At 41.4% G+C, this 71,875-nt stretch overlaps 4 protein-coding genes across 4 annotated transcripts in view; all 4 read left to right on the forward strand.

The window, feature by feature from the left end:
• The window catches only part of mvb12a (multivesicular body subunit 12A), a 7,378-nt gene extending 5,851 nt beyond the window's left edge, over positions 1–1,527 (forward strand). The window contains exon 10 of the mRNA XM_020621012.1: positions 1–1,527. This exon is cut by the window's left edge and continues 27 nt beyond it. Within this exon, the coding sequence (XP_020476668.1) occupies positions 1–60 (60 nt within the window). The 3' untranslated portion in view covers positions 61–1,527.
• A 1,590-nt stretch (positions 1,528–3,117) lies between these two features.
• LOC109972275 (transcription factor AP-4-like) lies at positions 3,118–14,319 on the forward strand. The gene is made up of 7 exons (XM_020621011.1): positions 3,118–3,812; positions 7,024–7,189; positions 7,370–7,468; positions 8,661–8,831; positions 11,380–11,526; positions 11,693–11,863; positions 11,981–14,319. Exons 1-7 carry the CDS (start codon positions 3,724–3,726, stop codon positions 12,134–12,136), a joined length of 999 nt encoding a protein of 332 aa, XP_020476667.1. The 5' UTR covers positions 3,118–3,723; the 3' UTR covers positions 12,137–14,319.
• A 633-nt stretch (positions 14,320–14,952) lies between these two features.
• On the forward strand, positions 14,953–32,841 carry LOC109972267 (sarcalumenin-like). The gene is made up of 8 exons (XM_020621001.1): positions 14,953–15,010; positions 21,876–22,859; positions 24,780–24,881; positions 25,614–25,709; positions 29,778–29,894; positions 30,584–30,817; positions 31,217–31,566; positions 31,813–32,841. Exons 1-8 carry the CDS (start codon positions 14,953–14,955, stop codon positions 32,311–32,313), a joined length of 2,442 nt encoding a protein of 813 aa, XP_020476657.1. The 3' UTR covers positions 32,314–32,841.
• A 7,148-nt stretch (positions 32,842–39,989) lies between these two features.
• Positions 39,990–71,875, forward strand: part of LOC109972278 (adenylate cyclase type 9-like) — a 36,662-nt gene continuing 4,776 nt past the window's right edge. Inside the window, exons 1-11 of the mRNA XM_020621013.1 lie at positions 39,990–42,266; positions 60,036–60,235; positions 60,709–60,816; positions 60,940–61,214; positions 62,801–62,903; positions 65,110–65,327; positions 66,250–66,409; positions 68,645–68,787; positions 69,835–69,864; positions 70,700–70,976; positions 71,290–71,875. The exon at positions 71,290–71,875 is cut by the window's right edge and continues 4,776 nt beyond it. Of these exons, the coding sequence (XP_020476669.1) occupies positions 40,367–42,266; positions 60,036–60,235; positions 60,709–60,816; positions 60,940–61,214; positions 62,801–62,903; positions 65,110–65,327; positions 66,250–66,409; positions 68,645–68,787; positions 69,835–69,864; positions 70,700–70,976; positions 71,290–71,875 (4,000 nt within the window). The 5' untranslated portion in view covers positions 39,990–40,366. The remainder of the gene's footprint in view (positions 42,267–60,035; positions 60,236–60,708; positions 60,817–60,939; positions 61,215–62,800; positions 62,904–65,109; positions 65,328–66,249; positions 66,410–68,644; positions 68,788–69,834; positions 69,865–70,699; positions 70,977–71,289) is intronic.

Here is a 71,875-nt window from a genome sequence, read left to right on the forward strand (position 1 = left end):
TCTGCTGCTAAGAGGACCAGACCATCAGTGCCAGCAGGGGGCGCCTCATCAGCCCAGTAATCTTTGCATTTCGATGAAGCAACAGTATCAGCTGTCTGGGTCTTCAAGATGACATCTCAAAACATGTTACAGATGAAGGATAGTCATACCTACATTAAGGTTTATAATATGAGGTTTTAAAGAGCTTCAGGTGTGTGGGATTAAAAGGCTGTCTATGGGCACTACATGGGACTGACAGTCATACTTGAAAAGCGATTTCAATGCTTTTGTTGTTTGGATGCCATGCCACGCTTTCCCCTTCACTACTTTTTATTTGTCAGCTATGTTAAATCTGTATTCTTAATTTTCGATCATTCCAAGTTCCTGTTTGCCAAAGGAAAGGCCTGGATGAGGTCGTACATGTAATTATATTGACTTTGCATGTCTTTATGCTGTTCACCTTTTCTAAGAATGCAGGCTTTAAAGATGTAATGAATCTATGAATATGTACGGTAGCTACTGTTTGGGGCTACTCATCTGCAGCATTAAGCCCACTGTCTTCGCTTTTAAATGCTTTATTTTAATTTTAGAATAATTTGATGCTAAACGTAGAGCTGCACTCACCACTGAAAATGGGTCTTATCAAGAATTTCTTAAGTGGACCTGTATTATCCAATTGGTGCTTTCTTTGTGGACAAGCTGCAAGTGACGATTCACTACACTTACATAGGGGAGTGTAGGTAGGATATGTTGTGTTTCTTGTATGAAGAGCAGCCTACTATGAGGTTTGTATGATTCCTGTTGCATTTTGTGGTGAAAGGAGAAACACACAATATTTTGCTTTGTGTTAACAATATATGGGAAAAACTGGTGAAGGCCCAAATATCTCATTACATGCTATATACATATTTTTTATTAGTTTTTTGTTGTTTTTATGACTGTGTAGCAAAGTTATTGCATGGACAAAAATAAAAACCAAAGAAACACTTCTCCAGGTGTGTTGGCTTACCTTAAAGGACAAAGTGCATTTAGGCAGATTTGAGAATATCTTTGTGACACACCTATCTTTAGATGAGTACATATTCTCATGGTGATGGCCTGACCTGCACAATTCTGAACATTAAGTCATTAAAATCAAAGAGAGCAATGATGCTGGTGGAAGTGAGCATGTGGGCTAAGAAATACGTGTCTAGATCTGTATGTGTTTGATGTTAATGAAGCCTATGTGAACTCTTTAGCAGTGCTTCGCATCACAGGAGTATGAGCACAAAATCCTGTTCAGGAACACCAGCTGTGGTTAATACCTTACTAAACAGCACATTTTTGTGACAAGACTTTTTCTAAGCTGTAAACGGCTTTTGTGGGTGTTTGTTAATGGTAACACGCTGGCAAAGGCAGCAGCTCGTACGTTCACAGAGAACCTATGATAAAGAGATTCTCTACATTTGCTCTGCTGTATATAGAAACCCACATGTTATGTTGCAGATGTAACTGTCAGTTTGTAGTCCCTCAGTGGTTCTGTGGTCTTTTCATCTACACCAACAGGTCTGAGCTGTATTTGCCCTTTGTGTGGTGTCTGTTCACAATAAACACCAGAAAATAATTATTTTACTGTCAATTTAGTTCCCTTTCTGTTGAGAATGTTCAGTTTCACTTACAGCTACTTATGATTTTTAGTGTTTAGACATTCAAACAGGTTTTCTATTTAATCGTTTTTGGAAATTAAAGTTGGGATGCATTACTGCCACTTGCTGTACTTTATTGGGCAGTTTACATTGAACATGTTACAAATGCTTTGAATGAAAACAATACACTGCAGCTGCAGAAACAACTGTATGGCCTACTGCTGTAACTAAAGCGAGTGGTTATTTCAGTTAACTGACTTATTGTTTTGCCAGCGCTCCCTGGCTCTTCCACTCTGTGTGTGTTGTCTATGTATTTGTTAGTGATCAGAGATTACTTTGGTAACTTAAATTCCCCTTCTCACAGAAGACATTTTTTTATTTGTCACAATAAGTAAATATTAAAATGACTGATGGTTCAGTTCCATTGAGCTGATATCGTGCATGCTGGCTCATTATCACACTGTCATGACTCAATGGGACACTTGGACAGAACAGAGCCACTGTTAATGTTAACACCTGAGCTTTTCCTTGTATGACAGGTTGAAAATCCTGCTATGAAAAAAGCCTCCTAAGCACCAGTTTATTTGTAAAAGGCACCATATTAGCTTAATATTTAACTTGAGGCCCCTCATATAAGTAAGGGCCTCAGGATTAGGGACAGTGATAAGTGCAAGTGTTGCCTTAGTTCTCCTAGTTCAGTTTATAATATGGTTTAGTGGTGGAGAAAAAGACTAATTAAATTACCACTAATTAATTGCATCATGGTAAATTTGGAGTCTTTGCAGCCCTTGAGGACACACTGCAGTTTTCTACGTTGCCTGGATGGTAGTCAATTAATTAATTTGTTCAACTGACAGTAGATTTAACTGGCAGTTACAGTATTTTGATTAGCCATTAATCATTGAAGCTAATTTTCAAACATTTCACAGCTTCTTTAGAAGACAATGACTTGGGCTTAAGAGAACTGAAAAGCAATGAGGAATTATTGCCTTAAATACAACAAACCTTTTTCTGGTGCTTCATAAGTAATATTGGTCAGTTTTATTTTATATCATTCATGCAGCATGATATTTGCATTACTTTCTCTAGCCCTTTTGAAACATAAACTACAGACTATGTCCATGGTATCAGGCCAGAACTTTGTCCAGAGTTGCCCTTTCATACATGTATCACACAACAGATGTGCCCATGTCAGATGTGTTCTCACCTACTGGAAATAATCGGTTTGGATTATGCAAGGGGGGGAGCTCTGGGTAGAGTGTGCAGGAAGTGGGACATGAAGCAGTCATGTAACCAGTTTGTAATTTGGTCATAAGAGCAGCAATGTCCCCAGCTGAGAGTAAATAAGCAGCACAGCCAAAGTTAGCTAAAGAAAACACTAGGTCTCATTTTTACACAGTACAAACCATTTGATTCATATGGTTTAAAATTTCATAAAACTAGGGGTTTACTTTTTACATGTATTTCAAATGTGCCTCCCCTTTCTGAGTCTGTGCTATAACTGGGCCACCCCATCCAAATTTGTTTGGATCCGCCCCTGGACTGTAATTTAACTGTGCATGCAGCTACATGCAGTACCACATCACCTGATACATGACCCAATACACATAATATTATGTCATCCACTAATGTTTGTTGGTTCTGATTTGTTCCTCCCGATTTCTTAATCTCGCTGATATGTTGTTATTAGTATGTGGTATGTTTATTTACTGCCTACTGCTTACATTTTCTCCGAGGGTCTGAGTGATTCAGAGACTTACTGGTCTGTTTGTTCTGCTTTCCGGAAAACGGCGCTGATTCCAACCAGCTGTTTCCCGCCTCACACAGATCAGCTGCACACACACACACACCGTAGTAGGTGGAGACAGTCTCTCACACACACACACACACACACACAGACACAGGAGGGAACTCCATCAGCTGTGAGAAGAGACAGGTTTAACTTTTGTTTTTCTAAACAAGTCTTCACATTTTGCAGCGGTATTGTCTGTGCGCGACTGAGAGTGCAGCGAGAGCTCTGCGGTTAAATAAAAAAGAGAACATCACTGTATTTTAACGAGAGGAGCAGTGGAGGGAGAAAAACCAGCAAACACGGACTACAGAAGGTGGCTTTGAAAGCATGGAATATTTCATGATGCCGACAGAAAAGATACCGTCCTTACAGCAGTTCAAGAAGACGGAGAAGGATGTTATAGGAGGTCTCTGCAGGTGCGTGACTACTTCTGTTGATGCCAGACTGCTCGCACAAATCATCTTTCATGTGACTGTAGCGTGCGTATGTGTGTGACTTCAGTTAGCATCCTAGCTGTTAGCTTCGCTACCGTACACAGGCAGCAGAAGCGTGGTTGTATAACGTCATATTAGCAGCTCGTTGTGCCAAGCTGCTGCAGTTGGTAGTAGGGATATAGAACAGCATTTAATCTGTGTGTGTTATTACATTTGCTGGCCGAATTACATGTAATAACGTACGAAACATGTTTATGACCATGCACCACAGTAATATTCACCAGTTAACGTTAGACGAAGTCGATACTTTTGCGTCCAGTTTAACACCAACCACGTGGTAATTAGTGTGCTCCCCGTCGCCTCACTGCTATACACCAAATTACGTTTGTGACAGCCTGCTTTATTTCGCCATTTACTGTTTTCACAGAATTACTTACATGTGTTATTTATTCATTAATGTATTAAATAACAGAACGAAAAAATGGGTCTCGGCTATTGTATATGCATGGATAGGTAATGCTCCGCGGAGCAGTGTGTCGTGCGCTGAGGTTAGCTTAGCTTGGCTAACTAGTTAGCCGTCTCTGCGCACTCTTTATTTACCGTCCAGTGTGTGTATTGATCTGTCCTTACTCACAGGCATTAGCATGTTTACATGAAATGCCTCGTCTTATCAGTGTAACGGCAAACACACACGTGTATGTCACAGTGGAGAGTTAATAATTAAGTTGTAGCCCAGTGCTTACGATAGAACGCATTGTTCTCCGTGGTGCCAGGGGCCCTGCTGTAGCGGAGTTGCATTTCACTGCTGCTACCGCCCAGACGTGCACTCCGGCAGCCATGTTGGAAGTTCGCAGCTCCTGGCAGCACAGCTGTTAACAGCTGATTTCATCTCCATATTTTAGAAAACCCAGGTTTCGGCTTTCCGGGACAGATGTACTTGTTTTCTGTGCTGAATGTCAGATTTATGCCAGTACTGTAATCATCCCTAAAGAAATATCCACGCCTGGGATTTTACAAAAGGATAGAAATGTGTAGGCTAGCTACTATAGATCCATGTGTGCTTTGTACCAACCAAAACAAAAGTTTAGGTAGTCAGTGTTTTTTCTGTTATACAATACTGTTGTATTGAAAACATCAAAACTTTAATAATACATATGTAATTATGTAGTAAGCAAATGGTGTTTTTTTAATCTTGAGATTCTTCAAAGTAGCCACCTTTTGTTTTACTATAATAACATTTTTAGCTGTTCTTCCTTCATCCTGCAATCTAACTCATCCCAGCCCACCACACAGGATTTCTGAATAAAACTCCCAACAGTGTCACTAGCAAAGCACCACCACACCTCCTCCTCCATGCTCCACTAGGGGATCCACACACACAGATACCATCTGTTCACCCTCTCTGTGCCTCACAAAGACACAGCACTTTAAAACAAAGATGTCAGATTTGGCATAATCAGACCAGAGGACAGTTTTCATTGGTCTGCTGGTTATTCCTTGTGTTTTGTGGTTCAAGCTGCTCTCTTCATGGATGGAAGGCAGACCGTCAATTTAAAGTATGAATAGGAACACATGTGGGTCCTTGGTCTGTGTCCATGTACACACCAGGGTATGTGCAAAATACATCTAGCACTTAAGATGTTATACATTGTTAAAATAGTGTTTCTCAGCTGTCCTACACCCCCCTCCATGTGGTGTTCTTCCTTGTGGCTGTGTTAGGATCTAAAGCTAATGTATTTGTTTTAGTAACATTAGCAACTTAGCATGGCCATGATTTTGCCATTGTATTAGAGCTTAATGTTCTGTTGTCTGCACAGTTTAGAACCACATTATCTGTGTCCTCCTCCTGACCTGATCTGTTTCTTTTGGTTTGTTGTCTTCCTGGCACTATAATCATCTTTACCCTTAATGGTTCGCCCATTTTCTCTCTGAATAAATGTGGCAGAGGAGGTTTTTTGAGGTGCGAGGGGCACCGAGTTCAGCTAAACCCAAAGACCTCCACGAAGCTTGTCTAAGGAATGTAGAGAGGTCAGGACTAATGCCTGGTAAAGTTCAAGGTTAAAGGTTTATGGTGTCTGAGATTTCGGAGCATTGTAAATTTTATTGCTGCTGTGTCAGTTTTATTTCTTTAAGCCAGAATTGCAGATTTGTGTCAGAGGTGTGTGTTGATAGCTGTAGAGCTGAATCTGTCACTTACTTTTTACACAAAATAAGACATTTAATGATGTTGACACGTGGATGAGGTCCAGAAACTGTCAACATGCTGCTCAGTAAACAACCTGACACTGAGCACCAAAAAACCAAAGAAGTCATTATTGACTACAGGAAGAGCAGAGCAGACCCCCTCCCACTATAAATCAGCAGGGACTGTGTGGGAAAGGGTTCACACCTTCAAATTCTTAGGAACCCACATAACTGACAGTATGACATGGTCTGCAAACACCACAGCAATAGTAAATAAAGCTCAGCAGGGGCTGAAGGAAAGCTGTTGGTCATCTTCTACCACTCCTCCATAGAAAGTCTGCTGTCATACCGTTTCTCAGTATAGTGTGCAGGCTGCTCAGTTGCAGACAAAAAGGTTCTACAGCACATCATTAAAACTGCACAGAAAATCATAGGCTGTTCTCTACCTTCCCTAGAAGGCATCGCCAAGACCCACTACCTGTCCAGAGTAGTAAACATCACTAAAGACAGCTCACACCCTGGATGTTACCTGTCTGACCTGTTGCCTTCTGGCAGGTGCTACGTAGTTCACTTAAAACTAGAACAAACAGACTTGAGAACAGTTTCTTTTCTCAGGCAATCTGTACTTTAAACCAGCACAGACATACTAAACAATAAGCATTATGACCTACAATTTACATATTATGTAATTTCATTTTTGTGCAGTATTTATCAGAGCAATCTCTAGAAGCACCTTATTTTTTATCTATTTATTTCTTTTATCTGTTTATTCATTGATCTATTTATTTTTGTATTGCTTGAGCTCAGTGAATGGAAGAATGTGTGAAGGTGACTATTGGGTGTGTGGTCCTGGATTTGAGTGCACAATGGGGCAGAATTAAATTTGGGTATATTTTTGCATAGCACAATGACAATAAAGGTTTTCAGATTCATGTTTTATGCAGCCTTGTTAGACACAGTGTCTTTGTGGACAGAATGATGACTGTCTTCTCTGACTGTTCTCCCTTAGCCTGGCCAACATCCCGCTCAGTCCCGAGACGGCCCAGGACCAGGAGAGGCGAATCCGCCGAGAGATTGCCAACAGCAATGAGCGCCGGCGCATGCAGAGCATCAACGCAGGCTTCCAGTCCCTCAAGACTCTCTTGCCTCACACAGATGGAGAGAAACTCAGCAAGGTGCAACAAACATGCATAAACAGACACAGAGAAAAGAGCTCGCTTGTCAAGTTGTAGATCGTGACATGCCAGGAAGCAGCTTTAAATGAATGTCTGTTTCAGCATTAGTTTTGTGAGCATGGTCCATCATGTGTCCATGCACTGTTTCCTGAATTCACCTTTTGGTTTCATCCCTGCCAGGCAGCCATCTTGCAGCAGACTGCCGACTACATCTTCACCTTGGAGCAGGAGAAAACACAGCTCCTGGCACAGAACAACCAGCTCAAACGCTTCATCCAGGTAAAAGCATGTGCCATTGTTTTGCGACTGTGTTTTGTGGGTGACTGTGGTTCAGTGGGTAGAGCAGTTGTTTCGCCACTGGAAGGTCGGAGGTTCAAATCTCAAAGTGTCCTTGGGCAAGACACTGAACCCCCAAGTTGCCCTCACTGGTTAGAGCCATTGGTTGAGTTGGTGCCATAGATGGCTGCCGCGGTTCTGTACCGAAAACAAATTCCTTGTCTGTAACATACTTGGCCAAATAAAGGTGATTATTATAATTGAGTCCAGCTACATGTGGATGAAACCACATGGCTTAAATGGCAGTACAAGTTGTTTTAGGGCAGAGACAGACCAAGCCAAAGTGAAAGAAGTAGCAGTGGTGAAGGCCTACCTTTTTGTTGTCTAACTTCGGATTTGTCTGGGCCAGTCGGGTTGAAAAAGTGACACTTGAGCACACCACGCAGACTACAGCCAATGGCTGACGAGCACGTACATTTTGCCCCTGTGTGATAGAAATATGTTCCCCTACCATTAGGTGACTGGTATCTGTATTTACCATTCAGAAAGGGAAAAGTGAGCTGGACTGCAGAAGTATAAGCTATAAACAAAGCACCTCTTGTTTAGAACAGCTGCTGTTTATAGCTGATTCTAATTGAGAATATGTCTGATACGAATCTACAAATGACACTGACATTCTCTGCCCTTGGTCTCTTGGTTGCGGGAGAAGAAAGAAGGTAATGGAGGTGAAAAACAAGGAAAAACTGCACTAAATAGGTGGAATCATGGATGGTACAGCGACAAGCAAGGGGCTTTCCTGAACTGTTCTTTTCTCATGCATTGATTCGCTAAGCTCAACAGCTAATCAGATTCTCTTATCAATGAAGCCCAACGGACTGACGCCGATTCAACATGTTGAATCGACCAAAAAGCTGCCAACAGAGGCCGACTAGTGGTAACGCACCAGGAAGACGAGCCCTGATAGACGCTCATCAACGGTCAACTATGTGTGTGGGCTTGGTGTGTCTCTGCCCATGGACAGACCCTGTGTACCTTACTCTAAGGCTGCTTTCAGACCCTGTATCAAAGGTGTTAAAAAATCAATTTCCATGGGGCAGCTGGTGCCAGCACCGTGGAGGGGGGCTCAGGCAAAATTACACAGCCTGTGTGAAGACTGCTTCATATTTAACTTTCCGTGGTCTTCATGTTATTACAGGAGTTCAATGGTTCGTCACCGAAGAGGAGGCGAGCAGAGGAGAAGGATGAAGGGATTGGCTCTCCAGACACACTGGAGGAGGAGAAGGTCGAGGAGCTGAGGAGAGAGATGTTAGAGCTGCGACAGCAACTGGACAAGGAGCGCTCGGCTCGAATGCAGCTGGAGGAGCAGGTGAGATGAGCAGCCAGGTTCTAGGTTCTTCATCACTCATATCCTGTTCAAGGTTCTTTACACAGCTCATCTGCTGTCAAAAGGTTCTTAACATTTATTCCAGTAATGCAGGAGTCATTAGATTTAACTATTCATTCTCAGATATTTAACTTTTCTACTTCATGCTTACAGCATATCAGTGTTAATTTTCTATTAGGATTTGAAACACCTGCTATCTAAATCTTAGCCAAATGAAACTAAATGTTGCTCATGAACGAAGTGATCTGCGATGACCATACAGGTTTCCACAGGTCCTTATAAAATCTAAAATCCAACAGTCTGAAGCTTAGGCCTAAGAAGTCTTAAAAAGGTCTTAAATATGATTTTGGTAGATCTTAAAAATGTATCATGCTTTAGTTAAGTTGATTATTTTAACAGTAAATTAACCACAATCTTAAGTTCTGTTAACATTAACATCAATAAATAAATATGTAGAAAAGCATTTTGGATACTCAATGGATTGCAGTAATTCGATGGATGCCAAAAAGTACCAAAGTTTGATACCTAGCACTAACTGTAGTTGGTGTGTAAGATAATGCAGTGTGTCTTCTATCAGTGGTTGTTTTTATTTCTTTATCTGCATATGGGGAAGTGCAAGTTTAATGAAACCCAAACTGAAGAAAGGGCATCCTGTTCTCAACTGAAGCCTGAAAAACACAATGAACTCTGAGCCCGCTGCACCGTGTACAAGAAAATGCAAAGCTGCTGTTACAACACCTGCCATCAAATATTAGCATTGACATCGAGAGCTCCTCAAGACCTCAGCAAGGCCCAGTCCCATTTCCTATGTTTTTTTACCCCTACTCCTTGTATTTAAGTGCTCCCTGGCAGTGGTTGAAATCTTCCCCTACAAAATGGGACAGCCGTTCAATACCTCTATGCAGCATTGATGGTTAACAGCGATGGCTAAGTAAGCAGACACAACGGATTGTCGGAAATTTTGCATCACACAGTGCCGTTTTCAGCTGTGGTGATTTCACCTATGTGGTCTTGTAAGCATCGGTTTGCGATTTTCAACAGCAAATAACAAAAGTGGAAGGAAAGGAATTAGGTGTTTGACACCAGGGAATGTAGTTGGATTTGTTTGAGGCGTATAGCGTCAGCTGCAAGTAACTTTTGTTGTGATTCAGGTTTGAGTCTGTCTCTGAAAACCCTTTGGGCTTTGACAGGAGGTATTTATATTCAACTTCTTCACTTCAGCTTACTCATATCATTCATATTTTCTGTCAGAGTGAAATAGGGGGATTGGATGGATTTGTGTGCTCAAACAGTTACAGTCTTGATTAATACTATGCACAGAACTTGAAAGCCCAGAGGTAGGCTACTTAGCAGAATCTAATAAAAAAAAGCACAACATAAATGTAAATGTGTTCCAGAAAACAGAATTTGAGGTAAAAGATTCCAAAACATATCTGCCTAAACATCTATAATCTGTAATTACCTGTCTGAACCACAACTCACTTCTTGCTAAAAATGATGGGGTGTGTCTGTTTGTTTTATAATTTATTTGTCATTGTGTCACAGGTGTTATTGAGGGTGGGTAAAGTCAGTTGGACCGTTGCACAGGCAGTGCGCCCCTGCCACTTTCTACAAGTGGTGGGTCAGTGGTACGATCGGTGTGCGTGATAACATAGGTGTTTGATGCTTCCTCAGGCTATGAATGTAAAAATATATTTCAATTTGTGTCTTAAAATATAACTTAATGAAGTCTCCAGAAACCCTGTTACTATCAGTCACTTTAACAAACAGGTTGCTGGTGGTGTGACCAGTTTACCAGTACACCGACCAGTTCCTGATAAGGAACCTGAACAGCAGGTTGAGACAAAGGAGCCTGAGCAGTTAGTGAAGACAAACAAAAACTTCAACAGGAAGCGAAATAGCAAAGTAAACATTAGGGGAGATGTAGGGGCGAGGTGTCCAACAGTCTGAAATTCTGCTGGGCAGAATTTCAGACTTCAGCCATTGCACGGTACACAATGATTAATCTCATAATAGGAAGTAAAGACTGCTTAATTGTTCATAAAATTAAATAGGAAATAAAATTGGGCAGTGATAACATAAATGTTACTATACATTCAAGGCTAATTCCAGTTATTTGGCATCGCACTAACTTAGGTGATTGACAAGAAACAGATAATCTTTTGTTGGACCTGTATTTCCTGGTTTGTAACTCAGGCTTTTTGTAAACATGTTGAAGTCTCAAGATCAATCTAAGGTAACTGTTGACATAATTTTTCAGACCCTCGAAGACATAACACTTATGTTTTCTGCAGCTGTTACTTAGCAGTTGAATTGGTTGATCTAATGTGAATCGTTCACATCACCATTCATTTACACTTCTTGTAATAACAGCATTTCTTCTAATTATGGTGAAGCTACTTTTCTCCATTGCTGTATTTGCTCAGTGATCTGTAGACCTTTGATGTGTGTGAGCTGGTCTTAAGTTTGTGCTGCAATGGTGGTGTTTGTAATAAAGCCACACCTGTGTCCTCTGTGTGCTGGTGTGCAGGTGCGCTCCCTGGACACCCAGCTGCACCCAGAGCGCCACAAAGTGATCGCCCAGCAGGTGGAGGAAGAGCAGGCGTTCATTCAGAGCCAGACGTTGTTACGGCTGCAGCAGTTCCAAGCTGCTGACCGACAAACGCACAGTCCACAGGTTAGACCCACAACAACACACAGAGAAGATGGTAGGCGTCTGCGCTGCTGTTCGCTCAAGCCGTCTTGTCTTGAGCTTGTCAGTCGTATGCAAATACACAGTCTCATGTAATGAACGTTTCTTTTTTTTTTTTATTTCATCTTGTCGCATTTTGTCTGTCCTTCAGGTGTTGGCTCCTCCCACTCCCCCTGCCCCAACTTACCACCCCACAGTCATCGTCCCAGCTCCGACACTAACCCAGCACGGGCAGCATCACATCACTGTGGTGACCATGAGTCCGTCTGCCCACACCAGCACTGCGTCCACGTCCAGACAGAACCTGGACACCATCGTGCAGGTAAACGTTCCAAGGACTCCTAAACAATCAGTCTGGAGACGCCATGTGATGGATAAAAGCATTTCTTCTTCATCTAAGAACTTGCTGCAACAGTTGCTTTTCATACTCTCCTCTCAGGCCATCCAGCACATCGAACGCGCTCAGGAGAGGAGAGCCAGCACTGAGGAGGAGCAGAGACGAGCGGTCATCGTCAGCCCCACCCATGTCGCCATGGACACCACCTGCTCGGACACGAACACCGACACAGATGGGGAGGACTGCTCGATGAACTGATCCATCCCTCAAACTTACACACACTTAGAAATACCTACTCACTGTAAGATTAGAGCTTGACTACTTTTTTTTTTAATCTTTCTTTGGCATTATCCAGACTCGTGCATCCAGTGGTTAAGCTCAGTGTCAGTCATGTACTGTAGAATCTCTAAAAAAATTGAAAACATAGGATGGTGACTTGCAGAGGGGGCCGTGTGGGATCAGTCAGAGCCGGTGTGTGGCTACTTGAAAACTTAAGAGTCTCATGTAAAAGGTTCTCTGCAGCAGTCCGTCCTTTGTGTGTTTGTTTTTGCTACATATGGTTGCTGTATCACAGTCACCAGTCATCCCTGGCATGCTGGCAATATTTTTTTTTAAGTATTTTAATAAGCCCTTAATTGAAAATAAGCTGAACAATTTACATAGATTTTTTTTTTTTTTTTGGCTTTTTGTTAATGTTTTTTATGTTTTAGTTAACATTTACCTTGTCAGGGTTACTGAATGTTGAAGGTGAACATTGTATTATATTGAGATTGACATAAATTTGCAGTTTTTGACAGGAACTGGAGGACTTGAGATGAATTTCATAAATCCTTGGTTTTACTTTTGGGCCGATTGGCGTCAGGCCCATTCTTTTGTTTTCCGCTGGCGGATGTTTTCATCCCTGATTTAACACACAAAAAAAGGAACCAAATGTTGGCTGTTTGCCTGAAAACATGGTTATCATTGTTCTTAACTCTTGATTAATCTCAGTTTGACTGAATCAGTGTGAAAATCTGAAACATTTAGGTTCACGTGCTAATTGAGCATGAAATCTTCCCGTCGTCCTCCAAAGACTTGGGTCTCGTCTTCTGGTCTGATTTGTTGATTTCAAACTATGCACTAGAGTTTTTAGTATTTATGCAATTCCATCTCTAGTACATCTATTTTGTGTCATTTATACATGAGGTGAAGTTATCTATGCACCGTCGATAGGTGTGGCCGTTACACCTACAGTGTCTGTATGAAACTTGACTTGCTTATATCAAAGAATGTAGTCTCTACTTTGCAAGGTGCTCTTTGTCAACCTGGTGCTCTGCTGACGAGCATTGAGCCGCAGCCAAAACCCTACATGTAACTTCATCTTGTTAAATATGAATCTTGTTTCCTGAAATTTTTGGGAAATGTTATTTGTGATTTTTACTTAGATTGTTTAATTACAGGTGGCAGCACACTTTGTTTTATCTCCCTGTGATACATGGGAAAGTAACATTCAGAACGCAGCAGAGCCACATCTTACTGAAGCCTGTCTCCCAAAACCATTGTTTTGTGAACTGAAAAAAAGAACTCAAAGAGAATAAGCAGCTTTACTTTGGAAAACTACATATGCAATGAAAGGTTGATGAGGTTTTTTTTTTAATGCATCAGATGCCACAGAAAGTTCTCAGTGAGACTGAAAATCAGTCTCTGAGCTGAACATATCTTCCCTCACAGTCCCCGACTCTATAACAACACACCAAATCTGTCCACCTCATGTTACGCCGCTTCGATTCCTCCCGAGAATTTAACTGGAAATCCCTGCTTGGAGCCACTCTGCTCTCAGACTCAGTTTGATACGCTGCCTTGATGCTGTAAACATTCCTCTCTATTTGGATTAGTATCTGTCTTTTGATGTCTTATGTGTTCTGCTGCCAAGTGAATGCATGTTACTAATTGCTGTTTCTCTCATCTAAGGTGGGCTTTTGTTTTGATACTTTTTTTTTTTATGGCAGTTTCCTTTCTTCCTGAGCACATGATTGATGGGTTCAGTCTGAGATGCATAGACCCGATTCACTCACCGACATCAGTTTTATACCTGGTCAGACTTGTGTTTTCATGTCAAACATGGGGGAGGGGACTTCTTTTGTTTTGTTTGTGAAGCTTTGTTAGAGGGTTTGGTGTCCGGGCTGACAAATATGAAGCCACAGCTCAGGCCGAGGTTTGTTATTGGTCAGGGAAACACTTTGCCCCCAGATGTTTATGTACATTGTGTTTGAGCACTGCTGTCTTTGGTGGAATTTGAGATATTTGATATGAAGCACTTACTGTTCTGTACTGCCTGAATCGCTGATTTTTTTTTAAAGCTCTTTGCTGTGGCACAGTTTAATATCCATTTGTGTTCTGTCTTTGCATTTCTTTTTTTTGTCCTGTTTTCCATTTTTCAGGGACACTTTTTTTATACATTTTTGTGTGAAATTTTTTTTTTGTTTTGTTTTCTTTGATCCAGGATGATGAGAAGCTGTTATATTTTGTTTATAAAAAAAACTTGGGTAAACAGGCCTTTGTAAAGACTAAAAAAAAATAAAATTTGTACTTTTTTAAATTACACCACTTCTGTCTGCTAGTTACTTCACTTATACCTATGACCCTTTCTGTCCACCAGGTGGTGACACTGAGTGACTCCTGATTTGGCAGCAGCACTGGGAGAGATTTCTAACAGGTGGAACACAGGCTTCATTTTAATCTCAGTATGAGTACAGTCACTAGAGCTTCAACAGTGAGAAATGTCAGTTTACAGAAATATTTCATATAAAAAGTTGAGAGTAATGAATGGCGCTGATAACTCCAAAGTAAAAGTTGCACATGTGCTCATCAAAACCTTTTGAATATTCTTATTTAAGCATATCAACAATTAAAACTACAAGACTGTAACATGGCCAGTTGGTCTCCTGCTGCTTTTTCCTGACCAGACCAGGCAGCTGTTCTGACACATAATGGCTGCAGCTGCTGCGCCCCACCTCTACCGGAATAGCCTTTGACCTTCAGCCAAAGCAGTATATATAGCTGGGGAGGTGAGTGGAAGGCCCCTGGCAGCCAAAATGAAGTCCTCAGTGTGCATGTGCTGCTTGGTGTCTCTGCTGGCCCTGTCTGCTGCAGGTATGCTGGAGGGTGATGGGGTTTGGAGGAAATATTTTCACTTTGTATTTAGGGAGATATTTAACCAGTAGGGTGCATGAAATGGGAACGCTGTTCCTTTGCATTAGGAAAGCTGCATATGCATTTGTTCTGTGTCTCTGACCATATCAGAGCTTTGTATGTCTTGCTGAGATTTGACTGTCGGCAGTGATTTTGTCAGTCCTTAATGAAGGGACGTGCATGATTTGTGTGAGTTATCTGATTTAATCAGTCTGAAATGCTGCTAAATGAGTCCAAGCTGAGTGCAAGTTTGAGGTTTTAAGTAAATGGGGCCAAAGGTGAGAGTTGTATTCTCAGATTAGATTTTTCAAATCTGCATGAAAACAGTTCCTCTTTTCTGTATTCTGTGGCCTAATATGATGAGTTGTGTTGACATATGTTTACATTTTGACATGTATGTATAGACCCCACAGTATACTGTATATAAACATGGCTGATTGAGCAGGAAAGTGTGTTATTGTGGTGCAGTGCAGAGGTTTGTGGTTTTACAAGCGAGAATGTCAGAGCAGAGGTGTGACACCAGCTGATGGAAACTGTCTACTGCTTGTTCTCTCTGTCCTGAAGATGCACACAGTGTGACAGCACTGACAGAGTGATTTGGACTCATTACAGTCACACTTTGTGCTGCAGCCAAATGTGGAGCCCAGCAGATGAATCCTTTTCCCACTGGATCCTTCACAGTTTGAGTCTTATCACAGCAGTCGCATGCAGCTCCACTAGTCTGTCATCAAGTCAGGAGTTTGGAATTTTATATTTGTTTGAGGTTTTTCAGGCTGATCTTTCCAATCTGAGTAAATAAGAGACTAAACTGTGTCATTAATGAGGCATAATTAAAGTATAAAGGATTATCACAACTGTTGCTCTATTTGTTTCAGCTTGTTTATATGTTCTTGTAATTAAGAAACTTGTAATATTTTGTTAAAGTTGAGGCTGAGAACACTCTTGTCTGTCCTTGCACTGGTTCGTTTTGGTCCCCGCAAGTTGCCGCCGTCAGGTGTCAAACGGAGTCACCAGATACTGTGGTCACTTATGCAATGCACTGATACACATCTCTGTAAGATTGTTGGGAATGCACAGACATCTACGTCATATAGCGCCACACACACACACACACACACACACACACACACACACATAAAGTTTCACTCACTTCCTTGACATTACAAGGCAATCATAAAATCATGCCTGAGTACAGAAGGACTCCATGTCTACAGCAAAAGTCAGTGCTGCATTTAATGTCTCTCAGCAAACTCTCATCACTCCCACCCTGCTCAGTCTGGAGAGCTGCTAATCTGACATTTCAGTCAGCAGGGTCCATGTCCAGGGGCTGTCCCAGCTAAAACAGGCATGAGGGCTCAGCAGAGGGCATGTAGGACCAGAGTACAGTAGCCCAACAACTGGTCTTTTACAATTACATAACTAAATATTCAGGTACTGTGGAGATCCATGTAATAATGTCAGAGCTCAAGTGGAACACTCCCATACCTCCTGTTTAGATTGTTGTGTGTTGTGTCTTGGAAAGTGTGAGATTAGACAAAATGGCAAACACAATGATGAGATAAAATAGGAAGAGCAAGAGAAAAAGAGTATGTCTGTGCATGTCTACTCAAAAACAAAAAGTCCTTCAACTGCAGTATGTCCATCATAAGTAGAGCTCAAACATGTTAAGCTGATTAATAAATTAAAACACACACCATTTGCCTTAGGTTAAATTGCCTCAAATAACTGCAATGGATGCTGAGACAGCTGCTGACTTTTTTTTATTTTATGAGCTATAATTGTAGAACCACTCTGCTGACTGCCTGTTTGTGTTCCTGACAACTTCAGTTTCAGACACTGATTACTCAAAAAAGACATTTTATGTATTTAAGTGCATCAGCATTTACTGAGGCGAATATCTTCTAGTAACACAGTAAAGCCATCACTCCTAGTGCTGATGCATTTATTGTTCTTGGTCTAAACGTGATTCTGAGTCACATGCAGCTGCACAATGTTGCAGGGAATGGGAGCAATAGTGCAGCGGTCGCAGGCCGGCCACATGACGCTCTCAGGGAGGACAAGAGCATCACAGTTTCTGTTAATAGGGGTGGAATTATCCCTGTTTCCCTTTCACCCTCTGACTCACTGTGGGACTATTTCTGTCTCAGAGATGTACCTGGGACACATTACAGTATATGTATTTTGATGATGATACAATATCTTTGCACTGCACCAATAACTCTAAATAAATGGTACCTTGTTTTGTTTGTTTGTTGGTTTGCTTGTTTGTTTGTTTGATGCAGCTAGCTCTTGCTGTGTCAAAAAATGCCATAGATGTACATGACGTAGATGTCTGTGCATTTCCAAAAGTCTTACAGAGATGTGTACCAGTGCATTGCATAGGTGGCCACAGCTCCAGCCAGCTGTTTTCCTTTGGAGTTAGTAGAAACCAAAACAGGGCAATAAGACACAGACTGTCCAGAATTACAACAGGGTATGGGATTAGCCACTGTGTCACTGTCACTACTCAAACAAAAGATGTTGGCTGAAAAGGATACAAAACTCTTTCAATTACTGACACCCTGGAATACTGCGTGAAGATGTTTTTAATCTTAATCCTTCAGTATGAAGGTTAAAAAAGCACTAGTTTTAAAAATATTATTTATTAATTTCTCATATATAATGCAGCATAACTAAAATTGTAGATTCCAAAGTATAAAGGAGTATGTGGTCATCAGGGTATCTGGTGTCCATGACTGCACCACAGTTTGGCCTGTACGTACAGTACTTTCATATGAAATATATTTACATGTAAGATAACAAGAGAGCCTACAGGTATGTTTGCAGTTCTTCAGTCAGTCATTAAGCTACATGCTAGCATGCTACACTAATATGCTAACGTTCACAATAATCATGCTGATGTGCTGGTATTAAGAAGGCTTAATGTTTACCATGTTCACCATTTTAATTTAGCTCGTTAGCATGCTAACATTTAATAATAAAATTCCCTAAAAAAAATTTTATGATGGTGATAAAAGAAATGCTAAGTAATTGCTAAAATTATTAGGCTAACCTTACAGTTCATTCTAAAGGAGGCCTGAACATCGGTATCCAATTTTAAAGTAATCCATTCAGTTTATTTGCAAAAAAAAGGTATTTTGATTTTCTGTATGTCCTGCAGATATAGTGAATTGACAATAAAATCCTTGAACCTTGGAATGCTTCCTTGTGTTACCCAGTGAATTCAGAAATGTATTATTTTGTGCATTTGTCAAAACTGTTCCCTATAAAAATGCTAATCTTGTCAAAATACAGTATGTCTTGGAAACCCCACAGTATTGTTCTCACATGTATTCGGTCTCATATTTTCCTCCCCCTGAATCATGTCTCTCTCACACATCTTCCTTCTTATGTTAACTTTAATTTAATCTGGCCACTTTAGCAGTGCAGCAGAAAATGTTGTGTTTTATCTTTATAACTATCTCAAGGCATGCAGTGTCTATTTGAAAGACAGGATTGATCTCTATGTTTTATGGTGTAGCCTAAAAATATCTGATTCCCACATAAACTAAGAAAGTATGAACAAAATCACAGAACCTTCAGCACTTTTACATTATTTAATAAACCACTAACAAACTAGTGAATGGTCAGTGGGGACTGACCTTTTTATGCAATGCCACTTTAACGCTGGCATCCCAGCTTCATCAACACAAGTCACACTCCTGGCCGCTGCTGCTGTTCATGTTACAACACAGACACTATGTCTTTGGACAGCATCCGACCCTCCATCATGGCTCAATTAGAACAGTATCTGACCTTCCTCCTCAGGTTGCCCCCTACTAATCTCATTCTCATTTGTTTCACTCAATTACTGACATTTACAGAACACTTAAGGCTAGCCAAGACATACTGTATTTTCCGAGCCATGCAGGCATGGCTCATATCTCAACTTCTGCCAGTGACACTGAGGGAGTACACATTAAATATGTGACTGTCACTTAATCAGCACTTAATGTCCGTGAATCTCCTTGAAGCTATCAAAATGATATGCAAAAAACAAATCCAGCTTGATAGAGATCAGTAGGGCACAACTTTGATTTATACACAGGTGACTTTTGTGCTGGACTTTATCTCTGATTATTTTTTATGCGTGGCATAAACTCTTCAGCCAATCAGACTGCATAAACACTGTGATTAGCAATGGCCAGGGCAAACACTGGAAATCCACTGATTTGACTTGTAGCATTTGACTGGGTTTGCATTACAATACAGAGTGACCTGCCATTTGGTTGTCACTGTTGATAAAAGGAAGCCAACGTGTCAATGCCTGAAACATTATAGAACAAAAGTGATTTTTTGCATGGTCTGCATGCAGGGAATACATGCTTGATGTTCTGGTCACTAATGCCGATTGTCACCTCTGGTGGTGATAAGCTAACAAAGCCTCCAGATACAGTACAAGAGGTGACAAGCAACATCATGGGAACAGAACTGTTTGTTGTGTGATCTGAGGTCTTGAAATAGGAACCGTCATTATAGATGGTGCAGGAGAGTGAAAGAACATAAAGTCCTGATAGCATCGGTTAGGACAACTACCATAGATGCCCTCCATGCAAGATAAAAATACAAACATATCACGACTCAGAAGTGTTTGGCACAGCACCACTTGTCATGTCATGTTAGCATCTTACTTAAGCAGAAAGTGATATTTTTAAATTTAAAATGCTGGGTTTTTTGTGTTGTGCTCCTCAAAATCAAAGACAATGTGTTTCCATCTGTGATGATACTAGCCTGATAATTAGACTGAATTGTCATTTGGTTTCACTTTTAGTGAAGTGCACACTGATTCAGAGGCCTTAGTCCGGGAGTGGGCAATTCCACTGCTCTGCTTGTTTTCCAATTATCCCTGCCCTACCCACTACTGATTACCTGGATCAGATGTGTTCAGACAAAGAAACATACTAGTAAACCAGCATGCACAGTACCAGGACCCTGGGACTGGAGCTCTATATTTATTAATTTTACATGTACTTTTCTTTACTGCAACAAGTAAAATTGTTTGCTAAGAAAAAGATCTGTTACTGCTGATAGTGCACATTCCAAGTGCATATGAAGTAACTCACAGCTGCACACATCTGTAAACACAATAGATTTGTTGGATTATATAACTTAATACATTTCAGCATGATCACTCCTTTTACTTGTTGTCTCACCACTAATTTATCTGCCCAGAGTTTACCTACACAGCTAACAGGTTCATCAAGTTTAAAGGTGATGATATGTCAATGGTGTGTTCACAACTGCTTTCAGTTACTGCAGGTTTATCAGTGGAAGAGAATCTGAAGCTATCATCACAAATATTCACTTCCTCCTTAGTATTAGCTTGTTAGCTCATGATGGGCAGTGGTACAGAAGCCTTATGAACATGTAAAGCCTGTGGTAGCTGCCTGCAGCTATTAGTCTTCATTCCTCACACGGATCCGGCTATGTAATATGATCTGTTGACATACGTTTAGCTGCCTGATATCACACTGTGCATTCTTCACAGGCAGTTATAATTAAACAGAGGTCATGGCTTTGTGATTGTTGTACACTGCGGTTGTGAAAAGTATGTATTGCACATGTATGCATGTAGTGTAACACAGAGGGTGTCCCCTGTTTTAGATATGGCTGTTTTGAACCCATAATAACTATAGTCTATGATTCTGAACATCGCTGATGTTTATCTTTTTATGATCTTTTGTGTGTGTGAGCAGCTTGAAAAAGTCTTAAGCTCCATTTTATTGACCTGAAAAAAGAAATGATTAGCTTTGTTCTTGAGGAAAGGTTACGCCAATGAAATGGCTCATTAACTAAAAATAAATGCTTAGTGTACAGGCTAAGTTAATCGGCACATACAGGAAATTAATGTTCCCTGTGGATGGGAGTCTTAAACCTATAATTTTATTGCAAGATATTAGAAACAAAATGTAACAAAACATAATTGTATGTCCTTTGCAATGTTTAATATTAGCAAAAAGAAAAATTTTGGTACTAGACATTTATACTGGTCAAGCTCTATACTATACTATATATTTTTTTACAGGTTTACATTCGGTTTAGTGGTGTTTGTACATGAACTTAAAACATTTAAACATTCAATTTACATTTAATTGTTTAAAATAACACATGACAGCAGTAATATATCTATACAATGACAATAAATACATTATTTTACTGTATTAAAAGCCACCCTGCCCACTCAGCTGTCCTAATTTAGATCTTCCTCACAACGGTCCACTGCACGTCAGCCTCAAATAGTCCGTGCCTTAGTGTCACTATTCAAAGAGCTGAAACATGAGTCTTAAATTTGGGAGGTGCTGAACATCTGATCTGCTCTGTTCTTGCACAGTAGCTGAGCACTGGTCAAGCTCTGATGGAACTAACAACAGTGACTGGACTACAAAAGTCCAGTTGACATCATGTTGTAAATACATTCTAGTGCATTTTTTTGTTTTTTTTTTCTTCAGCTGTACTGTACACATTGTTTTGAAAGAAGCATTTCAGTATCTATAACTGCCATAGGTCTAATACTTTGCCAAATTACTGCCATTAAAATACATAATCTGACTTTAACACACTGCCTCCACCACACAGTTATCAACCTTTCCCATACTTAGTTGGGCTACAGTCCTCTGTTGTTGTGTATATGTTTTGTTGATCATGGATGAGTTCAGTTTGTTTTTCTTGGTGTAAAACATTGCTCAAAATGTACCTTTAAGTATACCTGTTGAATAAGTATACCTGAAAAGAGACACTGGTAATCTTGTCTAATCACATATTTTTTTCTCCTTCCCCCCTCTGGCAGTTTCTTCCGTCCATGATGAGGAGCCTCTGGTGCATCTGCAGCTCCAGAAGCCAGAGGGAGACGTCTTCTCCTGTGGATGTGACACACCAGAGGAACATGCCAGCCAGAGCACTTCCAATGACACCCCAGCCCCAGAGAGGGCAATTTGTCAGCCCTGTAAATCTCTGTCAGCCTTAGATGCTGCTGCTGCTGGAGAAGAAGAGCCAGACTTCAGCTCAGAGCATGCAGAAGAGAAGGAGGAAGCAGCTGCTGGTGAGGATGCTTCCACTGAAGAGATAGCAAATGGTGTAGAAGAAGAATGGGTGGAGGAAGCTTTCCACAGTGAGGCAGTAGAGGCAACATCTAAGGAGGAAACTGAGGCAGAGGTTATAGAGCCAGCGAAGGACAAAAGTGTGGAGGAAGAAGATGAGGAAGCAATATCTGAGGATGTTGCATCATCTGAAGAGGATGAGGTGGCATCTGAGGTTGAGGAAAAGGAGGGAAAAGGTGAGGAAGAAATTGAAGAATTAACCCCTGAGGAGGAGGAAGTAACTGAACCTCAGGAAGACACTTCAGAAGAAGAACAACCTGCTGTTGAAGAAGTTGAAGAACAAGCAAACACACAGGAGGATACAAAAGAAGCAGCTGAGGAGGAGGTGAGCTGGGAAGCTCTCCTGAATGAGGTTGTAGAGGAGGAAGCTAAAGTGGCTGAATCTGAACCAGAAGCAGAACCAGAGGAGATGTCTCAAACTCACTCTGAACCTGAAGAAAATAAGTCAGACCTGACACAATCTGAGGCCGAACCTGTGGGATTTTTAGAGCCTGAACCAGTACCAGAGCTTCTTCAGGAAATAGAGCCAGATGTACATGAGGTCACAATAGAACCTGTGGAGGATGTACTGGTGGAAACCACAATGGAGGAGGCACCCAAGGTGCAAGATGTAGATTCTATTGAGGCGGAGGAAACAGTGGAGGAGGTGACTGCAGAGGAGCCTACACAAAAAGGTACAGAAAGATAGAAACATCTGGGTGTATATGTTAAACTATTATGTCTAACTTTTGTGTAGCACCCATTTATGATTATTTTATGCCATCTCTCAGAAGTAAGGCTGTAAATAGAGAGGTAGCTTTTTGCTGATGCATTCAGTCAGTCAGTCAGTCTTACAGTCTTAGCAGTAGAGTAGGTGGGATCCTGTTACAGTGAGTCTGCCCCCATCCAGTCGGCACTCCTGTAATTATCTGGTGTCTGGGTGTTGACACCTGCTATAAAAGGCAATGACTGAGTCTTAAAAGAGTTTCCCAGCTCATCCTCAGGACCCTTTTCATTACTTCATTCATTATAAAATGGTCAGTGTCACTGGAGGTGATTTAATGTCATGCTTAACATAATATGTTCTTGATTTGGTTATTCAAATTTTTTTTAGACATCCAGGGTAATGATTTCATCATGGTTAGGAAAAAGCCCGGGCTAGATTTTTATTGTAACATAAGTATGCTCACTTTTTAAAGTTTTGGCCCTGTAGCATAGTAACTTTTTGAGCTTGTTTGTCAGTTGTCTATAAGCTGTAAGTAGTGGCTTGTGTGATGGTCAATAAATAATTTATTAATGCTTTAGATATCACTGATAGACTAATAGGCTCAATAATTGGCTCTTTTCCAGAAAAAATACTTAGTCTTTCTCAATAGCACTTTAAAAGAAATAAGCGGACATTTTGAAAAATACACTTATGTAGATGAGACGATTGATACCACTCTCTAATAATATGAAGCTACAGCCAGTTAGCTTATCTTGGCTTAGCACAAAGACTGGAAATTGGGAAACAACTAGCCTGGCCTCCATGCATGTGTAAAAGATGGTATGTTGTGGTTTTACACGGGGATCTGTGCCAAGAAATAATCAGGTACAGTATATAGTCCCCTGTAATAGCACAGCATGTTTTGCGTTATTCCCCCTATACATCTGAAATATGATGTGTTAATTAAAGACCTCAAGAGATGCTGGTAAGCAGATGTTTCTGGACAGTCGTTTCCCTCAGTTTCCAGTCTTTATGCAATGCTATGCTAGCCAGCTGCTGGCTGTAGCGTAGCATATACTTACCGTACAAACATGAAAAAGGCGCAATCTTCTTCTAACTCTCAGCAAGAAAGAAAACAAGCAAAGTTCCCAAAATGCCAGTCTAGTCCTGTAATTCATATGGGACATCTCTCTGAATGGATCATGAGGACATTAGCTGCAGTGTATCCAGACCAAAATCCACTTAATAATGATTTATTCATTTATACAAAACACAAGCCAAGATGGAGGTAGCTGTATATAAGTCAAATTTTTCACAACTATGCAATGCAAAAGTAGTTATATAAGCCATTAACCCATTACTTACAACATATTAACCCAATATAAAATATGTCATACCAGATATTCTATTTGGAAACGTGAGTCTTGTTTCACTGGGCATTTAGCTGAGATGGGTTATGAAATGATTCTCTATTGTTCGCTCTTCCTCTCTTTGTCTTTCAAGCATGCCACACCCCAAAAACATGACACCGTGTATAGCTAAAGAGGTACAGAAATAAACAGACTGAAATAGCAGAGGAAGGGAATAGACTGACAGACAGCCAGGACATGTAGCATTCCAGATGGTCGGTTCCCTCACAAATAAACCACTTATCTGGAGAATCACATTAATTGTGTACCCATATCAACAGAATTGCTTTTGAATACTTTAGTGAATAAGAGACTGTGATTCACTTAGTTTAGGATATAACAGTGTCATTATTTGTCGGTGTATCCGACAGAAAACTGCCAAATTGTCTACTGGGCCTTCTTTGTCTCATTCATGCATGAACAGTTTCTTGCTGTCACAGCTAATTGCATGTCAGGACTGATGACCTTATAACTGACTGACAGTCTGTTCCTTTTTCCAGGGCATGAGGAGGGTGAGGCAGCAGGCCCAGCACTGAGGGACCGCTCCCACATTGAGGACACACTGCGCCTGACTACTGCTGAGCACTCAGCAGAGTTCTCTGGTACTGTAAGGAATAAATGCATCTAAAAATGACTGACAAAAGTCAACCTGTGGCTAGGAGCTCCTGTCCTGCAATGAAACAATATAAGACTAGCGAAATTCCCACCAGCATTGACAGTATGTATACACCTAAACACTGATTCTGCTGTGGATGGTTTACAATACATACAGACATATACACAGAACCAAGGAAACTCATATCCTACCAATCAAAAATTGGATTTTCAGTGATTACATCGCTGTGCTGCCCATCGTTTCAACTTTTGCTGTGGACATACAAATGCAGCAGAATGTTTACAGCTGGAAAAGAAAAACAGATGTGTTTGCATGTGAATGAAAGGAAGTTTGAGACAATTTTGGGGGCTTTTCTGCTGAAACTATTCTGAAAATTGTTTCATGATGTTTAATCCAGTGCCCTTTGTGTGTGTGTGTGTGTGTGTGTGTGTGTGTGTGTGTGTGTGTGTACATGCAGATATGTCTTCAGGCAAGTGATTAATCAGTGCAGTGTGTAACTCCATCCTCAGCATGAAAGCCTCTCTGTTCTGTTAAACCAACTTCATTTTAGAGAGGCCAAAGAGCTGCAGCAGAGCCATTCGAGTCATCACCTTAGCTCATTTCAACTGACATTATGAGGGCAATTCACCACGTACTGCACTGTTGTAATGAGAAATAGTAGCAAGAATATTAATAATACTCTTGTCCAAAATGTCCCTCTCTCTCACTTTTACTATAGCTGCCACAAAGAAGCTACTGAACATCTATCACACGGCCATCAGGCCACTGGAGCAGGCCTACAAGTACAACGAACTCAGGCAGCATGAAGTCACAGGTACATATGGTTTTTGTTGGAGATCAGTGTCCACAATCATGTGTTCATAGTGGTTCAGTTCATATAATGTAAAGTAACCTTTGAATTACAAACAGTATAAAAATCTTTATTTGAAATGATTCTCTGTGACTGTTATACATCACGTTGTTGTGAGTGTGTGAGTCACAGCTCTGGGACCAAGTCAAATAAATAAGCGAATACAAAAATTGACCATGCTCTGCAGTTAGTCAGCTAATATATTGTACTTAACCTCAACCATTTCCTTTTCCAAATGTTATGTAAACTGAGCATCTAGCCAAAATCAATAATCAACACCCACCATACTCACTCACCTGTGAGCCTTTATCAGCTCATCAAACTGTACATGCATACATACATACAGTACATTGTTTAATAAGCTGGAGTTGCACAGAAACAGTGAAGTACAAATGAAGTTATGATTAAGTAGAAATGGAGCCAGGACCTGACTTTATTCAAACCAGGCACTCAGGGAAGCACAATAAGGTCTCTGTCTGCTGAAAATTAAAGGGAACTTTGTGTGGGCCAGACTCCCTACAACTTTGTTCCATAGCTCTTGAGGGCAGAGTGTTATTTATGCTAAGGAGCAGGAGAAGACTTCACTCTGTGCCATGTGACTCAGGGACCCCTTGTGGTGCAGAATGGATGGACATGTTCACAGTCAGGATGTTTGAAAGCAGTCATTTACACACCAGTGTCACAGAGTGTATTATTTAAATGAAAAAGTGAATTTAAGCAGTTGCTTATTATATTCTGGGTTATCATTTGCTAAGCTTATGTTTAAGAGCTCATACTGTATGTCAGGGGAGCATGAATATACACTGGCTGGGCTGAAGAAGGAGCCAGATACCAAAACTGCCTTTTCTGCACTCTGTAGAGACAATATTTTATTAGTCACACAGAACACACCTAACACGGCAGCAATCCCACCTACCCAGAACTATATACCTCCCACCCTGAGGGGCATTATGGGGAATCCTGCCAGGTGCTTCTCCCCTCTGGCATTCTGGGAGACCCGATAAGTGTCTCTCCAGCCCCACCAGACTGGTTAACTGTACTCAGTAACCATAGTTATTGCATAGTCTCTTACATGTTTGGGGGCAGCCTGCTGTGGCAATGAATCCACCCTAGGCACATCCCCTGTGGCCCCACACTCCGCTAGCAGGTCAAGGCACCACATTTGGTGCCATTCACTTCACAGTTCAGGTACAAGCTGTGTGTGTGGCTCAGACAGCTGACCCTCAGCTGTGACAGGTTGTACATGGACAAACTGTCTGAAAGTGCTGGGCTCCATGGTGCCAGTCCTGGGCAGTGGTGAGTGATGTGGCTCAACTCCTCACTGCAGTAGCACTCCTCTCTGCATCATGCTTCTGCATGGTGGTGGAATTGTAGCGGAGACATGGCTGGCTGCCTCCTCCTCCTCTATCCCCTCGAGGTCCGCTTTTCACACTTGGTGTCTCACAGTGGCAGTGTACAGCACGTGCTCGACCTGCTCTGCTTCAGCCAGAGCCACTATCGGGTGAGTGGCAGAGATGCTCGGAGTCACTCTGGCCAGAGTCCCCAGACAAAGGCATGGAGAGCGAGTTCTTCCAAGGTCAAGCTGTCAACAGTTGGGTATCCACATTGTGTGTAGCAATGGATGTCAGCAGGGTAGGCACCCAGGCTCTCTCCTTACCAGTGCCACCAAACCTGCACTGCAGTGCCCTCTCATAGTTGGCCAGTCATGTCATTCCTGGGTTGGCAGGTCCTCAAGGATCTGCAGAGCCTCACCTCACCAGGGTGAGGACAACTCAGTCAGCGAACTCCTCAGTTGACCAGGTGTTCACCTATGCTGGTGTCCACACTTGAATGAGGTATGTCTCGAGCAGCCTTTCCTCACTGTACCACGGTGGCTTCACAACATCTCACCGGTTGGCCCTTGGCTCCATGCTGCAGTCTCTCGGGCAGGATGGCCTCTGATCGGGAGCTGGTCCAGCCACCCCCAGTGCAGGCTAGACAGTCTGCAGCTCTGGATTGGCTGGCATTGGCTCTGGGTGACGCTGTGGTGTTGGTGGTCCGCTGAAGCTCCACTGGCTCACTGAGGAGAAACACTGGCTCTATCAGCAGCCTCATTTTGGTGGGCTCTCTGTGCAGGCAGAGTAGCTAGCAAGCTCAAAGCAGCTGTTAGGGCATCTGCGGGGGAGGCGACAGTGGTTCAGTGGGTAAAGCAGTCATTTCCAATTGGAAGGTTCAAGGTTCAAATCTCGGTGCCTGCAATACACATGTCAAAGTGTCCTTGAGCAAGACACTGAATCCACCTGTTGCCCCCAGTGGTTAGAGCCATCGGTTGAGTTGGTGCCGCAGATGGCTGCCTCGATTCTGTACTGGAAACAAATTCCTTGTGTGTGACATACTTGGCCAAGGTGATTATCCTTATCTGTTCTGGGTTGTAGCATCACTTTTTCTTTTTCCGCTAGATGATGAGGTCATTGGTTTCCTGGAATAATGTCATCATCTCTGGAGATCCCACTTCTTACATCAATGTAAAGTTTGCCGGGCTGAAGAAGGAGCCAGACACCAAAACCTCTTCTGCACTCTGTCAAGCTGCTATTTTATTATTCACACAGCAACACAGAACACACCGAACACACTACTAACCTTCCAACACAGAACTATATATGTCCCGCCCAGAGGGGCATTATGGGGGATCCCACCAAGTGTCTCTCTACCCTGAGTGCTACAGTACTCTACTTTTTAACCTAAAGCTAAAGATGCCCAAGAAAATTAATATTTTGATGATCATCCTATGACACCCATGAGTATTCATATAAAATGAAAGTCTGTGTTGAGATATGTTGCTCTGAATCAAAATGTTGGGGTTACATCGACTTTGCTGGACTGAACGACCAGTATGATTTAAAACATAAGCTTTAATTAAGTCAGCAGTATTGAATAATAACAATTTGGATTACATCAATGTAAAGTTTGCCGGGCTGAAGAAGGAGCCAGACACCAAAACCTCTTCTGCACTCTGTCAAGCTGCTATTTTATTATTCACACAGCAACACAGAACACACCGAACACACTACTAACCTTCCAACACAGAACTATATATGTCCCGCCCAGAGGGGCATTATGGGGGATCCCACCAAGTGTCTCTCTACCCTGAGTGCTACAGTACTCTACTTTTTAACCTAAAGCTAAAGATGCTCAAGAAAATAAATATTTTGATGATCATCCTATGACACCCATGAGTATTCATATAAAATGAAAGTCTGTGTTGAGATATGTTGCTCTGAATCAAAATGTTGGGGTTACATCGACTTTGCTGGACTGAACGACCAGTATGATTACTAACCTTCCAACACAGAACTATATATGTCCCGCCCAGAGGGGCATTATGGGGGATTGTTCTGGGTTGTAGCATCACTTTTTCTTTTTCCGCTAGATGATGAGGTCATTGGTTTCCTGGAATAATGTCATCATCTCTGGAGATCCCACTTCTTACATCAATGTAAAGTTTGCCGGGCTGAAGAAGGAGCCAGACACCAAAACCTCTTCTGCACTCTGTCAAGCTGCTATTTTATTATTCACACAGCAACACAGAACACACCGAACACACTACTAACCTTCCAACACAGAACTATATATGTCCCGCCCAGAGGGGCATTATGGGGGATCCCACCAAGTGTCTCTCTACCCTGAGTGCTACAGTACTCTACTTTTTAACCTAAAGCTAAAGATGCCCAAGAAAATTAATATTTTGATGATCATCCTATGACACCCATGAGTATTCATATAAAATGAAAGTCTGTGTTGAGATATGTTGCTCTGAATCAAAATGTTGGGGTTACATCGACTTTGCTGGACTGAACGACCAGTATGACATAACATAAGCTTTAATTAAGTGAGCAGTATTGAATAATAACAATTTGGATATAAGATATTGTTGCAGCTCAATTTAGTATTCAGAAAAAAAGACAATGATAGAGCACTTTTTTGTCTGAAGCTGATTTATTTTAATGTTACTTTATTCTCACTCCTTCTCAATTTATGTCTACAAACACTCAGATGGTGAGATCACCTCTAAGCCCATGGTTTTATTTTTGGGGCCCTGGAGCGTCGGCAAGTCCTCCATGATCAACTACCTGCTGGGTCTTCACGGAACATCCCAGGAACTCTACACAGGTTCATTCCAATAAAACCCGGTTGTTTGTGACACAGCTCGGCAAACTAAAAACAGACATGGTCAATATCCAATGATAACAAGTGTAAATCACAAGGGTGTAATGAATAAACCACAAGTTACTCACTATATATTTTATAATTAGTCACCAAGACCCACCACATACTGCAAGTTCACTTAAAAAGACAGAGGTTTTCATGAATAGTAGCCACTGTACAGTGGCAGGCGCAAAAAAATGTCACGTGAAAATTTGTTTTCATGAATAGTAGCCACTGTACAGTGGCAGCAGCAAAATAATGTCACGTAAAATTTTGCTTTAGTAAAGAAACACTGTGCTTTTTAATGAATACACATAATAACCTCTGCCTATGAATTATATCTTGTTCTAACGGGTGATCGTAAAATGAATAGTAAACATTAGCTAAACATCTGTCAACATGTTAGTTACTGAGGAAACATAGGCTGATATTATGTCAATTACTGTTTAACTATTAATTTAACATTAAGCAAACGTCTACAGTGCTTAGTTAAGGCAAATGTACTAATTAATTAAGAATAATTTTTTTAACATATTACCTTGTGTACTGTATACTACCACCTACTGCATCAGATGAAATTAAACCAATCACCAAACAAGTTTAAGTCACAGATACACCCTGCATTAAACCAATTTCTTTCATTCTTCCTCCAGGTGCTGAACCCACCACCTCTGAGTACACCGTCATAACACACGGGGAGAAGTTTCGGACCATAGAGGGAATTGTTATGGCAGCGGACAGTTCACGATCTTTCTCACCCCTGGAGAGGTTTGGCCAAGGTTTTCTGGAGCGACTGGTGGGTATCGAGATGCCCCACAAGCTGCTGGAGAGGGTCACCATTGTCGACACACCCGGCATCATTGAAAATCGCAAGCAGCAGGAGAGAGGTGGGTCTTACTATTGGAAATCTTTCTGTACACACTTGTGCCAACCACAGTATATTAAAGTTGTACACCACTAAGCATTTGTACAGAAATCAAAGAATACAAACAAATAAAAGGTGTGTGAATAAGTTGTGTCTGTCGTGTCACAGAGTAGAGTAAGTTAAGAGTTTCACACTAAAACACACAATGTAAAGGTGTGTGCTTGAATCTTCTGAGTGATCTTTGCAAAAGACACCTTTTTCTAAACTGCTGTAACCAGAAATCCTCATAACAATGTGACTTTCACCTTTTTCTGTAAAATAGAAGAATAAGAAGAACAACATGACCACCATGCTGCTTTAAGACCTTAAACGGAGCTGGAACATTTATCTTGTACTGTATCTCCTCCCTCTTCTCCCTCAGGTTACCCCTACAATGAGGTGTGTCAGTGGTTTATTGATCGAGCTGATCTGATCTTCCTGGTGTTCGACCCCACCAAGCTGGACGTGGGTGGGGAGCTGGAGATGCTCTTCAGGCAGATGAAAGGGCGCGAATCCCAGATTCGCCTCATCCTCAACAAGGCTGACAGTGTCTCCACCCAGGACCTGATGAGGGTCTATGGGGCCTTGTTCTGGAGTATGGCACCGCTGATTAACGTCACAGAGCCCCCTCGGGTTTATGTCAGCTCCTTCTGGCCTCAGGTCTATGCTGTGGACACCAGTCAACAGCTCTTCAGGAAAGAGGAGATTTCACTGCTGGAGGATCTCAGCCAGGTACAACTTTGTGACTTGTTTTTGAAAGTCTGAAACTCAACAAAACTTTGCAGTACACATCTACTCTGTGATTTATATTTGTGGCACTCAGGTCCTATATATACATGTCATTTTCAGTACAGTGGAAACCTAAATCCTCTCAATACTATTTGCATAATTCAAAATGTTTCTTCCTGTTTCAGCCTTCTGTTTATTTTGTCTCTCTCCTTTTATCCATTGTTGTTTCTTTCTCTTTGTGCCCTTCAGGTGATTGAGAACCAGATGGAAAACAAGATCGCTTTCATACGTCAGCATGGCATCCGTGTGCGCATCCACGCCCTGCTAGTGGACCGCTACCTCCAGGCCTACTACGACAAGCTGGGCTGGTTTAGTGACCCTCACGAGGTGTTTCAAGACATTGCCGATGACCCGGACAAGTACTACATCTTCAAGTCCATTCTGGTCAAGACCAATGTCAGCAAGTTTGACCTGCCCGACAAGGAGGCGTACCAGGACTTCTTTGGTGTGAATCCTATTTCCAGCTTCAAGCAGCTCTCCAGCCACTGCAGCTGGACCGGAGGCTGTCTGCTGGAGAAGCTGGAGAAGGTCATCTCGCACGAGCTCCCAGCTCTGCTCAGCAGCATCAGTGAGGCCACAAATAAGCCTACCCCAGTAAAGGCTGTGCCAACAACCTCACCCCCTCTCCCTGGCACCTGCCAAGATCCTGGGTGTGAGGAGAAACCAAAGAATCGTTGGCGGAAGCAGTGAGATAGTAGAAAAGGGTGCAGAAGGAGAAACAGAGGGGATGGCAGCAGTCAGAGGGATTCCTGCAAAAAAAACCCTCCATTGCTGTGATCTTCAGGTAGACTGAGAGAGAGAAACAACTGAGAAAGAGAATAGGAAATATTGTAGTTCCAATCAGACCTGAGTCAAGCAGTATTTAAAATACTTTTTGTTGCTTGTTTTTACCAGAATGATGTACCATACATAGGTTTTACTACACAGGGACAGTTTAAATCAGTTGTAGAATACAGGCCTAATTGATTTTCAAATACCTTTTTATGACTGTATAATAACACACATTGTCCTATATGGCACCTCTGTAGTACTTCTGTGGGTCAAAACCAATAGTGAGAAATGTTTGCATGTGGTATTTTTGACTGCAGTTTGGTACAAAACAAAGTATAGAACAACATGTACATGTAGTCATCCTTTTGTGGCACTCAAGTCCTCTATAACTGAAGCCCGTGCTGTCTGCAACATGTGAATATCTGCAGCAGAAAAAGGTGAGGAAAAAACCCCAAACACCTTTATTTCTACATAACTGTTCACGGAATGCCTAAATCTAAGAATGTTCTTTTGTTTCTCACTATTTTCAAGTTTGTACATTCTTTATTCAGTTTTTCCTCAGAGAGAGATGCTGACAGTGGCTGTACTCCTCCAGAGATAAAGGCTACTCCTGCTAAATGCTGCTACTCTTATGTCATCTCTGTTGGTTGCAAAGTCTGAAGACTCAGATCTGCTGTGCTGTGCTTTTACAGTTAGGCCATAGTAGGCTATTAGTCAGGGCACATGTTGTAATTGGTGGGACAATCAAATAAACAGAAGTGTTCTCTCTCCGTGTTTTATTGAGCAGTGATTCAACCACAGTTAGTCCTGTTACACTATTGTAATGCATTTCTTCTTTGTATTGTACTATACTACGTTCGTTATAGAAACAGTTTATCATTTCTCAGTACTGCACTAGGAGTGAAAAGACTGAATGTAGTCCTTTTAAGCTAGTTTTAGCTCAGTACTGCTGCATACCACATGGGCATTTTCTTTCAAATGTAATCTTTTCCTCATTCTTTTAGGTCTGTTTGTAATTGTCATTCTTCTGTGTAATTTCTTTTGAGTAAAAAAAATCTCCAAGCCTGTTTTCTTTGAGAGGGTACAATGACAGTGCAAATGAAAGCTCTTCCACTTAAACAATCAATATATAATTCATATCAGTTGGTTGTTCAGCAGAAAAATTCAAGGGAGAGGGGATGAAAGGGGGTTTGGGAAATGTGGGACATACATAAGCCTTCAGAACATAATTTGTTCATACATAAGAGCAGTTTATGGATTAGAAACTTGGTTAAATGTCTATCGGCTGGGTGAGCAGATAAATGTCCTGAGCCTCACTGACAGATAAAAATGTTTTTCTTTGGTATAGGTTAATTATCACCTGCAGTGACTAAAACAACCACCAGGAGGCGCCTCAATTCAATGTGTTAATCAGGCTTGCTACACAGCAGATTGTATGGTGGAAAAATACATTTTATTTCTTTTTATCAGCTGCTAAAGTAAATACCAAAACAAAACAAACAAACAAAAAAACACCAAAACAGAGGGGACTTTCCCCACTACAGAGGAAAAGAACATGGAGGACACATTAACAATCCATCTTTGCTGATTGTTGGTGTCATGGTATTGTTAAAATCTCTCTATTATTAAGTTAGGCATGATTTCACTGAAAGCAGTGTGTCCTTGTTGTTTGCCAAGTAGAATGTAGCAGTATTTGATAGTGGTGGTCTGAAGATGGTGTGGTATTACTAACTGATTTCAGATACTTAGCAAGGTGAGAGGGCCAGCTAAACTGGGACGAGGACTCACTCAGGTCCACTTTACAGTATCAGACAAAGCAAATGCATAGGACTTTGTCTTGGTCACATCATTACAATGTCATACTGATCAGTTTCATAATATATACAAAATCAAAATGAGGCCTTTAGTACAGAGTTAGATCGGGACATTCTGTAAGTAGTTACAAATCACATCATAAATGTAAATTCAGTTACTTAAAGCTGTATTTGCATATAGCAGTTTTTTATATATGACATAACTAAGAATGACTATGGTAATGTATTAGAACAATCTGACCTATATTGTCTATCACAGTATCAGTCCCAGTGGTAACTAGTAACTGTCTAATTTGTTTTAACTAACAGTTTATATAAGTCTTCAGATATGCACACAGTTTTGTTAGCTGATTGTAAACTGTGCTCATTTCAGATTTGTTCAGTGATTCAAATAGAATGAATAAAGTCAAAGTGGCAATTCAGTCAGACTGTTAGCCTAACAGCAGGTAGAGTTAAAGTGTATCACTGCTTCAAATACAGTAAATACAATGTTGAAATCAGAAACAAAATGAGCAGCACTCCAAATGAACCTTTGTTACATAAATACATGCCATGCAAGAGGCACCTCAGTCATTAGGATACATCACCTGGAAGCCATAAAAGTGTGAACCTAATTCTGTGTCAGCCCATCCAGTAGTTGTTAAGATACTTCAGTCTGGACTAAAGTGGTGGAATGGGTGACTGTCCAACAGACATTCCCATGCTTATACCATGGTACCAACATTGCTAAAAATAAAAATGCTAATACTGCACATGAGCTTTTAGAAGTAGAATGCCTTTAAGGAAGTCCCCCGCCCCGAATATTTCATTAAACCAGCATATCACCATATTTGTTGGCAGCTTGTTCCATGGAGCAACCACAGAACGTTAAAGTGTCTCCTCTGATGCATCCCTTAAAACTTTCAAGGCCATCTGCAAATGTCCTGCAGCTAAATCCTTAGCTTCAGCAAGAACTTACAGTAATTTCCCTGCAGTGGTCAATAAAGTATCACATCACGACACACACGGCATCAACACACCTATGTAATAAATGTTAGACATGTAAATATGTGTTTCAGATCATATTCTCTGTATGATCTGTTTTATTAGCTGGCAGGTAGCACTCCCAGGTTTTAGTCACGGTGTTAGCACTGACTTATCAGTGTAGCTTTATCAACTCTACAAACAGACCTCTCTTGTATAAGCTCTTGAACATAAGCATGTACACATGCCACCCACATGCCAAGTACACACTCACACAAAGACACCTTTAAATGATGCACACAGGGTTACTTGCTTTATTGCTTTATTGGATTCAAAGTTGAGACGTTATTGCTTCTTCAAATGAGGAGAACGCACACACGCTGAACCAGTACTATACCCATGTGTTAGCTTATTTATTTTCTTCCTATTCACCTGCGGGTCACAGTCTCATCACTTCACTGTCTTCGGCTGTGCTGTATAGAAATGCCAATGAACAGCACAGCGCCTTGGGTATTTGATAACTTAAACAAATGACAAACAGACATAATTATATGTTAGTAAAAGAAACTGCTCTGCAAGATTTGCCAGGGATAATCCTTAATGTGTCAAAAGATGTTCTCCTGCTATGAGATACAACATTTAACTGTTGTGTACTTCCACGGTTTTTCCACCAAAACCCGACCTCACGGCAAGTACAGTCAGAGCACTTTTATTGACAACAAATTAAGTTGAAAAAGGTCTCAATCTGAGAAATATCTGATACACAAAATGTAATGTATTAGATGTTATACTTTTCCTACATATCAGACTAAATTAAAAAAATATACTAATTATATCTCATGGATAAGGACTGTGTGCAGATCTTAACTGTCCTCAAAACAGTACCAGATCCATTCTCAATGATAATAAATTAAAGAAAGAAAATAATCAAGACCCACACAAGATTTATTTCAGTTGCATAATTAATATTATGTTGATATTTCAGTTTTAAAAATATGTAGATAAGAACATAATTTGTTTCCCTCAATGAGGTGGAGAAAATCAAATTGAGTTGTCCTATTGTCGTTTATTAACTGTGGGAAGTGTAATCACAGAAAAGTGAAACAACATATAGTAGCGGATTACTGCTCTCAGGCGAAATAATATATTTTTTAAAAACTGTATTATAATAACAATATCAAAAAGCTTTTTGGATGAATTCAAGTGAAAATTTAGACCATTTCATCATACACATCTCAAAAGGCTATAGCCTACTGTGATGTTAAATATCCTACTTCATTGCCAAAACCTAATGAAGATTGTCATATCTAATAGCTATATGACTTAAAAGGTTATTTAGTATACTAAAGTTTGACTAATTAACACCCTGTTCACTGTGTTGTGATGCAGTGTCACAGTAAACAGTAAAGACTGGCATCTACTTGGAAAGTACTGTTCATCTAAAAACACAGGCAGTAAACTACTGCGTGAAAAGCTGTTACTTCTACTTGTATAAGCCTACAGTATTATACTACTACCTGTAGGCTATTAGAAACAGGTTCAGGGAGTGATACTCAAACAAAGTAGAAAACAAATCATGCTGAAAGGAACTTCTGTAGCTGTCAGGGCATATGTTTTACCTGTGGTTGGCAATATTATTAATTAATGATCTCTAAAAGAACTCAGTAGTGTTTGTTGAATGTCAAGATGGTCATAATTGTTTATAGTCAGACAGAAAATCCCAGAGGCTACTGTAAAAGGTGGAGACATTGTGGAAATCTTTCTTATGACACCCACCCAGCAGCAGCGGTCAAGTTAGAGACATCTAGGGAATTGACACCAGGTCAAAGTCCGCCTCCAAATTAAAGGCGCTAAGTTGTCGGTGTTTTTCTCTTTTAGTAGTTACAGTATTTGTTAAATATACAGTTTAGTTCACTTTTAGGCTCAGGTTTAATGTTTGTAAATGAATGCTGGTAATGTTGCTTACTTACTGTAGGCTACATGCCAACCTGTTGCTAACAGAGACCTTATAAGAGTTAGCTTTATCTAAATTATTTTCTAGTTGTGGAGACCTGACCTTAACAAACAAACAAATGTAAGTAGTAACAAAATAGTTAGTAAAAATATTAAGCATATTAGGCTTACTAACATGTAATGCTTTTTTTTAAATATGGAAGTGTGTTTGTACCAGCTACAAAACGAACTAATTATTATCCCAAATGCACATATGAGATAACTAACGTTAGCCATTTAACGTTAGTTATGTAACACAAACATTACATGTCCTTAACTAAACTGCCACAATAGTATGAATCATTTTGAAAACTAGCAATTTATATTTGAATATCATTAAATAAATTACATGTGGGGTTCTAGTTGGTTCTCTCTTGGTCATTTGCGACACTGTCCATGTGCATCTCAATCTCACAACCATCTGACAATCTTCTTGTTGTTATTTGCACTACTGTCACTGATTGGACATGGTTTTGAGTCATAGCCTATTAGGCTGTACTACCATTTAGTTTTATCCTAATTACTTTAATTTAGTTTTCTTATTCTATTTTAATTCTACTTTAATTTTATTTTAGTTTATTAAATGGTATGGGCATTCAATATTAGGTGAGAGACAAATGGTATTTAGATTTTTCTGTATGTCCTGCACATATAGTGAATTGACAATAAAAATCTTTGATCTTGATCTGGATCTAGCCTATTTAGGGTACCTTTTAACACTGTATAGTCAAGGGCAGTTGATGAAAATTAGGCATGCTAACTCTGGTTCAGTTATGAGTTATCCTAAAGCATTGCCTGTGGTGAAAAACACAAATAGGGCCTAAATAAATAATATTAGTTATTGTAATCTTATCTAGGCTTAATTATATTTTATTATTTCTAGTTTATTAATTATAATGTCTTTGTTTATTCATTACCTTTAAGAGCTTGACTTTTACTGTACCTATGAATGTTATTGTAAACCAACACCTTTGAATGCTTTCGTCTTCTACAGCATAAGCAATACTGGATGGAATTCTTTTTGGGCTCTCTGAAAGGCAAAACCGGAAGCCGTGTTTTTTTAGAACAGTGGCTTGACAGGCTGGTCCCATCAACCCTCCCCGCCACAACAGCTGGGGGAGTATTTCCGACTCAGTCACACAGCGAAGATGGTGGCAGCTACAGGAGTGGAGGTATTACGTTCGCCCGGATAAGCTGGAAAACCAGCCCCAACACTCCTGCTGTTGGTCTGTTTTTATTTAGCCCCAGCTATAACAGACAGCTATAGCCTGGATAAAAAGGGTGGCAACCAGCGGCAGACGGAAGAGGACGCACCACAGCCAGAGCGCACAGTGTTGTGTTTGTTGGATACATGCATGCCTGCCAGCAAAAACTAGTGCTGTCCAGATTGGTAGAAACAAGGAGACACCGCTGATTGTTGGGCTGCTTTGACTCCACCGAGGAGATATCCAAGGGCTTTCCTTTCATGCGCTGGGGATTTTCTACTTCTTTGCTCAAGGGGAAATGCGAGGAAAGGAAATCCAGCCTCAGTTCCAAATAACCACAGACTACTAACTGGATCTCCTCTCCAAACGCAGGAAATACGGCCTGGGAAAAAGTTTTTTGAGCTGTTGGCAACGAGAGGGGGCCCAAGGCTGACTTTTTGCACGCGTTTAATGACTTGATATAGTTGAGTATTACGTCTTCTGTATGAAGCGCTCCTGTTATTCCATAGAAAAGCTGAAGGAAAGCAGTCAAATGTTACTCACCGCTGGTGTTATTGCAGGAGTTTTGATCATCACTATTTATAGACCAGCCTGTTCCGACCGAGGCTGTTCCGACTAGCTGTATGTTTTGCCAACTGCGCGTAACAAGTTGCAGACACTCCCAGCAGAAGCAAACCTACACTAATTTGGGTCAGCGGATGGTATTTTTTTGCGCTTCTCTTTTAGGATTACGCGTCTGTGAATAGCGCATACACCTCCCCTAACCCCTCTTTGGAAGGCAGAGGGGGAATAAACGGTGGAGATCCGGAGAGAGAGTTCAGGAAAGGACGGGGCTGGATCAGTTTGAATAGGCCTGCCTGTCAGGCCTTTTATGATCTGAATCTTGGACTGGACAGGACTTCCAAATAACTCAGTCTGGAACATTTGCAAGGCCCCACTGGAATAAAGAGAGGAGGAGAATGTATGGGAATAAGACATGCAAATCCTTAACACACTGAGCCATGCGTGAGAAGAAGCTAAAGCAGTCTTAATTACAGATCACTCGCTTTTTGAATTGACGGAATTCACAGTTTATTCACTTTAGTTTGATGGCAATCATTTTTTAGCCCATGGGACATTCAGAGCATATGAAGCTACCAACGTTATGTAAAACTAGAATACTGTTTTAAGTGAGGACTGTTTAATAATTACTTATTTTTTTCCTGTAGTTTAGGCTTTATGGTGGCGGGATTCGTGTGCACAAAATTGTATTTTGCTTCGGTTTTTAAGAAGGGAGAGGAAGTGTAAATTGTCCTTGTAGTGGAGATAAAAAAGAGAGCGTGTAACTTTTGTAGCCACTTGCTCTGCACAACTGTTGACAGTCTCTATCAGTATCTGGTCATTCAGTGAAACCCTGGACCTGAACACCCCATAAAAACAACGTTATTACGGAATGAAGAAAAGTGCGCATTTCTTCTGACGCTGTCTGACTTTGTAATGTCATCAGTATCGAAATATTGCGTATATCCAGTGGAGGTCATTTCCACTCATGTAACGTCAGGACTGACTTGATGAAGGCATCGAAAACCGTTGCATCATTAACTGGTCCTTTCCCAGAAGGATGGTCAATTTAGGTGAGAGAAAGTCGGGCTCAAACCAGGAGCCTCTTTGCAGAAGGATATATGTTAATGTGAATACTGACGCAAACCCTGCGTCGGATAATGAACTGCTCAAGAAACTGGAACGACGCGTCTTGTGTGAGTGACTGTGCAGACTGCTGTGTGCGTAGCAAAGACGTCTGTGCCATGCTCACCATTCATGCAGTGTGATAATTCCAACAAACACCTTAGCTCTCTCTCTTCCTCTCCGTCTGCCAGCCTGTAACTCTCCCGCCACCTCTCTCCTCTCTGTGCAGCATGTGCGCCCACGGCGCCCACGCACCGCGTCTAATTGCCTGAGCGCCTTCCGAAGATATTATTGATATTTAACACCTCTCGTTTTCGCGTCACACCCGTAAATATGGCCACTCTGCAACATCACCGGCAGCTTCTCATGCATGGCTCGGAAGTGAGCTGTGAGTCTAGCGGGGATGGTGCCGTGACCGTGCGGATTACCAACAGCGCGCCACACGTGCATCAACATGAGTCAGTGAGGACTGCTAACAGCGGAGCAAGGGCAGGAGAAGGGGCTGGGGGCTATGGCGCTGCAAGTGAAATGAACCCTAACCTTCACAAATACAGCATCTCCAGCTGCAGCTCAGCAGACTCCAGACCGGGTTTGACCTCTGCTCTGAGGGCACGTAGCAAGGCGCCTCGGCTTTTTGAAAGCTCTGCTGCTCAGTGCTGGGACCCCAAGTTTGACTCCCCAATCCTGGAAGAGGCATGCCAAGAGAGGTGCTTTCCTCAAACGCAGCGCTGCTTCCGTTACGTCCTGTTCTACCTCGCAGTGGCAGCTGCCCTCTGGGCAGTGTATTTTGGGGTCAATAGTGACCGCTGCGACCCTGTGACCTTCCTAGCCCCCACAGCCTCCTTTTTGGTCCTCCTAGTGCTCCTCTTTTTGTTCACCTTCACCCAGCCTTACACATGGCTGTACAACCAGACTTCCTTGCTCCTGATAGTGGTCACCTTTGCCATCACCTTAGCTCCACAGATACAGACTGCTGGTTACACTGAGCTGGAGTGGGCTGGCGGTGGGAATGCCTCATATCTTTCAACCGTTGAAGGAGTACTGCGTCCAACCCCTTGCATCTCCCCTGTAGGCACCTTTTCCCTTTGCATGGAGGTTCTCTTGTTGTTATACAGTGTCCTCCATGTCCGTCTGTATGCCTCAGTAATGCTGGGTTTCCTGTATTCTGTTTTATTTGAGGCATTAGGATGGCTACCATTACTTCAAAGGAGTTATGACACTACCAGATGGGGGACAGGGTCAGTGGGTTCAGCTTCTGATTGGGAAGGAGACACCCTCCGCTGGCTAGGCCCAGCCAAAGCTTTGCTTCATTTGTGTGCGCATGTCATCGGCATCCATCTATTCATCATGTCGGAGGTGCGTTCCCGCACCACCTTCCTCAAAGTGGGCCAGGCTATCATGCATGGCAAGGACTTAGAGGTGGAGAAGGCCTTGAAGGAACGTATGATCCACTCGGCCATGCCAAGGCGAGTTGCAGATGAGCTGATGAAGCAGGGGGATGATGATGGTAGCGGTGAGAACTCTGGAAAGCGTTATTCCTCTGGTGCTTGCTCTGCTTCAGCCGTGGCAGTGGGTGGTGGAGGAATCAGTGGAGTGTCACAAGCCAAAAGTGCTGCAAGCCCCAAGAACCACCCTCATAACAATCACAAACGCAAGAAGACCTCCATCCCCCGTGCAGAGATAATATTTAGGCCCTTCAACATGAAACGCATGGAGCCTGTCAGCATTCTGTTTGCAGACATTGTGGGTTTCACTAAAATGTCTGCCAATAAATCTGCGCCGGCCTTGGTGGGCCTTCTGAATGACCTGTTCGGACGTTTTGACCGTCTCTGTGAACTAACCTGCTGTGAGAAGATCAGCACTCTGGGAGACTGCTACTACTGTGTAGCAGGCTGCCCTGAGCCCAGACCGGACCACGCGTACTGCTGCATGGAGATGGGCCTAGGAATGATCCAAGCCATTGAGCAGTTCTGCCAGGAGACATGTGAGACTGTCAGCATGCGTGTTGGTGTCCATACGGGCACTGTGCTGTGTGGGATCCTCGGAATAAAACGTTTCAAGTTTGATGTATGGTCAAACGATGTCAATCTAGCTAACTTGATGGAGCAGCTGGGTGTGGCAGGGAAGGTCCATTTGTCAGAAGCCACTGATCGATTCCTGGATGACCGTTACCAGAGGGAGGATGGCCAGGTGGCAGAGAGAGCCGGACAGAGTGTGGTGGAGAAACTGAAAGGTAAGTGGCTGTTCATCTCTGATTTCCATCTATAGAAACTCAGTATGCAGAAATGAGATTTTCAAAGCAGTCACAGATGGGATCACTGGTCCATTAGAGATTGTTATAAAGATACATTTACAATTTAAAAATTCCCAGTAAGTGATTGTCAGACTTACCTGAGCATGTGATAACATGCTGAGCACTGTGCAGCAAAAGCTAAGAATACACAGGGGCGGGACTTTATGACTTTAATAAAATGTAATGACATTTTTTAAAAGTCACACAGGATAAAGGTCAAAAGCACACATTGTCTGAACATGGTCACCAGTGTTGAGCTGGGGTCACTGCATGCCTAGACAGCTCTAAAATATGTTATCTGACCAGTTAGTCCTGTTGAAACAGTCTAACAACAGAAGCAGGAGATCAGGCTACAAGATCAAGAGATTAGAGCACCAGGAAGAGACACGTTTTGGTTTACAGCGGGATATCATTTGACATTCATTAGCAGCCAATACTACCAGTAGAATATTTTTCTTTAAAAAAATAAAGGCAGTCTCCTGCCTGCCTGGTCTCCTTATGCTATCAGTGGTTTTATAAGAATCTGTATAAATGATCAATTTATTCTGGAGAAGGGTTTTGCAGGATTTATTTTAGAGTTCCATATTTGATTGACAGGGTCTTGTGTAATCTAGATTTAAACTGTCAATCTCCAAATACAGCAAATGGATATGAACTCCTTGCTATGTTGACAACTTGCACAGTAAAACAACTAATGGACGATTACAGGACAAAGGTGATGGGATTTGGCATATATACAGCAGAGCTGGCAAAGATGTGACTGTGACATTTGTTGCTGATATATTAGATCATTTGAACAAGTGGTTTAAATTATGTCAAACAGGGTCAGTTTTGCAGTTAGGCCTTCTCAGAAATACATTCAGTCCAGTTCAAAGTGTGTAATATCCATAGGCTGTTTCTCCTCCTTTGCCATCTTTAATGATATTATATTTAAAATATGATAAATTATAGCTGCGCACATGCACACACACACACACGCATGCTGTGTTTTCATTCCTTGTGGGGACTTTACATTGACTTACATTCATTTCCTGTAGACTTACTCTAACCTTAACCATAACCACTACTTGCCTAACACCTGACCCTGACCCCAACCTTAAGCCATGATGCCACCCTAAAATTCAGTGATTTTCACAAGGATGGCCAAGTCCCAACAATGTGAATGCGTTAACAGGTTTCGGTCTCCGCGATGTAAGTAATACAAAGGCACACACACACAGACAGTTTGTCTGAATACTCTGTGGAAGGCAGCATCAATGGAACCGATCTCTCCAACAGGGATTTCCTTGTGGCCTGTCTAATCTTAGGTCTCTTGTGAACTGAGACTGTCTGCTCTATTGTCAGGCCTTATGTCAGAGTGGATTCACACTTGGTTCTAAATGGTGCTATCACTGTCTATTTCCAAACTGGCAAACAGTGACAGAGTGAGATATTGACAGGCAGCTTTTGTTGAGGGAAAGGAAAGAGGAGAATGCCATCTAGTTTCTCACTGAAAGAGACCCACAGTTTCCTGCTCAGAGAAAGAGATGACCTTAACAGTTTGCTTCTGTAGCGCAGAGAAAGGGGGTTTGACACTTTTTTTTGTAGCTAAGTGGACATAGTTTCATATTGAGACAAACCAACGGACCCCTGCTTGTAAATAGAATCACATACTTTTAGATTCAACCGGTTCTTTTATCTGAAGGCCCCAAGAAGTAACACTCAGGAAACAGGAATCAACTTTACATAAATTTATTTTCTTCTGGTTAAATGCAGAGTTATTGCAGCGCTGGGCTCTATGAGATGACAAGTCTCCAAGAGCTCTGATAATAGGAAGTAATTCACATATATCTTCTCGGGCTGGGACTGCCCTGTACATGAGTGGAAACTCATATTATTTTCTAATCCGTTGACTCAACACTCACAACATGAACAGGATACGAGGTTCATACACGGTTCATACAAATATGAACTCATATTATCTTCTAATCTGTTGGCTCTACACTCACTTATCTCTGCAATCAATTTATGCACATTTCACCAAGAAGACAAGAAATACTACAAGTTGACTCAAAACTGAATATTATAACTAATGCATGCATAAGAGCCAGGTTAATACTGATACATGGAGCTGTTAATGAAACACAGACAAATAGTCATACTGAACTTTTCCATTATAAAAGCAAAATAATACAGATGATAAGTAGAAAAATAACTTTAACTCCTGAAATCCAATCCTAACACTACTGAGGGATGTAACTTCTGCTTTGTATAAGAGACTGGAGAAGCAGAAGATGCAAGAATGGTTGAAACCAACAAACAGATCAGTTGCTGTAGGTTAATGATGTTAGCGTGTTCATCTTAAATTTAATCATCTGCCAGAGATTTGTCACACAACCACAATATCTTAAACAATATCTCTGTTTGATATCTTTCCAAAATCATTCTCTCTGAAGTTTGTAAATTGTTGTAATTGAGTATTACCAGTTTTTCACTCTTTATAGTAGAGTTCCAGACTTTACGCTAGAGCCGTTCATTCTTGTACCGGCTGCCTTGTCTAAGCTGCCATTTTCTTTTACAACACTTATTGATTCATGCACACCGAGCTACCCCTTTTCTCTACTGCTTCCATTCCAGTGAAAGTACATTAACAACAGTTTATACCTGCTAAGATATTTGGTTTGAAAAGATGCTACACAGTTGTCAATAGACTCTGTTACATTTAATAACAGATATGTGAAATAGAGCTTTTATAAATAGGTGTCTGGGTTTCCCTTGCCTGACGCTGTTTGTATTAGTACAGTGTTAAACCAAATCATTTGGTGAATTTCTTTAATTACCCACCTTTCTGCGTCCATTAGCATTCTGCCCTCCTCCATTTCTGTCCCTTTCATGTTGCACATCTCTCCCTCTGCTTTTCTTCTTCATTTTATCACATTCACTGGCTCAGTCTCTCAGCCTGTTGCTCTGGCCTGTACATGTGGCCTCCTAGGTAACCCTGCTTTATTGTGCCTGTCTTTAGTTAAGGCTTTGGTGTAGATCCTTCAGCAGATTGAGTGATTTGCCTCAGATTGCTGTGTTAATACTGTATAAACCACCAGTTATCATACTTCTGCTTTTTAGCTGCAGGAATGAGTCATATCTGTGTTGACAAAAGAGGTAATGATGCAGGTATGTGTTAAAGAATTTAAATACGATATGAAATAAGCAATGCTGTCATGCTTCAGGCAGGACACTGAGATGTTTAGACTAGTTAAAGCATGAACTGTACACAAGTACAGTGCAGTAGTATATTATATCCACTTTACAGTAATCGTGTGAAGCTGTTTCATAAAATTAGAAGATTACAATGCATTCGCTGTATAATGTAAAAAAGTACAATATAATCAAAAAATGTTTCTATGAAGTTGATCTGTACTGTAGATTGTAGCAGGACATTGGTTGCACTGTATTTTACTGACATTTTAGGATGTCCAGAGCAGCTGGTAAATTGACACACAGTGGATTTAAAACAGTTATAATTTGAATTTTGCAGTTTTTGTTAACTTTTTTAATGTGATATATCCTTATACACGCAACAAAAATGTTGCAAATAGCAGGTTCATCAAACGGGATCGGTGCGATTCTACAAGGAAGCAATGTCTGCACAAAAGTACTGTTGCTGGCTCAGTTATTCAAAATAAGATTCTTACGGCTGTTTTAAAATTGATCTGATCTATTGATATGTTTGCTAAGCTGTCAAAACTGGGTTGGTTTCAAATGTGCCCTATTGGGTCACTAGAGAAAGGCAAGAAGTCACTAAAGATATCTTGGAAGTCTTCAAATCATACAATTACAAATTCATTGGATGGCTTTGAAACTGTCACATGTGCATTTGAACAGCTTGTGTCTGCCTGTCGCTCGCTCAGTCATGGACAGTCACTCTCATTAATCCTTAGATGTGCTTGTCACACTCTTCTCTTTTCCTACACTTTGTTCACCATCATTGTTTCTGCAGTCTGTGTCAGGGTGTGTGTTTGTGTGAGTTATTTTTAGTAGCATTTCATTGAAGTACATTAGAATTTGCAGGTTTTTCTGTCTCTTGAAAACTCAGTTTTATTTTCTGTGTTCACTTTGTTTAGGGCATCAGGTTTTTTCTTATTCTACTACCATTTATTTCCAATGAGGGACTATGATGTGTATATTTTCTGTGTTTGTGTTTTGCCTTGTATCTGAATCTCCCTTGTGTCACTTGTTGCTCCCAATTGTGCTGTCCTCTGTAGTCCACCTCTACCTCATCTTTTTCTGTTTCTAGCACTCAAGCACAGAATGATTTCTGGCAGGTGGTGAGGATTGCAGTTTTCTGCCCTGGGTTTTTGGTCCTTAGGCTTCCCTTGTTGAGTCCTGTTGCTTGGGGAAATGACGTTGTTGAGTTCTAAGACTCCTTTTAAGAATGCTGTGTCAGATGCACTGTCACCTACTGGAAATACTCCATTTGATTTCATTTTGGGGGGTGGGGGGCAGCTTGTAACTGCAGAACTGTCTCATCTTGTCTCCAGCTGGATGCTTTCATTGGCATCGTCATTGTAATTTACTGATTTTCTTCATCTCTGGATGTTTGTATTCTTCCGGTTTTGCGCCAGTCACATGATAGAGAGTCATCAACATTTCCATAGCTGAGTGTGGATACTCCGGAATATACGCCACTGTATTCTCACATGGGCTCACTCAGACATTACACAGACTTTGTACTAGGGAGATGGCAGAGTAAAGTCTGCTTAAGGTCTAGGTCCACTGACTCAGACATTTATGTTCTCACATACAGCTCCTCCGGGTAATGGCTCCATAATTTCAGGGTTCCACTGCATCCTCTCAGTAGTGTTGTTGATTGGCAACTCCCAGTTCCATCTTTCCTCTTGTTTTCCCCTGTGGAGTCATGGAAATTCAGGGACTTTCAAACTGTTAGGTGCACACATTCAGAAACTTGTTTGATGGTGGGGTTTTCCTGGTGCATTGATGTCATGTGATGTTTTAGCCTCCTGTATGGTTTCTCACCAGCACTGCTTTGTTTTATACTGTCCATAGACAGGCCTTTGTGACAGAAGACATTTTGACACGTCATTGTAGATAATATTAAAATGAATGATCAGTGTTGGTGTTGTGTTGGGTCAGTCACACCGTTATGGCTTACTGACACATTTAAATAGAACAGTGACATTGTCAGCATAGCATTTTTTTTTTTTACATTTCTGCTGTTTAAAAAGGCACATTCCACGCAATCTAGAGCCTTGAGATTGATTGATTAATTGATTGGCAGAAAATTTTTCATTGACATCTTAACTAACTGTTCAACAAATTTTCAGGCAAACATACCAAATACTTTTGATTTAACAAACCCAAAAGACAAATAGGTCATGAAATTAATAAAGCAAAATAATTTGATAGATTTGTCTACTTCTGAGAAGCTCCTTTGACACATAACTATAATAAAGCACTTTAGGAGCAGTGGAGGAGAAAGACAACAGCATTTCCTGTTTATTTTCTACAGCTGTTTCCAGTGGATTTAAGTTTTATTACAGAACACAGGATGAAGAAAAAGCTGCATTATAACCGGCTCTCCTCCTCAGATCTTCACCTTTTGATGAGAGCTGCAGTGCTGCTTGTCCAGTCAATCAAAGTGTGTGTTTTATAATAAAGATAAGGCATCCAGGGCATAAAACAAAATGACCGATCAAAGTCTGTGTGCCTTAGGCACACATATGCAGGTGTTTACACACACAGATTGATCACTAAGCTAAAGCTTAAGGGTAGAAACTAATTTAGAACTTAATGCTAATACAGTAAATTCTGTACACATTCAAAACTCTGTACTTTTTCTTTTTTCTCTCCTGCTCTGCTTTTCTTGTGCTGTAAACACAGCAAGCATCTTACTGTAAACATACCCTGTGTTTCTTTGTATGCAAGCAGTACAACTGTCTTCTCCCAGTGAGTGTGTGTGCGTTTCTGTGTGTGTGTGTGTGTGTGTGTTATATGTGCATCTCTATGAGAATGACAGTGGACATAAAGTTGAGCGGAGACAGTTGCCCTCAGGCCTGGTGTTGTTTTGCCCTTGTTACTTGTACCTCACTGGTTGTCAGCAACACTGTCGCTGCAAGGTTCAAAGGTCTACTGCAGTTCCTTGGCTAGGTGGTCTCTGTCTCTGTGTGTGTCTTAATGTGTTTGATAACAGAGTGAGAAGAAAATGCTGTCTGCTAGCATTAGAGCTGAACATGTGAAAACAGAGGAAAGACGGGACCCAGGCAGGAATTCACTGATGGAGGGATCATACATTGTGAATGTTACAATGTAAATCACTTGTTATAGCAGCAAGGCTATAAAACCATTTCTAAAGTGTTGTCAGGAGCACAGTGGGCTCAATAATTGTGAAACAGAAGAAATTTAGAACCACCAGGACTCTTCCTAGACTTGGCTGTCAACCTGAGTAACTGAGCAAGACCAACCTTGGTCAGGGAGGTGACCAAGAAACTAGCAGTCACTCTGACAGAGCTCTAAGTCCTCTGCAGAGATGGTACAACCTGCTGGAAGGGTGACCAGGGAGGGCACTAAATCATAATTTAACAGTGACAGCCAGTAGCTAATGAATCAGCAGAATGTAAGGGGAGGCCAGTAGCTCTGACAGAAGAAGCTCTCTACAGATAGTCTTCTGTCTTCTCCTTCCGAAATCCAGTTGCTGTCTAGTCAACTTACTTTTATTCATCTAAACCATATAGTTCACTGGAAGGCTGCCGTTCCTATTGCTCACAAATGTGTCGAGTCAAATATGTATGTGTGTGTTCAGTGTTGATAAGCATGCCCTGCCCTGCCCTTGCTTGATTGTAGATGCACACACACTTAATCTTTGACTATATAGTCTTTCCAGGCAGTCCATGTACTACACCATGCCATGTTTCTTTAGAAGTCACATTTAATTTCTGTAAATACCTGAATCCCAAACTGATGAGTCACCTGCGTGTTTTGTATTTGATCTTTTTGACAGGTCTGTCCAGTCTTTCCAGAGCGTTTGTGTGAGAAAGAATTAAGGTTGCTCACACTTACGGTTGCATGCAAGGTGTCAGTCTTTCAGTGAAGCATTGCATTACAGCAACAGGATACATTACAGTCTTTACACGTGCGTGTTTGCCTTTAACAGACACTAAAATGTTATCACAAAGTTATGGCCATATGAGACTGTGTAATGATTTACTGGAATGTGACTTAGGCGTATTCACTCATTACCTGGTCTCATTTGCTGTTGGTGACTTGCTTTTCTTTGTCCTCATGCACCACCCTGGTGTAGTTTTCACCCTGGCGGTGAAATGCATTGCATAAAATATCTAGACAATATTTCAAAGTTAAATAGATGTTTAAAAAAAATCAGTCTTCCATAAACAACCAAAATGTGTGAGAAACACAATGGAAACCCAGTGCTCTATCAGAATAGGCTTTTGTGTTTGTGTGTGTTGCATGGGTGACAAGACTGGGTCATGGATTTCTGTACACTTTCATTTCGAGTTTGCAATCATGTATGTTTGCAGCACATCAATATTTTCCATTAATCTGCTGGTGCTTCTGTGTTTGAGATTCCACTTTTGTGACTGCCGTACTGTGGCAACAGCAGCTGGTTATGTCTACTGCCCAGTGTATTTATGTGTGTCTTAAACAGTTGTTCTCAATAATAGATATGGAGTCCCAAGCATGTTAAAAACCCACGGAGTTATACAGTATTACAGCATTTTTTCTGTATGTATTTGTTTAATTATTCAGTTGTAACTAAATCCATAAAGTGTCCCACAAAAACCACAGCAGTGAAGTTTTTTTTTAAACACTTCTGTTGCATCCATATGTCTAATTAATAATAAAAAGAATGCAGCTTATATTTTTGACCATATTGTCATTGTTTGTGTTAATAGCTGGGTCCTTTGTAGGGTGGAAGGTGGTGGTACCAGTATAAACATTTATTCATGCCTTTCCCCCTAATGTGTGTGTGCAACTGCAGTGTGTAGTGAATTTCTAGAGGGGAGTTGTCTGTTTGGCAAAGGGCCTTACTTGCTTTGTATGGCCACTTTCTGTTATGGTGCACTCGAACACAGAGTGAGCGAGCAGATAAAAAGCGGACCCAGGTGGCTGGCTTCGGTGCAAGCAGTGAGGTTTATTTACAGTGAAGGTAGTGACATATATACAGGAGGAGTAAGGAGGTAGATGACCGGGTGTCAATCAGCAGCAGCAGAAAAAACAGTCAGTGGTATGGTGGATGATGATGTACCGGGCTGCGGACGCAGAGGTCACTCCTGGTCTGGTCGAGGTGGAGGTGATGATGGCTGTAGACAGAAGAGCAGGGATAAACTGGGTAAGGGAGACTGTGCATCGACCTGGGAGGCGGTGGCTGGTGGTGTAGATTAAATCCAGGGGGGTCCAGAGGAGAGGTCTGAAGAGGAAGAAGACACTAGAGACGGCAGGGCAGGATAACGACTAGGGTGCTAACAAGGACTAGAGAGAACAAAGACAATCTTAGCATAAACTGGAGGAGACTAATGAGGTGCAGCTGGTGAGTAATCAGGGAAGCGGGGCAGGTGTGTTGAATAGTGTAATCAGTGCAAGGGCTAGTGTGAGGAAGAAGAAGAGAGGAAGGTGGAGCTGGGCAAACCTGACACTTTCCTTTAACATGCCTACTTCAGTCAGTAATTTCCTCCATTTCCCAGCATGCCCTTTGGTCTAAAAGAAGTAAAGTGATGTTCTTTCATTTATTATTTGTAGAATGACTGCAGGAACCCAGCAAGAGTGGGCGATTTCATTGTAATCTGGTCACTCTAAGCTACTTTTAGAGGATAAATCAGTGTCTCTGCTTCTACTTTGATTGGAATGAGGATGCAAAGTAGTGAGACTCAAAATAAGCCTTTTTTCAAAACTTGAAGCTGTTTATGTGTTTTATAAAATACTGAAAATGAGTAATACTCCTGCTTGAAAATTGCTGTATACTTCCAAATAGCATCTTGTCACAAAATAACTCACATATTTGTATAAAATACATGTACCAACTTAGTCAGTCAAGTCCTACCATAAACAGCATCTAAAGCACTGCTCCCTGGTGGTCTGTGGAAAGAGAGAGTTGTGTGACATTAGAGGGAAGAAGAGTAGAGGAAGGCAGAGAGAGAGAGAGAAGAAGAAGAAGAAGAAGCATATTTTCTGGTCATGACCCTTTCCCAAGGATTTCCCACAGTCTAGCTTAGGGCAGCAGGGGAAGTGTGTGTGTGTGTGTGTGTGTGTGTGGTTGATGAGAGGCATCATGAATCCATGGCATACAGCGAAGTGAATCGCCCCATACAACAAATGTATGATTCATATGAGACTATACAATTCAAGTAGATTTGCACTCACCTAAAATAAAGTGTGTCCTTATAAGGAGAATAAACATCTGTCACTATGCTATGTGCGTATTTTAATAATGTTACACTGTTGATACATTGTTAACCTGCCAGCCAGTTAAGAGTTTATATGTGGCCAAGTGTGTGAACATGCATGCCACAGTGTGACATGCCAGTAGCCATCAGCATCCCTTTTACAGCAGGACTAAGGTTGCTCATTTTTTGCTCAGGGACTGTCCTGTGCCGCTAAGCACCGGCCTCAGAACCCCGGTGAAGTGAGGAACTTTTAACAGCTGTGTGAGTGAGTGTTTATCAGAGTGAATCAGTGGCGGTGAGAGTGCGTCACTGTTCTTGTCAACCCACTGCATTACATGTCACACACACATGTATGCATTCCTTGTGGGGACTTTACATTGACTTGCATTCATTTCCTGTAAACCTTTCCTAATCTTAACCATAACCACTACTTGCCTAACCCTAACACCTAACCCTGACCCTAACCTTAAACCATGTTGCCCCCCTAAAATTCAGTGATTTCCTTATGGATGGCCAAGTCCCCACAATGTGAGTGTGTTTACAGGTTTTGGTCCTCATAATGTAAGTAATACAAATACACACACATGTAGGATATACAATGAGGGAAAAGTTAGTGGACATTATTGGGTATCATTTTGATTTGATTGATTCCAGTTCTTATTAATGCAATATTACCAATTCCTGGTTCCAATTGTGATGCCATTTGGGTTCACAAATAAATGAAGAAACCAAAAAGGAAAAAGCCAGTATAAAATCATTAAGTGTTCTTTTTTCTTCTTGTGTTCTAGACTGTTAGTCTCTGGAAATCATGTCTAGTTAGAACCAGTTTGCTACCTTACCCTATGTTTGGAAATGATGTGACAGGGGTCTTGTGTTTGACTCCACCAGTCTGCTCATAGATGCTTTATTAAATCCCTGAAGTGTAATTTAAAAAAGAGATTAAAAAGGTGGAGCAAAAAGGGAAAGGGAGGAAGGAGAGGGAGAGACTGAGGAACTCCCTGGAATAAAATGATGGCACAAAAAAAGGGAAGGGAGGAGGGATGGATGGATGGGACAGAGGGATGGGAGGGTATTTGAAGGAGGATTGTGTGAGAGCTGCATCCCTTGGTTCCATCAGCGTGTCCAAATATGGAGGCATCTGCTACTGCATGGGGCCTGTTCTCAAGACCCGGCACCGACCAGGGAGAAAACTGGAGGGGGGAGGGTTAGAGAAAAAACAGAGAGCTGTGGGAGAAAGTTCCAGTGAAAGGAAGATGGCTGAAAAATGAGAGGAAAAGACAGTAGAGACAGATTGGCTTGAGCTAAAGATAGGTAGTGAAAGGTGGTGATAGATGTAAGGTTTGGCAAGACAAAGGGAAAACGTTGACAGTTAGAGTGATAGTTGAGTAAAGTTGGACAGTTGGAAGCCTGTAAAAAGTGAAAACAAGTTGAAGTCTATTCTTAGTGCTGGAGTTGTTTATTTTCCAAGTGTTCCAAGCAGCAAGATGAAAGTGAAGAATGAGAGAAAAGCTTAGATGAAGCTTGATGAGAGATGTGGAAGATCAGCCCTTTTCTGCTTCAGTTTTGAGCTTTGGTACTTAATTGGTTTGACTAAATGTTGGAGTGTCTCTTTGTTTTTTTCCATTTTTTATATTCACACAGGTTCATTTTTCTGTGTGTGGGACCAGAGGAGAGTTGGTGACCTTTGGGTCGCTGGGGATGGTTTTGATCATGTGGTGGGAGACCACCATAAGGTCAAAGGTCATTTGTCAGGAAGTGAAGAGTCCAGATTGGAATGACCCTTGGGGGTGGGGGGGGTGGGGTTCAGTTGCTTGTCTGAAATCTCAGCATCACTCTAAAACATTTGTCCAGACACTAGCAGGAGAACTGCTGGGTGTTCGTGTGTGCAGGCTTTTACACATACACATACAGTACTGTATGCTAGTAGATCTATGTGTTAATTCATATACAAGTTCATATACAAGCATTTTGGAAGAATTGATTTCCAGTAGTTTGTGTGTGTTATTATTCTGTATGTGTATATGTAGGCATGCAAAGGTGTGTAATCATTCACTGATTTAAATGTTTATGGTAATTAATCAGTTTAGTCATTCCACCAAACGTGCAGTGTATTTGAGTGTGGGTCAGTAGCCCATTTTACACTGCCCATTCTATGCGGTAATTTTACATGGTTTCCACCCCGCCGTTCTGTGCAAAAGGTACAGTCCCCAAATGGGGTGTCAAAGTTGACCCTCCAAAATGCCGCAAAGAGGAGCAGTATTTTTGCTGAGACAGGTTCACCCCACCTCCTGTGTAAACAGGACAAGGGTGAATATGGAGTTGGAGGTCCGCGTGTGTGTGTGTGTGTGTGAGAGAGAGAGAGCTAGAGAGTGAATGAGGAGAGAGAGCAGCATCAGGAAGAACAAAGTGAACCAGAGAATTAAAATGTTTTTCTGGTTGTTTCACTGTGGTTATGTCCTAAAGCATGAGTAAACACAGCCACACCCATGTGCAACCTTGTGGGAAGGATTTTGTGTGAATACAGGTAAAACTCATGCTTCGCTCTCTTCTGAGGTGAGGTGCACTTAGTGTGTGTGTAGACCTGCCCTCAAACAAACACACAGACATGAAACTGGATGCATATACAGTAGTAGGCTACTGTAATTCCTGATTTCTGTTTATAAATATAGTAAACTAAATCATATAGACCTAACAGCCCATTTGTTCGTTTTCAAATTGGCCACAAAGTACATGGACCATCAGCCATCATGATAAGCATCACGCCTCTAGTAGCAGGATTCTGTCAGCTGTGTAAAAAGTACACCAGAGCAGCGTTTAGCCAGCTCTTTAAGCTTTGTGTAAATGGGTTTAAATCAAAACAACTGCCTCAAAGGCGGGTCAAAATGCTGGAGGTTTTCCTCGATTTCCATGTAAAACAGCTAGTGTTAGGAAGGTGGTAGTGTGTCAGTAAGAGTAATTTTCTGATGTGCCTATGGTGTATATGGTCTTTGGGTGTATATGTGGAATGTGACAGATCAGCTAGGCTTCCTCTTTATTCACCCTTCTGTTATGCATGCATTCATTCATGTGAATACACTTTCCTCTCTAAGTTACTGCAGTTGTTGGAGTGTGTGTGTGTGTGTGTGTGTGTGTGTGTGTGTGTTTGTGTGAGAGAGTATGTGGGGGTGCATGTGCATGTTATGGAGGTTTTCCAGTATGTGAAGACATGAGGGGAAAAGGCAACCATGCTGCTGTGTACTACGATGGATGAGTCATACATGTAGAAAATGGCAAATTTATGTGATGTGAAAGAACAGAAAGCCACTGAAACCAGCAATGTTATGTATTCCCCATCTGCAAAGGGCTTAAATGTGCAGTTCAGGTTTTAAACAGCTTAGAATTTTTGAAAAATGTGCCTGACTTAAAAAAAAAACCAAGTGGAAGGGTGCCTTACAAACCATGAAGAAATGATACTTGAATAGATCCAACTTTGCAACACTCACTTCACAGCGCTTCTCCAATCTGGTTTTATCCCACACAGAGTGCTGGCATCTGTTATTACCTCATCTGGTTCAGAACCAGCTGAAAAAACATGTAATTAAATGTTAGTTGTCTTTCAACTATAACTTTTTTGGCCATTTAACTGTGGTAGCAAAGCATGTGAATAATATAAAACAATAAGAAGTCCATAATGAAAATCAGTGGAGCTGGCAAACTCTCTCCTAAAGTTAAATGCCAGGCACGGGTAACACACACAGACTTGTGGTGATACCACACCAGAGTCAGTCATTTTCATGTTTTATTCGTTAATACAGATGGTTTAGGTTGGATTCTCAGCACTGCTAGTCTATATAGCTGGTTATAGCTGGTTGCGTGTATATACAGTGTGGGCATTGCTGTGTTGTTTTCCTGTGTGTCTCTGTGTTGTAGTAGTAGCTGTCCTCAGCTGAACCTGCTCTGCTCCAGCCAGCTGGTCTGAATAAATCAATAAAAACCACTGAGCTGCATTGAGACTTTAGAGTGCTGGTGTCAGTGTCTTTCCCAGAATGCTGCTTTTACAGCGCCTGGAGAAGATCAATACACATAAACACACATGCATGCAAATATACACACTCAAAAGAAAGCTCTTCAACATGTTACAATGAAGGATACGTTTTGTAAGGCCTTCGCGTTTGGATAAACACATAGATGATACTGTATATGTGCTAGTTTACTGTATCTAGAAGATAGTTCATACTTTTGGACTCAAACTCTCACACATCAACCAACTTTTTCAGTGTCAATTCCTTGAATGCCCTCACAATTCACGGCCTATAGTAGAGTTTAGTGCAAGCTGTTTAGAAGCTGAACTGGAAGTAGACAAAGAATGTGGATTATGCAAGGCATGCTATACTCAGTAACCTTCAAAGTTCCTCTGGTCTCTTCCTCCCACTTGCCATCTCTATGGAGTTTGCCGCTGTGCTTTTGTTATCTTTGCATGTTTCCTTTCATGGACACCTGCTAGAGTAGAGGGAAGATCACCAAATCAGTGCTTACCACTGTCTATGTCTCTATCAAGAATATTTTCCAACCTTTACTGGCATGAAAGTTGGAAATATATGTATTTTATAAGAGTGGGACATTTATTCATTTGAGGTTCTTCTGTCCCTTCCATACCCAGTCCCAGCCAACTGCTAACTGTAAGTAAGACTGTCAATAATGCACAATTAAATGTGCCAAAGAATGGGAGAGCATTCATATGGAAGCTCAGTATATCAGTTAAATGGTGTTTACCCATTATTTGGCCCCAAAGAGGGGGGTGTCAGGCCATGCTGTCATAAATCTTCAGAGCCCCACAATAAGCAACACAGTTTTACAGACCTAACCTGTACTTAACAATCCTATCCTAACCCGAGCAAAGGGCAGCTATGTGGCTTGAGACACAGCATCTCCATTGTTGAGCAGTGGCTTCAGGTGCACTCAAGAACCGGACTCAACTATGTATATATAAAGATAGAAATAGATAAATTAATGTATAAAAATAGATAAATAAATGTTCATACTCTCACCACACTCTACACACCTAAACATGCTGGTATTTTTATCATACACTCATTGCCAATATATGGAGTTAAGGTCCATTTCACATAGTGAGAATAAAGTGCTCATAAATTATTGCACATACATTACTGCACATTAATACTGTATTGTATTTGGAGGTTGTGCTTTAAGTTCAATGTTGAAAACTGTGAAAATAATAGTGGATTTTAGGAGGAACCCCCCCACCTTATCTCCGCTCACTATACTCAGCAGCAGTGTTTCATTCGTGGAGTCCTACAAGTTCCTGGACTCTACAATCTCTCAGCACGTGACATCAGCACCATGACCAAGAAGGCATGGCAGAGAATGCACTTCCTGGTCAGATCAGGAAGTTGAACCTGGCTCAGGAGCTGTTGATTCAGATGTACAGTGGCACCACTGAGTCTGCTCTCTGCACAAGGAGGGCAGAGAAGATTTCTGCAGACCCCTCACACCCTGGACACAGACGCTTTGAATGAGTCCCTAAGGATGTTGTGTGCTTCTGCAGGCAACGGGAGGTGAAGATGTCATCCAGGGCAGGTAGCTGTTGGTTTGTGATGTTTTGTGCAGTCTTTATGATTCTCTGCAGGGACCTTTTGTGTGCTGCAGAGCTGCTACCATACCACACCAGGATGGTATGGTATGGTAGCAAAGTGCCTTCCTCTGCTCTTACAGGAGTTTGTTGTCCTGTCGGCTCGGTGTGCTACGTGGCCTACTAGCACAATAGCCTCTGCCAGGATAGTTGGGTTGAGCCATGTCTCCGTCATTATAATAACACACCAGTCTTAGATGTTTTTCTGCATGGATATGGTAAATTCCAGCTCCTTGATCTTGTTGGAAAGTGATCTTGCATTTGTGACGAAGAGGCTAGGCAGTCAGGGCTTGTGTGGGTCTCTGCCTGGGCTAACTTGTATCCTGCCTCAACAGAGCCGCTTCTGTTTCCTCTCTCCAATATGAGGAGTTCTGAGCTGCTGCATGTACATTTGCCACCATCTTACTTGCAGGGAAACCCCAGATTGTCAAACAAAAATAGGATACTAAAGCTGTAAGCAAGACAAAAAGCTGTGGTGAAACTCAGCCGTGGCCATTGGTTCCACAGTGGCCAACTTAACCTCTGCCTTATTGTTATATTTATGCAGCTGATGGCAGATTAACCCTGGATCGGTGAAACAATCATAGACCAGATCATTGAGCTTAACCTTAGTTCTGCCAGTAATGTGATCAGTGAGAGTTTTTTTTTAAGGCAGGTTTCATTAAACCTCATAAACTCTTAAAATCACAGGACTTCAGTGGTTCCCTTAGGTTGGAAAAGCTCTACATCTTTACTCAATTTCAAACCCAGGGCTGGTAGTAGTACTAGACTTCTATAACTGCTGCTCTCCAACATGTCCTATGTGGATCCATGGTTTTATTGAAGTATTTATTTTGTTCTGATATTGATTTCTGTGACACTAAGAATTGAGTACAAATTGGACTGATTACAGAAGAGGAGCAGCCTATACTGAGAGGGAGAATCAAAAGAGACTGAAAGGTGATTAAAACTGTAGATGCTTCCAGTGAAAGGAAGGACAGGCAGACATGGGGGGGAGTGAAAATGCTCTGCATGTGTTTGATTCACTAAAAATGTTGTAAATATAGTGTTGTACACAAACCAACTTATGATCACACCTACTCAGCATCAGAATGACGCAGATATGGGCTAGGAGCTCATCAGTCACACTTACACAGGCTGACACATATATCTTTTCCTTTTTCTGTTTAGTTAAAAATCAACATGTTGGTCAACCTGATAGCTTTCATCAGAGGGAACAGAGTGAAAAGTTAAATGCTTTTGTTTCAGAAAAGGTCAGCATTCATCTTTTTAAAAAAAGGATAATTTAGCTTATTTTATGTTTTGTCAATATTCATATAGTTAGAAATAACCTTTACCCAACTCAGTGGAGCCACTGCACATCATTCCCAATCTTAATTGAAAACATCTTGTAATTTAATAAAAATGGAACTGACTAACGGCTTCATTTTACACAGTTAGTGCTTCACTTTCAAATTGTTTCTATAGTACGAGTGACGTGGTATTTACAGACAATATAAAATTTTTGATTTGTAAAACAACTAAGACAGAGCTAAAATTGCAAACATCAGATACTTTTGTATTTGATATCTGGAGGTAAGCTGCAGTTATAATAAAAACATGACAGAAATCATTAATCTGCTATTTTGTTCCAGAAATATTTTTGTCTCATACATAAAAACCCACTGTTACAGGAATGTGCTTCAGTAGGGTTGTTGCAACAGCACAAAAGTAGTGTGAAAAAAACTGTCTTCAGTTTGTGCTAAAGGAACAATTCATGCCCATGGATGAGTGGAGTTTGAGGTAGGGAACACATAAAGACTCGTGCACATCCATTTATAGCCTATAGATCATTCCGTGCTAACAAGATTAACATCTATAGCTGTTTGAACAAGGAGGCCAGCTAGCCAGGTAAATGTGTGTTTGGACAGGCTGATAGCAGCTGGCTACAGGCCACCACTCTGATCCACTGTTTGTGTATTTCCTTGTTGGCCTTGCATCAGTATGAATATGGCCAGAGTTTTGGGCTGATGTGCAAACATTGTTGGTGAAACACCCAGTACTGAACTGACAGCTTGTCAGCACTTGTGCTGCAACAGAGAATGGCTGGTGATTGGCTGATGAGGGCACTACTTTCCTTGAGTGGAAATTCTTTTTACAAAATGTCATAAGTCTTCAATGCATGTCACTCAGATGTTTTGAGAGCACACCATTTTATTTAGCCTGATCGACAACCAAACAACAGGGTGTCATGATGATAGAAAACAAAGAAACACAAACTAATTTTACCATCTTTGAAGCTATAACCAGTACAGGCCTTGTCTTTGCACTTGACAAGTGACATAAGCAATCAGTTATCAAAATTATATTCACTGCTTGTCCTGTAGAATGACACAGTGTTTGGCACTAGGTTAGAGTACGTACAGTAGATGAGAATGCTCACATTGTTACCCTGTGAGTGTTTGGCATAAACAAATTGCTCATTACTTTGTGGTGGCCCTGCCTTCTATGTACGTTGTTGTTCTCAGTAGCTATACTGAATGATGCCTACAAGGCTTCATTCAGGATAGGTATGCAGAGATATATAACTGAGGACTGAAGTTCTTTTCTTTTTTTTTTAAGTGTCTCTCTTAAGTCAAACCAAGAAAAGTATGTATGCCATGACTAGGAAGTTCTAAACAGAAGGGATTTTCTGTTTTTCTTTAGGTCTGAAGACCTACCTGATCTCAGGGAGGAAGCTCGAGTATGATGGGCAGTGTGGCTATCCTCAGGTGGGACTGACAGGTGGGGATTTTGTAGGGGTGGGCCTGTCCTCCTGTCCTCACCCCCACACGCCAGACCTCATCCCTGGAGGAGCTCAGGCTGCTGAGCCCCTGCTGCCCCGCCAAACACCAGGCAGAATCGGGGTAAGAATAAAGGTGGAGTTCAATCTAACATGCGCTCTGTGCTTCATCTGATGACTGTGCCTTGGAAACTTCTGTATTTTTTGGTGGAAAATGTTGCTCTTCACATCCTGTAACACGCAGAAAACTTTTGCTGTTATAGGTGTAGTCTTCAGATTTCTCTTTATTCATCCACCCGTAGATATTCAGCTTTGACATTATGAATGTTTTTTTAAATATCAGGTGGTGTATGACCTTTTTCATTGCTCCCCAATGTGGCTCACGCAGCCAGTTATTTTGGCTCTGAATCCGTTCATGTTCATTTCTGAGTGAGTTAATTATGGGGAAGGTAATGATGTCAGAGACTACACCCTTTGACTGAAATTAACTCAACTGTCAATCAGTCATATATAAATTGATCATGTTATATTTTGGCTCTGTGTGGTATATCTTTATTTTTTTTTACCACTCTACACACATTTCTTTTCTCTCTCCAGCCTCCCTGTGTGTCTCACAGCGTGGTCTTGTCTTCGGGGGTAGAGCAGAGTGATGATGTGGCTGTGCTGAATGGCTGCCAGGAAGAGTGCAAGACCAGCAGTGCCAAGGTACAACACACATGGCAGCACCAGTGCATTTATCAAGCACACATTTGAGCTTTTGTCAATTAAACTACTCAACAACCATGCCCTGTGCTCCCCTTTCTTCTTCTCTGCCCCCTCCTCCTCCAGTTCATCCCAGGTCACAGCCTCAGGGCGGTCAATGGCCTCCTGAGTCCCCCGCTGGAGGACCCAGTACAGGCCAGCCAGAGCTCCCTGTGTGACATGCTTCAGGAGAAAGAGAAGAAGACTAGCACTAGCACAGGGACTGGCACCAGTCTAGGCATGGCTGGTGGCACAGGGGCAGCTGGCACAGGAATGGACCACTCTGCTCTGATCCAGCTGCGTGCCAAGAACTTCAGACAAAAGAGTGACGAGCACTTTGTGGATGTAATCAGAGAGGACAGGTGAGCAAAGAGGTTAAAGGTAGAATTTATGAACTGGTAATTCTATTCATGGGTGGCACTATGATTGATAATGTATGGTTAGGATGATAGAGCAATGAGTAGTGATGAAGGGACACATTGGGTCATTTCTAAATCTGTATAAATTATATGGCAATGTTTATTCTTTCTTCTACTCAGGGTGTGTATCTGTCCACACACCAGTTGCTGGTCTGTCACAGAGAGAGTACACATCATCAGATAAACAGTATTTGCTCTCACATCATACATACCTATATAATATGGCAGGAAATGCACATGGGCGCAGATATAAACATCGAGATTACACACAGAAAGGCCTTAGGATGCTCTTAAAACAGCAAATGCTTTCCGCAGTCATTTTGATATGATAGAGATAGAACAATAAAATCTAAGAGCATTTTCAGACAGGTCAATATTTTTTTTTCAGTCCAAACAAATCACCAGAGGTTGGAGTAAGTCCCACATGTGCAACTCACAAGCAAGTCTCAGTTGTGCATCTTTTGGACTGCAGTTTTCAGCTGGCTCTCTAAATCTTATTCCAGTGACATTAGGCGTAAACACAACCTGGTGATCTGTGGATGCTGTGCAGAGACTTCTGAACTGTCACCTGATGTACAGAAGGCCCTGCGTCTTGGAATGGTGGCTGCTAAGAAACTCTTGACTTAGAAGTCCATTACTCCACCCAGTTTTGAATACTGGCTAAAGGAAATGTTGTCTCTTATACAAATGGAAAAACTCCGCCTTTACAGACCTCGGTACACTCTACAAATATAAGAGGACATGGGGGCCTTTCCTGGCACAATGCAAACTCATCCCTGGCACATAAAGGCGTGGCTTTGTTTTATTACACAACTGGGCATAGAGTTTCCTTGATATGTCTGGCTGTGTTGCTCAGCTTCACTCTTAAGATATTGTTGCATTAACATTGTAAGAGACAGTTGCAATCAATGTGTCTTCATTTTTAATTGTCTGGCAGCCCCTCCTTATTTTTAGTGCATGCATTGCACTACAAATTACCCAGTTGTGTTTCAAAAAAAAAAAAGTAGCTTCTTAATATCTAGAAAATTGCAAATATTTAATTGAAAGGTGAAGTAATTTCAAGTCATCTGTCTCAAGTCTAAGTTAAGGCTCACATCATGAATACCAAGTCAAAGTCAAGCTGAGTCTTTTACCAGTAATAGTCAAGCAAGTCGCAAGTCCTCAAATGTGTGACTTAAGTCTGACTTGAGTCAATGTCAATATCATGTGACTTGAGTCCCCCTCCTCTGCAAATCACACCAAGGTGGAACAGGAATCAGAGTTCAGTTCAACTCTATTAAACAAGACATCCTAAAAGAAGGTCACAAGAGAAAAAAGGTTGAAAATTCCAAATGTACAAAATCCAGTCTGCAAAGTGTTACTGTCTACTCAAAGACTTTACAATCTGGCACTGATTCAAAAGTGAATGCACTGCAGATTTTGGTGCTTTCTTAAGTAAAGGTTTGTTTTCTTTTAGTAAAATTTGATACCCCACTGACATTCATTATATTATTATCTTACACTGTGTCTTCTTTCTCTGTGGTTCGCAGTCTGATGAAGGACTACTTTTTCAAGCCACCCATCAACAAGATCAGCCTCAATTTTCTAGAGAGACCTCTGGAAAAGGCCTATCGCAGCAGCTACAAGGAGGAGGTACACACACACACGTACACGCCTAGCTTGACTTTTTTCATTAGTGCGCCAGTCACTCTAACAACCTTTGACAACAAACCTCATCGTTGTCATCCTTAAATGAGTTCCTGATAAAGGAGAGACTGGTGAAACATTCAGACTGTAAAGACTTCAAGTCATTTTCCTATCCCTGTCATGATATTTGTTAAGTACAGGAAAAAAAGAGCACTAACAAACCACGGACCTCATAAAAGCAGTATTATTATTGTTATGTATCTAGGGGGTCTTGTCGAGTGTTTTTTGTGTGTGTGCTTGTGAGTGGAGGGTGGAGGGGTTGTTGTAAGTTGTTCCTTGTATCCTTCCCTGTTTTCTAAAGGTTATGCCACATTAGTGTCACACACTCTCACGCACACCCAGGACCAGTTTCAGTTGGCCTGCATTGACCCGACAGGCTCACAGCCCCCTGCTGTTACACCAGTGTTACTACAGAACTGAAGGGAAAAAAACATCATCTCTTAAGTTCACTTCATTTAAAAAATGCTGAAAATGTTAAGTAAAATTAAGTATTATAATGAAAAGCAGGCTACTCATTGCAGAAAAATGTTACTATACTGTTATGTTATACGGCTTCCACGTAGCATATATTCTCTCTGCATTATTTGTGTCCTTGTTGTATTTTTATTTGCTTCCTTCACTTGCTGCTTTAAAGTGCCTTAGATTTGTGATTTTACTGCCTATTTAGATTTGTGTTATTTATCTACTTTATATTTCACTTGTATTGTGTGGCATTCATGTGGACGGCACAGTAAGAATTTCATTGTACAGGGAAACACGTTTCCTACCTGTGCATATGACAAATAAACACTTTTACCTTTGACCTTTATACTGTATATCCTATACTGTTATACTATTAAACATTAGGCATTAACAGCCTGTCACTCATGCCCTGGTGTAAAAGCAGGACTTGGCTGTTGTGGCTGGTTCAGGCGGAGCTCTGCTAAAGTATTTTATATCCAAGTGCAACTACTAATTATTTTCATTAGGGATTAATCTTCTGATTATTTTCTCTATTAATCAATTGACTGGCTTGTAAAACAGTACTGAGAAATGCCATCACGATGCTCTAAACAATTATCAGAATAGTTGCTAATTTACTGTACTGGTGCACAACAGTGTATCTGTACCTTCACTCACACACACATGCACACTCACACACTCCTGTGAGCCAGTGTTCTTTCAAATTGTGCTGCCTTGTCGTAGCAGCCGAGTCTATGGATTCACTGACCCCACCCCCATTCCTTACCTTAAACTCTGTGAGCTGTAGGTTGCACGTCTCGATAGGTGGCATAACTTGACAGACGTTTGTGTGTTTCTGGGGTCAGTTTGGGGTCAGTGTGAGTGCTTTTGTGAACCAGAGATTAGCAAATGATCAGACAATGTGGAAAATGATTTTGATAGTGCATTTTATGACCAACGTTTATACGCTCACACGTTTTATTGTTTGGGATTAATATTATAAATGGGGCACATACTTTAATCTGCATGGAGGAATGGTGTTGTCGTCAAAGGTGTTTGTTTTTAGTAAATAATCCTGTGCTGCTGATTTTAATTTCTTTTTTGGTGGATGGAGTTTGGTGATATCAGCCTCCTTCTCTCTGCCATTTGTCTGCTTTGTGTGTGTGTGTGTGTGTGTGTGGCGCCCGTTGCAGAGTCTGACAGGCAGTAAGACAGCATGTATTGCGTTTTTTTTCCCCCCATCAATACTGGTGTATGGATATGATAACCATCAATTTTCAAACCATGGTATACTGTGAAACCATTATGCTGCTGCAACTCTAGCTGAATATGAATGATACAGTGAGAATGATGCTTGACTCTTCAGCGTGAAACCCTTCATACACAAATCCTGCTGTTCATAAACTGTACATTAACCCATATGTGCTTGCAGGCACACAGTACACACACTGCTACATGGACAAGTGGATATTTGGAGTCTATTGTCATATTTGGCTTTTTTGTTGTTGTTCTTAATGTACTTGGCAGTCACTCTGTGTTACATGTGTGACGGTTTTTTTAATGGACTTGTTTGCATTGCCTGTCTAAACACTGTAGTTATATCAAAGTAAATGCAAATACTGAGGGAAATATGCACATGGATGCATTTAAGGTGTAAGCATGAAACAGAGCCACTGCTTTGTTTCAGTTTCACATCCCTCTTCCCCTTCAGGTGAAAAACCGGGTTCATGTGCAGACATTTGCAGGCTCCACCTTCAGCTCCCTCCTGGATGTTCTCCTCGGCGGTTTTGTCTTCCTGGCCCTGTCTCTGGCCTGCTTCCTTCCACCTCTGGTGAGCCCGTCTACTCTGGGCTTTCCAGCTCCGCCTGCCCTGATTCTGGCTCCCCTGGTTTTTTTGTTGGAGCTGGGCTCTGTGGTGCTGTCCATACGGTGAGGCTTAGGTAGATGACATGCAAACGGACACACATATGTTGTGTATTAAAAAAGGTTTTGACAAATATGGGTTTTTAAGTCTATTAAAATGTTTATATGACCTAAACATTGTGCCTCAAACATTGACCATTTTATAAAACAAAATGACTCAATGGTTTCCACAGATTATTTTTTTCCTGGCAGGACGGAAAAGCCTCTGTCATTTAGGCTATTGTTGTCAGTGTGGTGCCATCCGGGCCTAAGAATATGCAAGTGTTTGTTTCCAAACCGACTGCTGTAGTGTGTGGTTGGAATAAAAGCCTGTATCTCTTGGGTCACAGTGGCACAGGCTTGAAAACCACTAATAGAACATTGTGTAGCACTAAAACTCTCCACAGAAACCAAAGCAAATAATTTTATGTGTTGGTTGGCTCCCACACCACACTGGATTAACTTGATTGGTCAAAATCAACTGGTTCATCTCCAGCTCTTTGTGAAAGGCCAGTACTGGCTCAGACCCTGGCACAGTGACATATAGTACTTGTACCAGGTAGGGTTCCAACCCTAAAAAAACATTTTTAGTTGGATCTCACAGCACTAAAGTGTGCTAAAGATGTGTTTTATTTATTTTGTGGTGTGTTTTCATGGGTGTGCATGCATCTTAGTGGAGAGTTTTTAGGAATTAATTTTCACTCATAGCAATGCATAAATAGGCAATAAATCTTCATCTTCTTGCTGGGAATTGGACAGCATAATTGTAGTTTAATAATTTGTCTTAATTAAGGATTGATGAGAGTCAGCTGCAGTTTTTCTCTGCCTGTGTAGGAAAAGAACAGGGGGAGAGAAAATATGCTGCTGGAAACTCACCCTTTGTTGTCTCCTCCTAACACGTTGTCTTCCTTTCCTCTCCTCCTCTCTTGTTTCCTCTCCTCTTCTGCAGTATGGCCTTCTATCTGGAGGAGGTGATGAACTGTACTCACTCCCTGCTCCTTGTCATCTCTGGCTGGGTCCCCCGTCATGTGATTGGGGCCGTGCTAGTCTCCCTCCCCGCCATCTCTGTCTTGTCCCATTTTACTGGCAGTGTCCAGCTGCCCTTCCAGGTAAATGTGTGGATTGGGTGGTGGGGGTAAAACCAAAAAAGACTGTGTGGATGAATGATTAAAAATGTAGACACTGTGCTATATGATGGGGCTCCGAGAATCTGTGTCGGATCGGTGTGTTAAGGATCTTGCACCAGACAAGCTTCATATCACACTGTTGCATTGTTGCACACTGCAGCTTGGTTAATGACTGCTTAGATGTCCAATGTGGTCCTGAACAATTAGCTGAATAATGGTGTAGTCACTAAGGAGACTTAACAACAACTTTGAACCAGTACTAACTGTCTCTACTACACTTGCTGCTGCACAACATACATCACTGCTTCCTGCCAGTATTTAACACTATTGCTGCTTCAGCTGCTGCCAGCACTATAGCCAAGGCCAACTTCACTGTCAGCATTTGTACAAGTACTGCAAGTGAATAAACTACTGCTCCTACTCTGAGAACTATGCTACCTCTGTGGTTACAGAGGCTACAGCTAATAGTGGCAGTGGTCATACATTACTTATGATTTCTAAGTTGTTTGCCCTCACCCCTGAGCCAAAGTAAGCAGAGAGGAGTCAGCTGTCTTTGGCCATCTGAAGCCAAAAATTCTCTGAGACCAGCACGAGCTGTTAGCTGGCATTAGCACTGATAGCAACTATAGAAGGAAAACAGCTAGGACGGTTCAGGAGGCTTTGCTTGTGGAGCTTGGCACTAGAAATTTCTTCTTCTCTGAGCCCTGCATGTGAGAAGATTGATAGCAGCCATGCTTTGCAGTGTTTTGTGTTGTTTTGAGTCAAGGACATATCCAGCTTTGTATGAGTTTGACTCCTGCCTTCCAACTTCGAGCCAACGGCTGCTTGCAAGATGTGCGCTGTTTTGATATCTTGTTTTTCAAGGATTTTCAACACCCCATTTCTCCCACCCCACTCTGTCTTTATCCTCCCCTCTCTCCATCTCCTCAGGGCTCGCATATTCAAAGCAGCAGTCCCGGGGAGAGTTGTTAATTAGACATGTAGTTTTCTGGACTTTAACACCTTTGAAGATCTTAAGACAAAATAACTGTGTTAAAGGGGGGGCACTGAGAGAGAAGGAGGACGGGTAGGGATGATAGGGAAAAACATATTATCCTGTCAATGTAATCATTAACAACTGTCCCCAGATGACTACTCCTGTCTGTGTGTGTGCTTGCATGAACAGATCCATGTGTCAAATCCGATCCCTGTTTCTGACCTTAATTTATCAAGCTTAGTCTTTGTCCTCTGGGGTTCATAGTTGGTTTACATTGGATTTGACCTTTAGAGTTTGAGACCCATTGATTTATATGCAAAGAAATGACAGTGGAAAAGTGATATTCCAGTCCCTAATTAATTATAGCTCCAGCTTACTGTATATTACTTGTAACCAGTGCTGTTATCTCTAATGAAATAAAATAAAAATGAGTCTCAGTTGTTAATAATATGTAATTAAGCCAGGGGTTTTCAACCAGTGGTCCATGCCCCCCCCGGTGGTCCCTGTCAATAATGTAGCTTTACTGAATCTTTTTTTAAAACATGTATTACTTATTATTTGTGAATAATCAAATGTTTGGAAATATATAATATTTCAAAAAGATAAGTTGACTTTCAGGATTAAAATAGTGCCAGTCTGTCTGTCCCACAATAGTCCTCAAGTTAATTCTTAGCCAGAATGGTGGTCCCTGGATCACAATTAGTTGAAAACCCCTGAACTAAACCATACATAGCCATGGTTAAAAACATTCAGATTGAGAGATGAGACTAAAATAAATCTGGTTAATCACTACTCTGAAGTTACCAGGACCTTGATAACTAAATATTGGTAGAATGTGGACAAAAGCAATCTCTTCAGAAACTACTGTTTGTGCCATTTTATACATGCTCGAACTGTAAAATGCTAAAGGTTTTTAAAGGGAAAACATCATATGGGGTATCAGCCTACAGACTGACTGTGCACATGCAGGGCAGAGGTTGTGGTTTACACTGGCGTGAAAGAAGTAATTTGAGGTCTTTAATTGTTTTAGACCGAACATGCAGATTGTACAGCTGAAGTTATAACACTGCTTATCACATGTTTTTTTTATAGCAGATGACACAGTTGGACACAAAGAGAATTTAAAGTTTTAAAGTAAGACATAATGGTAGTTCACATTGACTAAAGCAGTGGAGAACTCTGGTTATTGGGCCCTTTGTTTCCTTGTTAAGTCAGTTTAACGACTAGCCTGTTTTGTCCAGGTGACCATGTTGCTGTGCTGTGCCACCATCCTGGCCATCATCCAGTATTGTAACTTCTCTCAGCTGAGTTTCTGGATGCGCTCAGTCCTGGCCACTGCTACAGGGGTTGCCCTGCTGCTGTTGCTGTACAGCACCTTACACAGGTACCGATGTGCATGTTATCTGCACATACACACAAATGCCAGTGCAAATATATGGTACACACATGCAAGTCAATAAATGCATGGGGGTGTATACACACATACACACACAGCTCTACTGTACATATTATGCACTCAGTGTGGCATCTCACATTTCATTTAAGACTTGTAAGCCAGTCTGAGTTCTACTACATTCATTCAAGTGAAATGTGATCAATGTGCCGTCTAGTATCTAAGAAATCATTGTAGGCCAAAGTAGTAATATTAGGTGACAGCTATTTATATATACACTATATTGCAAAAAGGAACTCTTAATGCCTCAGCATACCAAGACATTTTGGACAATTTCATGCTCTCAACTTTGTGGGAACAGTTTGGGGATGGCCCGTTCCTGTTACAACATGACTGCACACCAGTGCACAAAGCAAGGTCCATAAAGACATGTATGGGTGAGTTTGGTATGGAAGAACTTGACTGGCCTGCACAGAGTCCTGACCTCAACCTGATAAAACACCTTTGGGATGAATTAGAGCGGAGACTGCGATCCAGGCCTTCTCGTCCAACATCAGTGTCTGACCTCACAAATGCGCTTGTGGAAGAATGGTCAAAAATTCCCATTAACACACTCCTAAACCTTGTGGACAGCCTTCCCAGAAGAGTTGAAGCTGTTATAGCTGCAAAGGATGGGCCAACATCATATTAAACCCTATGGGCTAAGAATCTGTTGTTGCTCAAGTTTATTTGCATGTGAAGGCAGACGAGCGAATACTTTTGGCAATATAGTGTATGTGTGAAAGCCAAAATCTTCTTGAAAATTGCACAAGTGGGTTTTAAGAAGAAATTTGTTCCTAAGAATGCTTGGTGAATGAGGCCCACTGTTAAAATTTACCTGGTTGGTTTGCAACTGCTGTACATACAGTCCCTCTACCTGCCTGTTCCTCAGCCCATAAAGAGGATTTAATCTGATCTGTGTAATATGTGTGTATTTGTGTTTCTGTGTGTACATGACCATTCCTCTCTCCATACTGACACCACTTTTGTCTTTTTCAGCTCCGGTAATAACAGCTTTCCAGTTCATGGGTGAGTGTCTCTGTGGAAACAGAGGTGTTTGATGGATGAGTGACATTTTAAGGTTCAATAGGAGAGGCGTCTCTTTTTTTTATATTTTTCATATTTGTGGTGCTCTCTGGCTTTTACTCATTCTCATACTTTCCTGCACTTTATTCTCCTATCCTTCTCTCTCTCCCTGTGTGCACCAGTAGTAATGACTGCTAAATATCACTAGTGGTGGAAATGACTCATACAGCATGTGCTAGCTGGGATCTTGTATGAGAGCCACAAGTTAACTAACTACACTACTGAGGAGAGGAGAGGGTGTCATTCTTTGGTTGTTTCTTTTAAAGGCATTCAGCACATAACGCCTGTCATCAGATATAGTCAGTTGTTTATACTTCTCAGTTGCCTTTTTAGTTACATGCTGTTAAAAGAATTCAAGAGCCAAACTGAGAATCCTACATTCTCCATGTTTTTTTCCCATTCAGTGATGGATCATTGAGACAGCAGTGCCCAGAGTTTGTGACACAGTTAAAGCACACCACGTTCATAGACTATAGCAGTGTTAAATTGTTAAGAAAATGCATTTGAGCACACTGTTGTCCTAAAGACATCACTTCTATGTACATTTGTGTTAATTACAAATGCTATTAGTAATTAGCTTGGGGTGATATTTAGATTACCATATGTACAGTACATTGTTGGGAGTACACCTACAGGTCGATATTTAGATTACCATATGTACATTGTTGGGAGTACACCTACAGGTCAAAAAAGGGCATCTTTATCATGCACTGCATTGTAGAAGAGGCACATTTTGATATGTCAGTGGAATAAGTCTGCCTTTCATTTTCTGGCTCAGATTGAACATCTCTGCATCGAGTGATGATGGCTCAGAATCTGGCCGTGACTCTCCTCCACGACCTTTTGACCTTTTGGTCCCAGAGGCTGTTCTGGCCTTCTTTTTGCTTCTTCTCCTGGTCTGGTTTCTCAACCGTGAGTTTGAAGTAAGTTACCGTCTTCATTACCATGGCAATGTGGAGGCTGACAAACATCGCGCCAAGATCCAAACGATGCGAGACCAGGCCGAGTGGTTACTAGGCAACATCATCCCCATCCACGTCGCCGACCAGCTCAAGGTTTTTCCTATTAGACTTATCATAATTATGAATATTATCAGAAGAGTGATTAATACATAAATGTACTTTTTTGTTTTGTAATTCAGAAAATAAGATTTAAGAAAAATTCACAAATACAGTTTTCCTAGTATTCTTGAATGCAGGAGATTAAAGATGAGAATCGTAGCTGCTGTATTACTACTATTCACAACCATCTAGTTTTGAGGAGAAAACAGAAACATAGTAATAAACACATTCAATATATACTCATTCAAGTGTTCTAAGTAATTCAGCGCATTTTATATTGGCTCATCTTGTGTTATTGTTTCCTCAGGTGACCCAGAGCTATTCCAAGAACCACGACAGTGTGGGGGTGATCTTTGCCAGTATTGTAAACTTCAGTGAGTTCTATGAAGAAAGCTATGAGGGTGGAAAGGAGTGCTATCGCGTCCTTAATGAGCTCATTGGAGACTTTGATGAGCTCCTTCGCGAACCTGAATTCAAAAGTGTGGAAAAAATCAAGACAATCGGTGCCACCTACATGGCAGCGTCGGGACTGAATGTCCAGCAGCTGGCTGAGAACGAAGATGACTCTCCACACGCTCACTTGAGGGCACTTTTCAACTTTGCCCTGGAGATGATGGGTGTCCTGGATGACTTCAACAAGAATATGTTAGGTTTTGGTTTCAAGCTCCGTATTGGATTTAATCACGGACCGTTGACGGCGGGGGTGATTGGCACCACTAAGCTGCTCTATGACATCTGGGGAGACACAGTCAACATTGCTAGCCGCATGGACTCCACTGGGGTGGAGTGTCGAGTGCAGGTGAGCGAGGAGAGTCACACTGTGCTCAGCGCCATGGGTCTAGAGTTTGACTACAGAGGTACTGTGAATGTTAAGGGCAAAGGTCAAATGAGGA

Source organism: Monopterus albus, unplaced genomic scaffold (assembly GCF_001952655.1).
Source record: "Monopterus albus unplaced genomic scaffold, M_albus_1.0 scaffold252.1, whole genome shotgun sequence".
NCBI classification, from domain to species: domain Eukaryota; kingdom Metazoa; phylum Chordata; class Actinopteri; order Synbranchiformes; family Synbranchidae; genus Monopterus; species Monopterus albus.

What these genes read in the sequence shown, in the direction of transcription:
- LOC109972267 (XM_020621001.1), top strand. Translation starts at nt 14,953, where the DNA reads ATGAAGTCCTCAGTGTGCATGTGCTGCTTGGTGTCTCTGCTGGCCCTG. An exon ending in AGAGGAGCCTACACAAAAAG is followed by an intron (nt 22,860 to 24,779) that starts GTACAGAAAGAT and finishes TCCTTTTTCCAG; the next exon opens with GGCATGAGGAGGGTGAGGCA. An exon ending in TCGCAAGCAGCAGGAGAGAG is followed by an intron (nt 30,818 to 31,216) that starts GTGGGTCTTACT and finishes CTTCTCCCTCAG; the next exon opens with GTTACCCCTACAATGAGGTG.
- LOC109972275 (XM_020621011.1), top strand. Translation starts at nt 3,724, where the DNA reads ATGGAATATTTCATGATGCCGACAGAAAAGATACCGTCCTTACAGCAG. An exon ending in GTTATAGGAGGTCTCTGCAG is followed by an intron (nt 3,813 to 7,023) that starts GTGCGTGACTAC and finishes GTTCTCCCTTAG; the next exon opens with CCTGGCCAACATCCCGCTCA. An exon ending in ACCTGGACACCATCGTGCAG is followed by an intron (nt 11,864 to 11,980) that starts GTAAACGTTCCA and finishes CTCTCCTCTCAG; the next exon opens with GCCATCCAGCACATCGAACG.